Below are 71,452 nucleotides of genomic sequence, written 5' to 3' on the forward strand. Positions count from 1 at the left end.
TATGTTACTGAGATGTGAGAGAGAACATTAAGACGTGTAGTATATTAAATTAAACTTATTATTACAATAAATTTTCAGTCAAATTTCGGCAATTTCTTCTCAAAATGTCTTCTAAATTCATCACTTTTGAATCAAATGCAATCGAACCAAATACTCGTCGTATATTCCGTAGCCAAGTGCTGTGTTCAATCGTTTTATGAAACATACTTTTTGTGCCTCACGACGATAAAGGAGAACTATGGTGTAACAAAACCAGATATGCTCAATCCTATGAAAAGCCGCCATTGCTAGCCATAAATGGTAATGCAGGGTGGGATGACGTCAGCTGAGCTAACCTTGAAATGTTAGCTGTCATTATTGAGCATTCCTGGTTTTGTTATACCATGAACAGAATGAATCTGAATTATTGAAGTTTTTATTGTTTGCTATATCTGCAATCAGTATTTCTTTTTTGTTTTTATTAAGAGCAGATTTGTTATGAGCGAAGTTACAGAATTTTGAAGTAGACAATAAATCTTGGATAGCGCTAAACAGCTGATTACTGGAAATTCTTGTGGAGTTTAAATATTTTTCGTACAATTGGGTAGTTTCGTAGGTTAAAGATAAATTATGAAATTGTTATTACTAAATAAAGACAGATCCTAAAGGTAACAAAAAACGTTTTCTTTTTTCTATTTAACTTATTTATGATTTTTTTAATAAAGAAAAATGTAATAAGTGCGACGTTTTGTCACGTTTTTCGATGACGTCACAGTTGCTTTTTCATACAAATTCCATAGTAATTTCGTGTTGTGACGTTTAGTAAAATGTAACTGATTTGATTAGTTGGAAACTACCCTATTACAAGATGTTCAATGACAACTACAGCGGGTCTTACATAACCGCAGCCTGTGCGTTAGATAGCGGTGCATATTCGGCCGCACACAATTTTAACCTAATTTCTAAAAAAGTTTGACAGCTTTTAAAGTAGTGCCGCCCTTCACATACAATACGTGCACGAAAGAAATAGAGCTAATTTTAATCCTGTCAATATTAAAATCAAGTTGGTGAACGTTCGAATCGGCAGCATTATCTACGAACTTCTAATATATCTTATATCGTAAACTCCTAGTCTAAGTTATTAATCCAAGCGAATATCGCCTACTTCTAAAGGTGAGCACATATTGTCAGGCTACATAGCATTTGTAATGCATAGAAGCAATTCATTGCGATGCAGCCCAGCATAAAGTCGCCTCACAGTGAAAACCACTTATGCATCTTTTTGAAAAAATCACATTTGGGTGAATCTCAAAATTTCAAGTTTGGTGGCGAAATTTCATATTATTTTTTCGTGAAAAATTGGGTTTCGACATGAAAAAGATCCAAAAGGATCCTCGGTTCCGACATGAAAAAAGAATTTTTCAATTCCCAATTTTCCCAATTTTTCACGAAAAAAATATATGACAGTCGCCACCAAACTTGACACATTTTGATATTCACCCATTTCTTTCAATTTATTTCATTCAGGTATAGATTAACACTACAAACTTTTAATTAACTTGGAATTTGGTTTTCTTTTGCGGCTTTTTGGCGGGAACGCGACGGTTGCTTTCTTCATTGAGTAATCTAAATAATTAATACGTGTTTTGTGGTTAATGATCGCATTAAGTTAGTCGGGAAACTTTCGCGATATTGGAATATTCAATAAACAAAGTGTACCTATCTATTTTCGCTTTGTGCCAAGCCGCTTCATAACTCGAAAGTTTATGCGGACTTTTGAGTTAATTCGTTTGGGGTTTGAGTAGGAGTGTGCTCCAAGGCTTAGGTTTCATCATTCATCGTCATCACCTTTCATCATTTCATTAATCATCATCAAGATAAAAATACATAAGACATGGCTGTATGGGCATAGTCCCCTTTGCCTTGCCCTTCGGGGAAAAAAAACTAAAAAAAATGTCTATTGCAAGGTTTTGTTAACAAAAATGACACCCAAATGTGAGTTCAAAAAGGCGCTTACGTGGTTTTTTTCTATATGGCGACGAAAATGTACGCGTACCCTCAAAGTTCTTACATTGACAGCATTTAGTTCCAACTTGTGAGCACGAACATCACTTGGAACCTTGACACTTGTCGCGAAATGTTCACGGTGGAAAATACAATAATGAAACTGCTTCAAAACTCACAGTTTATCTGAAGGAGCTTTTCCGCCGTTCGCTCTTTTCAGCACTGGGGTCCCATTCGACATCGTCGGGGTCGTCTCCGTCGAAGGGGGTCGGGGAGAGGGGGGATAGAGTGCTGGAGTTGTCGTCGTCATCGTCGCGGGCGGAGTGCGGCGAGCGCGGCGAGGGCGGCGTGTGGTCCGGGGAGCGCCGGTACCCCTCCGGCATGGCCTGCACCATGCTCTGGTACGTCTCCTCGCGGAGCGGGAACTGACGCGGCGTGTACGGCCGCACTGCCTGTAATGCGTTTAATGTTTATGTTAGCTTATTTCATTACTATACACCAACCAGCAAGGCATATTTATCATTTCCACATATATATCTGTTACTTTTTCATTTAACACGTTCCGGCGCAGTATAGACAGTACGGTTTTTAACTAAAGTTTAATTTTACTATGCTTGTGTATGTCTCTGGATATGTGTGCCAATTTATATTCAAACTCGATCAGCGGGTACACGTGCAAAAGAGGGCATCCCAATTCTTTTTTTAAATATCGAGCCTGGTTCCTGGTAACGAACCAGGACCTCACATGAGATACACATGCACAAACATACATAAACATACGCCCATAATCTCCAATGGGGTGGGCAGAGTCACAAGTAATCAAAGATAACCTGCAACCACTGTTGATATGAAGTCCTCGACAGATATGATGGATCTTGTGGAGAATGTTCTACAATAAAATATGCAATATCAATTCCAACCTCGTTGATGGTGGGCGGGTCGGGCGCGGCGAGCGTAGGCGGCGGCGGGGGCGGCGTGTGGGGGGCGGCGGGGGCCGCGGGCGCGGCGTCGTGGTGCGCGCGGCGCGGGCGCGCGGCCCGCACGTAGCGCGCGCGCTCGCGGCACTCCGCGCGCTGGTGCCGCGCCGCCACCGCCGCCTCCGACACGTCCTCGTCCTGCGGGAGGGGGGCATGTATTGCGATGCTCTGCGGCCAAACGTACATTTTACAAGCAAATCTCGCTATTGTCAATAAACCTGTGTAACGATGTCGATCATGCGGCAATAAATTGCCAAAAGACATCAAAATAATAAAAATAATACGAATGAATTAAACTCGAAAGATCGAATGTCTTTTTACAATCCAAACCACATTGTTTAGTAACCATGGTAACCCATGACCTTGACGCATCTAGCCTGTCAAACAGGTAGGTGTAATAACCCCTTTATTAGAATACGTTTTAGACTTTTAGTTGATCAAATGAAAAGGTAAATAAAGCCTTTTTTTTTTTCAAAAATCACTCACAATGTTTACGCATTCGTTTCTTCACTTCGCTTTCAGTATTGAGTGAGCGTCGGTAGAGTATGTGTGAATAATGGTAAAATACTTAACTTTACGAGTATGTTAGAACTTATGAAATAAAAAATAAATACCAAAATACGTACACGTTTCTTACGTACCTCACTTTCAGTCGACACCCGGTTAGACTTGACGACGCCGTTGTTTAGAGACACTTCAGGTAGGTCTAGAACTCGCCACCTGTAAAAATGATAAAATTATAATTACTTATAGAAAACACAAATTTTAAGCAGAAATCCCAAACAATCCATTAAATATTTTAACCCTGGCATATAATCCGACAGAATTAAGATAACAGCACACGTCAAACGGGTCGCATTCCAGCGGGACGCCTGTCTGAATCGTCCAGGTTACTGTATCATTACACTTACTTAATTTTAAAATTAATAGTTGGAAGGTCAAACAGGCCATCGCTTCTACAAAAGACCGGTTGTCATTTTTTTTTTCACTGCACTGTTGTCTGCCATCGGTTTGTGGTTATAATTATATTTTTATTTATAAAAAGGTACAGCAACAGCTTATATAATAAAACATTAAAAGTATTTTATGCAACAGTTGTATAAGAAGGGTCAAAAAATGCGAGTGGCGTGAGTTGCGATGTGAGCCTTGGCGAACATCGCAATAAGAGACGCCACGAGCATTTTTTGACCTAGTTATACAACGTTGCATACAATACTTTTTCTACGACGACGTAATTTTAAACGAAACACAAAAATTTTCCAATTTATTTTCCAACGCGCGGGAAAATGGCGGCAAATGTATACTTTTTTTTATAGTATATCTATGGCACCAAACAAAGTAAAGGTGCCAGTTTCCAGGTCAAAAAAAAAAAAACAACAACAATGCTTTTTTGGCGACATTATAGTACAGTTACACTTTGTAAACAATGCTTTTATAGGCCATAGAGCGTACACTTTTTCAAAGAGTTTAATTATGTATGTACTTATATTAGACTTTTTGGTTATTTAAATGCCAGATTAAAGTAGAGGAGTAGAAAAATAAAATAAAAGTTACATCAGTAATTAGACTGTTACATAGGTGCACACAACATTTGCAGTGTAAGACAACATAATCGTTTAGGTAGATAACTAAACTATACAAATACAATTACACAGATAAATTATAAAATATATTATGCTGGAGAACATAAATTTTCATAAATTTTATCCTTATACAGCCTAAGAAAATTGAAAAATAAGTGTAGATCAGACATTGAGGCATTTAGTTCATTATGAGTCACGCAGATGCGACTCAACGCTGAAAAATCGGACCTGTCAAATCTTCAGGTTAAGTTCACAGGGTCCTGTGAACTGAATAACGCTATGATGATGTTTGTAACGTACTTGGGCGTAAGTATTTCCTTGTAGGTGAGGATCATGGGCCGTGTGTTGGCAGCGACGCTCTGCGGTATGACGATGTTGTCGATGTCATACGACTGCCGCCGCGCGCGGGACTCCGTGCTCGCGCGGCCCACGCCGCGTCTGCAAACATTACATACGGGAATTAAGATATGGATATGCCGTTGGTCCCGGTTACTACTTACTGATGTGAGTAAGTAGTCGTTACATGAGCCATGTCAGGCGCCTTTGGCGGCTCAATAGTAACCCTGACACCAGGGTTGATGAGGTTGGTACTCCACCTCATAACCCACACGATGGAAGAAGATTAAGATATGGAATATGCTATGTTTCAGGTTTACGCGGTTATTATCATAATTAAAACACATCATCATTCCGATATCACTACATAAACAAGCGGCAAAAAAAGAGGGTAGACCTACCTACTCCAGATTTACCTACTCCACTCCAATCTCATCAGTCATCAGAATCAGAAAAGAGGAAATGTTTTTCGTCAGTTTTAGATCTGTCTTTATATTATGTAATACAATATATCTATATTTAGAGCATCCTATAACTTTGTTTCTGTATAGCATCGTAAGCATGATAATTATCGAGTAAGTATTTCTTATGTGACTGTAAGTCTTTAATAAGAAATAAAGATTCTATAAACCTATTATATGATGAACATTATGGCAGCTTCTTAGCAGATACAAGCAAATATAAATTACCTCTCGTATGAAGTAGACTCCTCGTCCCGTTCTCTCTCTCGTATCTTCCGTGATAGTGGCGGTCTGCCTCTTTTCAGTCCTGAAATTATTAAAAATAAACAATTATAATCAATTAGGTAGCTTGTTGATTGGCATTTAAGTATTATAAGTCAAAACATTTTGTAAATTAGGCTGTAAGCTCCCCGAATAAAAAAAGTAGTACAAGTACAACCTTATTTTTAAGGTACAATCTCTTCCAGGAGCTCTTCACATAAAAAAATCGCTGAAATCATTAACTCAAGACGAAGTAGAAGACTAAGGGTGGTATTAATAAACAAATCTCAGCTGAGACTGTCCTCAAGATCATGCTCAAGTTCCTGATTTATAAGAGAACTGTCACACTGACATGATCTTGAGGGCAGTCTCGAAGCTGAGACTAGTTTATTAATACCACCCTTACTTAAATACCTTATATAGGAAACAAACCAGAATACAACAATAAAATAAGTTTATAACATTACAATGTCAAGTACAGTTTAGCGCCAAGCACATTGGTCTAGATGCGTAAGTACTGCTCACCGAGCTTTCTCTTAGACCAATGTGATACGCGAGGCGTATTAGGCGTATCTATAATGATCGAGCCAACTGTGTTGGATTCTTGTTAGATTTTACTTAAAATATTTTTTATAATTTATTTTTGAAAAAAATTTTTTTTAATAAGCTACAAGCCCAATGGCTTTCTCATAATATCCTTCTCATGCTTTTACTTGTACTATAGCACACTCCGGACACTTCATACAAAAAGTTATAATGGTGCTAATTACGACGGGTAATCGACAAGCATAAAAATTTATGGAACACACGTCAATTTTAAGCACAAATCCAAAACAAACCGACAGAATTATGTTGACAGCACACGTCAAACGGTATACATACCAGCGAGATACCTTTTTGATTCGCCCGGGTTATCCATTCATTTACTCATTCTTTCTAAAATTACGAGCTGTCAATCATCCGTCCCTTTCCTTTTCGGTGGATAAGAAAATGACAGGTATAACTTAAAACTTAAAATAAAATTAGATGGCGTCTGCAGGAATTAGTACCAATGTATTCTATAATTATCAGTATCTTCAGGTTTTGTGCCCAGTTAATGGTAATAAACCCCTACATAAGACTTAATAGCTGGCGAGGAATAGGTGTATATACTATACGCCTCTGTCTACCCCTTCTAGGCTACAGGCGTGATGCTTTGTTACGTGTTATTCTATAATTTATTTTGTTACGACACTGTCAACACCATGAGGATAAATTAACTAGAGCTAGTCTGCAACCGGTATATTTTATCAGTGAAGCCATAATGTTTGCATAATGATTACGCATCCGACCTAATAGGGAACTATTAAGCATTGAATGTAATGCTGATAAAAAAATCATACTATAGTCATAGAATAAGGAATAATACTACGTATAGAACGGCAACTCTCCCCTCCCCGCCAACGTCTGATCTAGGTTTACCTCACCCCCCTCGAATGTAGTTTAGACTTGAATCGTATGGCGTCAGACGTCACACACACAGATGCGCGTGTACGACAATATCAATGTGTGGTGTCTGTGTAAGATGAGGTTGTTTGTATGAAGTGTCCGGGGTGTGGTATTGGTTAGGAAGATTCCCATTGACATTCAGAATTTGCCTTACAACTGTTTTAAGACAGTAGTTAAACAAAAACTTTACAATAAAGGTTATTATAAAGTTAGTGATTATTTAAAAGATATGAATGCATGGGATTAACTGTCTGAGAACTGATATTAGGCAGCTAAATTACTCAATTGTATACCAATATTTTATGTTTATTTTTTTAAAGAATGTCTAGGGCCCTGTGCCGAGGTTTTTCTTGCAGCTTCTTTTCCCCGGCTATACAGGTTGTGAGAAGCTGCAGTAGTTTTAGGCGGATGAGACGTTCGTTATGTAAAAATTGACGATTCAAAGTGTAACTGTTACCTACTGAATAATAGTATTTTATGCAACAGTTGTATAAGAAGGGTCAAAAAATGCGAGTGGCGTGAGTTGCGATGTGAGCCTTGGCGAACATCGCAATAAGAGACGCCACGAGCATTTTTTGACCTAGTTATACAACGTTGCATACAATACTTTTTCTACGACGACGTCATTTTAAATGAAACAAAAATTTTCCAATTTATTTTCCAACGCGCGGGAAAATGGCGGCAAATGTATACTTTTTTTTTATAGTATATCTATGGCACCAAACAAAGTAAAGGTGCCAGTTTCCAGGTCAAAAAAAAAACAACAACAATGCTTTTTTGGCGACATTATAGTACAGTTACACTTTGTAAAAAATGCTTTTATAGGCCATAGAGCGTACACTTTTTCAAAGAGTTTAATTATGTATGTACTTATATTAGACTTTTTGGTTATTCAAATGCCAGATTAAAGTAGAGGAGTAGAAAAAGATATTTTTGAATTTGAATTTGATGTGCCTCTATCTATACAGTGTGGTACTCACGTGTGGGGTGTCGGCGCGTGTGCTTGTGCGTGGCGGCGAGGCGGGGCGGCGCGGGGCGGCGCGGCTCGGCCGCCTGCCAGCGCGGCCGGAACCACGAGCGCGGCAGCAGGGACCACATGTGCACGCTGGGGAGGATGTCTGCGGGGCGCACGGATACACTCACCACTGACAATAACACTAGGAAGGACTGAACATGCATAAACTGTTTGATGACAATGGAAACCGAAAGTGGTGTGTCAGAGTACTATCCTAACATATAACCATAACCATACCATATCCTAACCATATCTCACATAGTGAACGAGTGCCCTCTGCACCGGTTCCCAGGTGGTATAGCCGAGCAGCTTTGTGTGACGGATGCGGCAGACTTGGTTAGGGTAGCTTCAGCTGGATATATGGTCCACACAGAATATTTTATTTTTATTATTATTGTATGTCTTTTTCATATCTCGGGCCTATGGAGGCCCGGAATTATTATTATTATTGAAAGCACAGGCAGCACTTTGTGCTGATGCGTGCTTATCACTTCACTTGTGTTCATGATTGTTCATATATTTGTCAAGTCTATTTTTAAAAGAGTTATTTTTTTGTCTGCCATACGCAATAATAATAACAATAATGCTAACATATCACAAAAATAGGGACATAATAATCACTTTGTGAGCACTGCGGGCTTAGCACCGTAAGCGTGCGACTCTTTCTCGCCTCGACATTACTGCACAGAAAGAGACAGATCATCTCTGTCGCGGCGAGAGTCGCGTGCTTACGGTGCTAAGCCCGCTTGGATTGGATTGCAGGCTGATCACCCGATTTTCCGAAAGTACGACGATCCGTGTGTCGGACGGAAGGCACGTTAAGCTGTAAGTACGTATTCGTTACACGAGTCTTGTTAGGGGTCTTTGATGGCTCAATAATAACTCTTAGACTCCAGGGTTGATGAGGTTGGTCGTCCTCACAACCCACACGATAGAAGAAGTAGAAAAGTGGTCATTTTTTACATTTATCATGCATAATATAAGTTTATACATATTTCTATTTGTCTAAGTTACCACCTTGGGCCTGTATGGTAACTTATAGATGTAATTATTAGAAAAATAAATAAAATGTCTCATCACAGTGCCAAATGTCCTGTTGACATCAGTAGGATCTGCATGACAAACGCGCGAATTTTATCGAGGCCTTCGACCACTAGCCGTTTGACGTCCATCTACGTAGATAGCATTCGTATCGTTTATTGATCGAAGCGCTCAATATAATTCGCGTCGCGCGCGGCGCGGTTGTCATGCAGACCCGGCAGGTGTATGGTCACGAATATTAATATGTATGCACCATGTCACATTAACTTTTTTGACAAATTGATCTGTAAGTCTCATTGAATATCAAATAATGTATGTTAATGAAGGGTTCTATAGAGGGTGCATGGTATTGCTCATGACTGTACGCAACAATGACCTTTGGGCTCGGAGAGCACCGCGTGGAAGCCCGGGTCGACGCGCGCCACGCGCTCGGCCGGCGCCAGGGTGGACAGCGGCGGCGCTGGCTCTGTGGGCTCCGCGCGGCCCGTGCACACTGAGCACGACTCCACCTCGTACGTGCAGCTGCATCTGTGGCCCGATCATCACAATTAACATAACAAATACTAACACAAACATTGTACACACTTCAATAGGCTAAAGTCCAACTAGTCAAATCAGTTACTTTTCTTTACACGTCAAACATACATACATACATAAACTCACGCCTATTTCCCACCGGGGTAAGCAGAGACTATGGAATTCCATTTGCTTCGATCGTGACACACTTCTCTTGCTTCCTCCACATTCATCAATCGCTTCATACACGCACGCCGGTTCAGAGTAGATCGTATTGAACCTTTTCTAAGGACATCTCCAATTTGGTCATCAGAGTCCTTCTCGGTCTTCCTCAGCCAGCCCTACCATCAACTTTCGCTTTATATACCGCTTTTGCAATTCTATTATCCTTCATCCGCTCTACGTGTCCAAACCAACCTAACATTCCCTTCTCAATCCTAGTCACTATATCGTCTTTTACACCACATCTCTGTCTTATCACACTGTTGCTTACTCTATCACTCAACCTAACACCGCAGATGCTACGCAAAGACCTCATTTCTACGGCATTGATCCTACTTTCATGCTTCTTCTGCCATACCCAACATTCACTACCGTACTTCAGCGTAGGGACAAGCACTGCATTGTGAACAGACATCCTCGCATCTTGCGAGATACATTACACATCAAAATACGAAATTATTATGGAATTTGTATGAAAAAGCACACTGTGACGTCATAGTGCTTATTTAGGGCATGTGCTAAGACACGAAAGGTACGAGCTGCTGTAACTCATAATGATGGGCATTCTCCACTAGTTGGAGAGGCACATGAAAAAGAAGACGTCATAGAAAATCGTGAAAAAATATCAGACCTGCTATTACTTTTTTCTTGATAAAAATTCATAAATAAGTGAAATAGAAAAAAGGAAATGTTTTTCGTTAGTTTTAGACCTGCCTATATTTAGTAATCAGAATTTAATAATGTATCTTAAAACTAGCACACAACCCAATTACAAACAATTAAGAGAAATAAAAGAGTACAGTAGGCCGCCTTATTGCTAAATCACTTCCAATTCGCAATCTCTTCCAGGCAACCTTTGTTTATAGACATACATTCATAAACTCACGCCTATTTCCCACCAGGGTAAGCAGACTATGGAATTCCATTTTCTTCATTAATCGTTTTGTTTATAGAGTAATTGTTAAATAACAGCCTCGGTGGTCTGTGTTTTATTGTGTACAAATAAATAAACGAGTGATGATTTTACGTGCCCTCTGAAGCACAGAAGAGTCCTTTAAATATAAAGGGAGCAGTCACCTGATGTCGCTGGGCTTAGCCGCCTTGTTGGTGGCGATGTGCAGGTTGTGCATTTGCAGCAGCTTGCGCTTCCTGAAGGTGTCGCGGCGCAGCGGCCGCACTCTCGCGCAGGTCTCAAGCGCAGGCGCGTCGTCTGGGAGCGTCTCAAGTTCACACGGCTCGCTCACAGGCTCGCCTTCGAATTCCACAGCGCCTTTTTGTTCGCGAACCTGGGAATTAGAGTTGTATTAAAACTTAGTATTATCAACTATGAGGAGCTCGGTGGCGCAGCGGTAAACGCGCTCGTTCTGCGATTGTTGAAGTTAAGCAACTTTCGCAAAGGCCGGTCATAGGATGAAACCTCCTTTCCTTTTTTAGTATAGTTGATAATCATTTTCATCAGCCCATTAACGTCCCCACTGCTGGGGCACGGGCCTTCCCTATGGATGGATAGGGAGATCGAGCCTTAAAACACCACGCGGGCCCAATGCGGATTGGTGGTTATTAACGACTGCTAATGCAGCCGGGACCAACGGCTTAACGTGCCTTCCGAAGCACGGAGGAGCTCGAGATGAAAACTTTTTTTTTGTGGTCACCCATCCTATGACCGGCCTTTGCGAAAGTTGCTTAACTTCAGCAATCGCAGAGCGCGTTAACCGCTGCACCACCGAGCTCCTCAATTTGGAGAGTAATCTCTTAAATCCGATACTAGATTGTAAAGGGGGCAGTTCACCGAATACCGTCGCGACTCTTGACCTTGAATGCGCGCCCTCGTCTACGCAACTACGTAACATGTTGCAACTGTACCTGTAGGTATAGGTACATTATACATCACCACGAACAGACGTTAATCTCGCATGTGGTAATTTTTAAGCAGAAAACGATAATGGGTTGTTCTTCTTTTTTATCGACAATGATCTGTCCTTCGTTCTGCTTCTGATAAGTTATGTTTTAGAATTTTATTTCATGTTTTGATTGTCCAAAAATATAGTTATCTTATTATACTCAAAATACAAGCAAAATACTAATCGGTTCCTCAATTAGTTATTAACGTAGCTTGATCGTTTTTCACAAAATTATGTGACAGAGTGGTAAATTGAAATGCTGTCTGCGATGAAAAGGGCCACTCTGTCACAATATTTTTTGGAATGCGCCTGCAGAGAAAAGTATGTTACCAAGATAAAGAGAACCACTAAATAGTCCTCTACAGACACATCTTTATATGATGTTTTAAAATATTTATTGCCGTTATAATTTTAAAGATGTTAAATCCGATAAATCGAGAAAATGTCTTTTTATTGTCGATAAAAAAGAAGAACGACCCTAATAATGTTCATGCTTTCGTCTTTGAATATGTTTGACAAAATCAATATGTTCTTTGCATTGCAAAATGCATTGCTCGGGAATGTGGGTTTCCTCACGATGGTTTCCTTCACCGCTGAGCACGTGATAAACATTTATGATCCAGACATGACTTTGAATACAAATTCGACAATCATTGGTTTAGGCCTGTGCTGGATTCGAACCTGCGACCACAAAGCTCTACCAACTGGGCTACCACGGTGTTTTTCGGACAATCAAGACCACATAACAGAAAAATCAAGACGCATCTAGTGACACCTCATTTGTGAAATTCTGACATATGGTTTAGAAGTTAGGTTGGAACAGACATGCATACACAGTATACACACATACATGCATACATAGCGGTCAAACACATAACCCTCCTTTTCGCTTCGCCGCAGTCGGGTAATAAAATGGCGAACAGGCGTCCGGATTCAATGTTCGATGCTGTACTTCAGGGCGGATCGATAGCGCACCGTGGGCGGTTCCAAGAAATTGTATTTCTATCTAGGACATCTAACAAGGAGAGAACACTAGCTTTTTCACAGCGTGTGCGTTAAGTTACTAAAAGAAAACTGAAAGGGTTACTAATGAAGAAGTGCAGCTTGTAATTAGCCTTTATTTATTATTAAGATTTTGATTGTGTAAATAATACCGTAAGCTCCCCGAATAAAAAAAAAGAATTATCAAAATCGGTTCATACACGACGAAGTTATCCCCGAACAAACATAAAAAAAAGAAAAATATACGGTTGAATTGAGAACCTCCTCCTTTTTTGAAGTCGGTAATAAATAAATAATAAATAAATAGGAAGTGCTAGTAAGAGTAAGGGAAAAGAGACAAATATTTAGAGTTATGGAGAACAGAAGAGGCAAGATGATTAGAGTGTTTTGTAAGGAAATGAAAATTGAAAAGAATTGAGAAAGAGATGTTTATCGATGGTCGAGCCGTGGGACCGGTGGTAGCTCAGTTGGGAGGACGCGCGACTTTTAATTCAAATTCAAAAATATCTTTATTCAGTAGGTAACATAGTTACACTTTGAATCGTCAATTTTTACATAACGAACGTCTCATCCGCCTAAAACTACTGCAGCTTCTCACAACCTGTATAGCCGGGGAAAAGAAGCTGCAAGAAAAACCTCGGCACAGGGCCCTAGACGTTCTTTAAAAAAATAAACATAAAATATTGGTATACAATTGAGTAATTTAGCTGCCTAATATCAGTTCTCAGACAGTTAATCCCATGCATTCATATCTTCTAAATAATCACTAACTTTAAAATAACCTTTTTTGTAAAGTTTTTGTTTAACTACTGTCTTAAAACAGTTGAAAGGCAAATTCTGAATGTCAATGGGAATCTTATTGTAGAAACGTATACATTGCCCCTTAAAAGATTTAGTAATCTTATGTAATCGACTGACTTGTAAGGTCAGTCGATTACTGTGAGGTCACAGGTTCGAATCCCAACACGCGTCTAAACCAATGATTTTCCAATTCATGTTTGGATCATAGTTGATTATCACGTGCTCAGTGGTAAAGGAAAACATCGTGACGAAAGCCATATTCTCGAGAAATACGTTTCAGATGTGATGAGACCTTGAAATTAAAGCGAAAGTGGTGTATTGGATCGCAGTAAATGAAATTCCGTAGGCTCTGTCTACCCCGATGGCAAACCAGGTGAGATCTATGTATCTATATGTCTGTATATCTTTTATATTGATCGTTTAGTCAGACAAATGGGGAACGCTCTCGCCGGAAATCAACAGGTTTTTTGACGTGACTCACGACAGATTTGCCGCGGATGGCTTTCGTTACTTGGCCGGACAAATGGGGAGCGTTCTCACCCGCCAAGCCATCAGTGATTCAGTAATATAATATACATATCAAATAGGCGACAAGGCTACTCTGACGTACGGGCGGTACACGCCGGATCGATAGTGCTGGTAGGTAGTGGGGGCGTTGAGAAATTAGCGCTCCATATAATTCGTAGTTTGAGCGTTGGGATCACGATCCGGAGGTCCCTGATTGTCCGAAAGTAAGATGATCCGTGCTTCGGAAGGCACGTTAAGCCGTTGGTCCCGGCTACAATTTACCGATGTAAGTAAGTGGTCGTTACATGAGCCATGTTAGGGACCTTTGGCGGCTCATTAATAACCCTGACACCAGGGTTGATGGTACTCCATCAACCCAACCACTAACCAACCAACCAACCACCAACTGGTAATCCACCTCACAACCCTCACGATAGAAGAAGATAGCTCTATGGCTTAACGTGCCTTCCGAAGCACGGGACGGTCACTAGAGCTATAACCTCACGCAAACAAATCTAGAATTTTCTTACAAGAGTCTCATTCGTTATCCTATGCTAAACGAAACAAAGTATGACGAAAGCGTCGTAAGGTTTCGTCTTAATTTAATTTAGAAATTGGCGAATTGGACAGTTTCCTAAGTCAAAGACGCCGTCTAAGACGCGTAAGTGCGAGCGAGACACAGTCTACACGCTCTCTATCTTACGATATAGAATAAGGAATAATACTGCATATAGAACGGTAACTCTCCGCTCCCCACTAGCGTCTGAGCTAGGTTTATTTAAAAAAGTGTTTTTGAATCGTATGGCGTCAGACGTCACACACACAGATGCGCGTGTAAGATAACGTCAATGTGTGGTGTCTGTGTAAAACGAGGTTGTTTGTATGAAGTGTCCGAGGTGTCCTCTTACTCTTTAGCGGCTCGCGACCATTTAATACTAAAGTAACACCCAGACGGCAATAGGCTAGTTTCCAACCAGTCAAATCAGTTACTTTTTACTAAACGTCAAAACACAAAATTACTAAGTACCTATATGGAATTTGTAAAAGCACTCTATACGTCATAGAAAAACGTGATAAAATGTCAGACTTATTATTACGTTTTTCTTGATTAAAATGCACAAATAAGTTAAATAGAAAACAAAATGTTTTACGTTAGTTCTAGATCTGTGTCTATAATTTAGCAATTTACTATATACTTAAATGTCTAAGGTTAATTGTACCCAATATTGAACATTCGGCTAGGCGTCTTCCTACAATGTTCGCAGTAGGTATTGGTCGTACCAACCTCGGGAAGCACTCACCTATTGCCCGGGCTACTCGCGCGATTAACGAAATAGCTCAAGAAAACCCGGGCACAGATTTATATACATGTTCGTTGGCGGAATTCACTAATATCAGTCTAAAGTTTTTTAGTAAATAGTTTGCATACATTGTCGATTTGGTTTATCTGTAATGACTATGTATATGTGAAATAAATAAATAAATAAATTTATCTTGAACCTGGTACACGGCCCAATTCATGGCTCCGTTTTCCCGTGAAAGACGGATAAACAAACAGACAGACACATACACTTTCCCATTTACAATAATTATAGATATCCCACACCCGCCGTACTTACTGCCTTTAGCATAAATATATTCGTTAATTTTACCTGTTTCTGAAGGTCGTTGTGTTGACGAATCTTGTACTCCAGCTCCTGAATTTGTGCCTGAAGCCAGCTCCAGCGAGACGCAATGGATGCCCGGTTTCTCTGCCAAGTCCACAACGCGCGTTTCTCACTGAAATTACATGCAACGTTAATAGGGTAGTCAGTCAAAGTAGGACAGCGATGAGCAACTTTTATTTTACACTATCTCGCTACATAAACAGCCTATACATATACGTCCCACTGCTGGGCACAGGCCTCCCGTCAATCAACCGGAGGGGGTATGGAGCATACTCCACCACGCTGCTCCACTGCGGGTTGGGTTTATCTCGCTACGCTTTTATTAAATTAATTTCCCATACCTAAAGGTTGCCTGGAAGTGCTACCTTAGCAATAAGGCCGCCTGTTGTATTACCCAACTGATTAATGATTATAATTGTTTATTTTAATGTTTGATGACTACTAGCTTTCCGCCCGCGATTTCGTCCGCGTGACCTTCGGTTATCGCGCGCGGCACTTTTTTCTCATTCCCTTTTCATCCCCTTAGGGGGTGATCTCCAGGATAAAAACTATATGTATACAACGCTATGTTGTTCCCTGGGTTTCAAACTATCTCTACAGCAGCTTTCATTTAAATCGATTCAGCAGTTTAAGCATGATAAGGTGACAGATAGACAGAGTTACTTTCGCATTCATCAAGTAGGCATTTATCTTATACTACTTAGTAGCACTTTCTAAGCAACTTTTTTACATTGAATAATCAGTCCCTAAACAACACTAAATAGGCAAATCTTTCCATTAATAATAAAAATCAATTTACCCATCCGCGGGAAAAGCAACCCCATTTTATCTGTCGCACAGTCGTACCTTTATTACTTTGAAATAAAAACATTTTGACTGATTGCAATCTATTTGTGTGATTGTAGTTAAGGTGTGACCTTGTGAGTCATAACATAAGCTTGAATTGATTAAGCCGAGTTTTCAATGTACGAATATGCTGGGACGCTACTCGTAGCGTGTTTAAGTAAACACAAGATCCGAGGCACGGCTTGAATAACTTTTTAGCGTGAATGGTTAGAGATATGTACCGCTCTGACAAATAGAGATAGAGGGATCTGGTAAAGTATTTTAAGGTATTTTAAGCCGTGTTTCCAATTGGCAACATTTTACACGGTCAATAAAGAGGCTGTAGAGTGCGTGAGAGGCATTTTAAGATTTTTATTCAGGAATGTGTTTAGTCTTCAGGTCAAATCTTCAGGTTAGGTAAGGGGACCACGTTAATACGGGATAAATGGTAATTATAAAACTGCTGAACCGATTTTGAAGACATTTGGATGAAGATAGGGGATAGTTTTTATTTCGGAAACCACCCCCTAAGTGAGTGAAAAGGGGATGATAAAAACGTGGCGCGCACGATAACCACCGTCCATACGAAGCTTTCCGCCTGCGACATCTACATAATAATGTCAAATCTAATTAAAATGCCTATTAGATAACTATATGAATCCATAGCATGCCTGGTAGCTATAGTTTATATTAGTGTTATACAAAATACAATGTAAGTAATCAGTTCGCATCGCGCAAATATATATTATGATGGATATGCAGGCAATGGCTAATAACCTTTCACAATATTGCGCAGAATATTAAAATGAAAACGATGCATCAAAACTTTCATATGGAGTATAGCCCTCTATGGATGTGAAACTTGGACACTGACACAAAAATACAGAGACACGCGAGGCCTTTGAAATGTAGTTTTGGTGGAGGATGGAAAGAATAAGTTGGACAGAAAGGGTTACTAATGAGGAAGTGCTAGTAAAAGGGAAAAGAGACAAGATGATTGGACACTTAATAAAGACACGACGAATTTATTAAAAACATCATAGAAGGGAAGCTACAAGTAAAGAGAGGAAGCGGGAAGACCAAGAAGAGTTTACGTGGAACAGAATAAATTGCATGTCGTGTCTTATAAGGAAGTGAAAGAAATGGCCTTGGATAGACAAAAATGGAGAATGCTACATCGACAAGAATCAACAACCAAAACTGGCTTCAAGTTGTTTTGTAGCTGCCTATTACAATAGGTAGTCAGTAGAGCAAACTTTATCACATTTTTCCTATGGTAAGTTTAATTTCCGCATGACTCTTTACTAAGGCTCTACTACTTTAGGATAATATATTACTACCGCTTTATAATTTATGATAGAGAATAGCCAACTCTAAATACAAAAAGGTATCTATTAATTAATTGATTATCATGTAAAGGAATATTGAAAGTACTTCTAATATGGATTACCAGCTTAAGTTACAAGATCATTATCTGTTATTTCTTGTAAATAAGTATTAATTATACATGCATTAAATAAAATATACTTACTGGAATTGTTTCTATTCTAGTATTACTACTATCACATTATTAATTATTAATTAAGCTCATAATCATCACTAATTTAAGAGCCACGCTCTGGCGATGTAGCATTCTCCATGCAATTTTTTAGGGAAAATAGGGTAGTGGTTTCCCTCAACCTCATAATATGCACAACAAATTTATGACAAATTATAAGTTAAATGATATAATAAAGATAAATATATATAGTTACAAAATAATGTTTCTAAACTGTTTCAAAAATAGAAAATATACCCACAGTGTTTCTATTGTAATCTTACAAACAATACCATAAGTTATTGCCATAACATAACACCATCATAGGTAACAGTTACACCCTGATTACACCCCAATAAACATGAGATACTTGTTCAAACATTGATGTAACAGAAAGCTCAGGTGAAATGTGGGTGCTCGTATCATTTTGCCATAGATGTACCTCTGACTATGCCAAGTAGGCTTATGTCATGTAGATAGATATGTATTAGAGCTTATCATAGATACTTGTATTAAGATTTATCGTATCAAATTTGTTTACCCTTCTATTTCTAGTATACAACATTTCATTGTAATGCAACTTTTGCATAATTATGTTAAGTATACAAACTTGAACTTGATAGAAATAATGTTATTCTTTTAGTCACAAAACTACAGGTTATAGATCACACGTCTGAATCTCATAGCTAAGGGATCTTTCGAACAAGATGTTTATACTATATACCTATATTTGTAATTTGTAATACCTACTTTTTATTTTTTATAGAAGAAGATTTCAACATAACTTGCATCTTTATGAAAAATAAACATAATTACATACATTCTATTCAATTATTCTATTCTAGAGCGAAAACAATACATTTCTAATTTTTAAATAATGAAAAACATCTTTTTTTATATATAACCTGTACAAATTCCTGTACATTTCCTTAAAATGTTTGGATATAAAATATAGATATATTTCAAGAGATCTAAACCTATCTAAAACATATTAGTTTCTTAAGTTGTTCACTGATCTGACAATGACGCAATCTGTTGTAATAGTTCAAAATTATATACCTACTAGATTTTCCTGTAACTGTTATAAGCAGTTGTAATCATTATGCAGATAATAATGTTTACTTATGGAGTTATGACTCAGTTTCTCCCATATGGTAAATTTTGGCCCGTTTGCTCAGCAGGTTATTGAACTTTCATAAGTGAATGATAAGAATAGCCTGTGCTTTGTAATTTTTTCTAGTTTTATAATTTATTACAGAAATCAGTATTTATAATTATGAAACTAATAAATAAGTAATGAAAGCAAAGCAGTGAATAATAATAATAATAAAACACTTTATTGCACACAAAGTGAAGTGACTATTGCAAAAATAATCAATAGTTTGGTTAATTTCTGAATCTGAATCTAATTAGATACTTATAATATACCTATATAGTTTCCCATTATATTATACCAAATTTACAGCCACAGAAGATTATTAAGAATGTTAATATTCTATTATGACTAGCATTTTGTAATGTTTGAATGGCAAATAAAGATTATAATTAACAATATGTGGAAATATTATACTCACATAGGCATGTGTTGTTGGTGTACATTGTTGTATGTGACTGCTTCATCATTGCTCTCAGCTCCCGAGGAAGAGGCTGTTGCATCTGAGTCCAGCTCGTGCTTCACCACAGACAGATGTGACCGCAGAGCCCCAGCTGTGTCCTGCAGGCCCGTCAGTGTCCCCGATGAAATGCCAATTGATGCAGATCTTGAAGCATCACCTTTTGATGACCCGGCATGATAGTACTTAGGACCAACCACTGTACGGGCTGCAGCACTCGCCTGGAGAGCTGAAGTAGTCTCTATCCTCTTCAACAGAGCTTTTAGACCCATTGGCCTCCCACCACCATCTTTCCTTGCACCACGTGTACATTTCTCGAATGTTTGAGCAGCCTCTTCCGATACTCTCTTCCCAATTGATCTGGCTTGAAGGATTCTTAATCGTCTTTGCAAAAAAGCACATCGTCTGTCAAGACGTGCCTGCATAAGCCTTATTTTGTCTTCAGCAGCATCTCCTTCAGAATCAACACCTTCAGCTAAATCAAAGCCAGCTAATGGAAAAATGCCATCAGGGTCGCCTGTTGACAGTACATCACCCCCGGTCTCGAGGGTTTTGATGGCCTGTAGCAAATCGGCTTGAACCAAATCATTGCTACCTAGGTCTACCAGGATTTGCTCCATTTCCTGGGAGTCTTTTGCAAGACTGGGTTGGTTTTGAAGACCCATGTCGTCTTCCTCCATGGGGGTAGAGAGGTTATCGACGGGCGCGAGCGCCCGTCTCCGTTGGGACAGCTGCTTGTCGGTCTCGAGGGCCGCGTCGTGGTCGTAGGGCTCTCGGGGCGGTAGCGAGAGCGCCGGGGCCATGTCACGAGCCTCGCCCGCCTCGGACGCCGGCGCCCGACGCGTCACGGCGGGCTCCCGACCATCCCGACCCTTATATAACACTCCCACGGCACTAAATGTTCACAAGTCACTGACACAACACTGCACTGCACTGAATCACAATGTGACGCGCTCATTCTTCGAGTAATCAATCGCCCGCCGGTTCCATGGCGCTTCAATACAGTGAGAATGAGAGCAGATCCGCGCGTTTCTGAAAAACACAACGTTTATGTCGGATTACAAGCCGGTCTTTGTGTTTTTTGGACGACACGTTATTATCTTCCATTTAGGGTAAATAACAAACATTGGGAATTCACTACACAGAGACACATAATTCGAAATTTGACCCACGTGATAATGAAAAGAGTACGCTAGCCGCCGCAGTTGATTGTTTCTGTGTGATACGAAACAGGAAATGATACACTTCGCAAACACTCTCCAGGAACACAACTGCCGCGATATACGAATTGTTTTACGTGACGCGAATGTTTGGTATCGCACAATATATCAAAATAATGAGAACGAAGATTTTTTGAGTAATAATGGCGGAATCAGGCCAGAAAACACTATTCAACTCATGTTCAGTGACGAAACGAACCACACGCCACAACTCGCGTCGAACGACTTGTGTGAGAAAAAGAGATGGCTACAAAGTCCTTGAAAATAGTACTTGCGTGGTAAAGTCAAATCAGTATCAATCAAATAGAAATTCCATTTATCATAGAAATAATAATAGTAATTTGAAATAAATAATTGCTATTGATTATTCTAAAACTACAGAGATAAATTATATATGAAAACTATAAACAGAATATATTAAAAGTACATAAACGAAGCTTTAACTTTACCGCCACGCTTTATATTTTGATTATAGATTCCTTTGTTGAAATTATGACGAAATACTAGAACTATATCGAAATATCTAAATATTTCTTTTATAAAAATCAAAATTTTACTAGACTAACTTTATAAAGTAAAATTTCGGGCAAATGTAAAAGTAAACAATACTTTTGTTGGTTATTGGAAGTAAAACAGACGCAAACATCCGGTGCATTTACAAAGAATGTTACACAAAATATAATTTATAATTATAATGCAAACGAAGACGTTAATTATTGTTGAATTATTATAAAACAAAAAATCTTATTTAAAACGATTTTGTTAGTAAAAAGAAACAGATAAAATAATCTAATGATCGAATAAAGTTAAAATATGAATCTTCGTAAACGCACCTATAAATGTCACTTCATGTCGTTCCGTTTCACGTACACCCATTAAATATATGGAGAGTGGTTTTTAGCGGGAAACGGGAACGGGACAGTTGCTTTCTTCATTGAATAATCTAAATAATTAATACGAAGTGGTGTTTTGTGGTTAATGATCGCATTAAGTTAGTCGGAAGACATTCGCGAGTGTTATTACATTGGAGTATTCAATAAACAAAGTGTATCTGCCTATTTTCGCTTCGTGCTAGGAAGCCGCTTCATAGCTCAAAAGTTTATGCGGACTTTTGAGTTAATTCGTTTGGGGTTCGGAGTAGGAGTCTACTCCGAGGGTGGGGGCTTAGGTTTCATCATCATCATTCATCACCTTTCACCATTTCATTAATCATCAGGAAAAAAAAATACGTCAGACATGGCTGTATGGGCATAGTTCCCTTTGCCTTACCCTTCGGGGAAAACCAAACCAAAAAAAAAAAATATATGGAGAGTGTGAGATAATTATAAAAAGTTAAGAATCTATCTGCAATACTATTTTCTCTACGTTAGCTAGTTTCTGCACCACAAATTCCTCCATCAATTCTCCCACTCCCATCTGACTCGGATCGGACGTAGTGCAAAAACGCTCATATTGTACTGACAAGATTTTTAACTAAAATGATTTGGTTTTAAAACAAAAACCACTCTAGATTTACGTCGTCACTTGAATTAGTAACATGTTTTTACATTCCCAAAGATTATTTTACAGTTACACCCCTGCTGGGAGTAGATACCCATCTTGTTTATGATATTTATAACTAGCTACCTATTTTTTTTAAGGGAAAGCACACCAAGCCTATCGAATTGCGCCGCACTCCGGGCCGCACTTTGGTTATTTATGACGCCGCGCGCGGCCTTCCAGTATCACTGGTTGGAAGGCTTTCCAACCAGCCCTGGTGTACAGACCCCTTTATAATAAAAATATTATGATTATTGATATTGAACACTGTGTGATTTATGGGGGTTATTTTTTTATTTAATCAAAGATAAATAAATAATTTGGTTTTTCCAGGCTACATTCATCAAAAACAATATAGATGGCGCTGTACATATTTTCCTTCATTCAGCCTACTAATTTCATGGATAACAGATATATGCATCTTTTATCTTTGTTTTTGAGTATAAATGATGACCCTTATTATTACACCAAGGCATAATTACATCTTTCACTTATTACTATTCTGATCAAAATAAAGAAGAGTAATATACATAGCAACATAATAATTCTATATAAAATGTGACTGAAATATCAAGCAACAATTATTTTTATTATGCTTCTGCCATTATTACTACCAGTATTTTAGAATAATTATGTACCCGAGTAATGAGAGCTGTACAACGCCATCTATATTGTTTTTGTTGAATGTTGCCTGGAGTCCCTCATTGTATAACAGGTACATGGCCACCCATCTATTAGTTGTTAAATAACAGTGCGACATTACTTTTTTGTTTGTTATGTAATAAATAAAAGTAAAATTTGCCAAAACTAAATTGTTTGTATAACACAAACAAATTTTACAAAGGGCTTTGTATTATCAAGTTATAATAATGAACTTTACCATTAAGAATAACTTTTTTTGGGAGAGACGAATGTGTAATTTCTTACCAATGTCCCAAAATACTTATTTTTTTATTTATTACTAGTAGAGTTTTTTTTTTATAACAACTAACCTACTTACTTTTGTTTATAAACAGAAATCTAAATGATCAACCATACTTTTCATAATTGTATGCAATTAAATTAACTAAATACATATTTTTTCAGTAATTTAAAAGTTATAACCATTAACCATTGTTGGTAAAAAAGAAGCTTTTGTTTTGAAAATCCTAACTATAGGTACTTATTAACTCAAAAAATAATGTAAGGGATATAAAGTAAAATTAGAAATAAAAGCAATTCTTACCTCCAAACCAATCCATGTTACTGACTTCCTTTCTAGCTAACTCCATGAATGTATCTACTTTACACCTTCAAACCACTTTTGTGTGCCTAAAATTGAGAAAATATACATTAAAATGTTATTTCTTACACTTTATTCTTATAATTCAGAAATGTTTTCTCTCAATATCGCAATGACAGTTGACATGAAGTTATAAAAATAATGTCAGTACTGTCAACAAGTTAAAAACAAAAAAACTATTTTTGTAAAAATTAATATCAAAGATGAAAATTTAATTTTTATGAATAAAATGTATTGTTGTAATATTTAATCTGAGCATTAGAAACAAACAATAGAACAGTTATTATAGCTAAATCACTGTTTGATAGGTAACTTTAGTCTTCAAAGTTTTAAAGCAACAATAATCATTTAATATTTAATATTAAATAAAAAAAATAATGTTAGGGCTTATTTGTATACATTTTTTATATTGTATTATTTATATAAATATATAGGTAATACTTACAGTCTGTATAAAGTAGCAAGTTTTGGATAAAATGTATATATTTGCAAAACCTTATTTCCATTTGGTAGGTAGCTATGTCTTAACCAGTTACTAATTATAATTTGCAATAACAAATGTATTTATATTTAGACTTGAAAGATTATTAAACGTAGGTACCTATCTACTTATAATTTAAGGTTATTGATGATAATAAGTAATAGAATATTTACTTACCTACACATTCTCAATTTTTCAGTAAGTAATAAAATATATAAATTGCAATATAGGTAGGTAGTAGGTATCTAAAAAATCACCATAAAACTATGAATATTTCTATCTAGAAAAATAATACAACACCATAGGTACAAAAATGGTTTGTTTTCCAAAAAAAAGTAGCTACCTGTGTAAATAAATAAATAAAAATGCATAATTTTATTATACCACACTTATTGATTTATGTACATACTACCTATTACTGCATCTACCTATATGTGTCTACTATTATGAATTATGATATGAATGATATTGTATGATATTGAAATCAAAATATTTGGTATGTATTATTTCTTCTAAAGATAAGGACCTACTAACTTAACTATTTGTGTTTTTATTCAGCTTTATATTTTGCTTAGGAAGAAGTTAATACCCATTGAGTTAAATATTGAAAAAATAATTGTTCTTGTAAGTTGTACTTAGCAGTGAAATAAAATTAAAAGTAGATGAGTATTTTTTCATTGTTGAATTATTTTTTGTCTTGTCATCAATGGGTTACATTAGCAGTTGTGATCTGCTAAATACCTACATTTTAATGTCTAGGTACTTATTTATTTTACATGTTTTGCAATAATAGGTATATTGAATATATTCTCTAGTGTTATTTTATGATAAATATTAATAATCAGAATCACCAGGAGAATTAACTCTTAATATTACATACCTATTAATTGTATTTATTTATATTAGGCTGAGTAGTTATTTAGATTAGGTATTTAAACAAAGATTTTGACATGGTAATTTTAGGTACTTAAATAAAGTACTTACTTATGACTTATGAAGTAGGTAACATTTGACGAATAAATAAAGTCACAAGTTGAAAGAAATACCTAACAATATAGTCTTGGGTTATATGTCTATATAACTACATATAAATAATTAATTACATGCTTTGTAAGTAGGCTCAATAAATTGAAATGTATGTAAAAACTACCAATAAATGAATAATGTAGCAATTGGTACTTCATAAAGTTGTAAACTTACACAAATTTTACTGAATTAACAAATGCTATAATGAATTAAAAAATATATATAACAATGTATTATAAATTAATAGAATGCCATTTAATATACGCACATTTACTATTTTTATTCAGCTCACCTTTACGTTCGTCGACCAGCAGCTGTGACCAGCAATGAAGAGGAAAAGGTCGGATGAGAAAAGGATGGATGTGGTCCTGTAAACTGTGAATCTCACTGTGAATATGTAATGTCCATGCCAAGTTTTAAGAATCCGAAAAAAACTTCTAAATAATATATAATTTAAGCTATTTAAAACAAAGCTGAAGTGTCTGTTTCGAAAGTTATTACAAACATATTTTAATACCTTTCTAGATATTTTATTATAATAATAATAATGTACAAAATGTACTTTCAAACTCGGTCACCTGCTACAAAAAGAAGGCAAAGTAGAAAAGAGCGTTCATAACTTAGCACCACATATTTTCTTATATCATCATAACAAAAAATAAAGATTGTATTTATACAAATTAGTGATGCAAATGTTTGCTAATATATGATTGTACATTTCTGTTTATGTATTTATTCTTTTTATCGAATACATTTACGCATTCAATGATTCAATGTAAAAACAATTTTCATTTTGTTAATGACGTTTAGTAGTTGTAAGTTTTCGAACGCACAAAGGCACCGCGCGCGATGTTCTTGTCTGTTTGCAAACGGCAATTTTTAAGTAATTTCCAAGGGTTTACTGCATAACTACACAATGAATTTCGATAGAACGGTGCAATTTCATTCAACGCAACATACTCCAGTAAGAAATAGACGGACTCGACAGTTACTTGAAAGAGAAAATACGCTAAATCTCTCGCCGATCCTTAACGAAACTTCCATCTTCAAAACACTCAATGATACGAGCTTGCGACAAGTTTTAGATGAATCTTCGATAGTAGTGAATACGGGAAGCGCCGGCGATGGTTTGAATGAAGCCTTCTTCGAGATAATACAGACTAGCAGAGCGACCGATGTGCTAGATACATTAGCGAGGTTAGCTCAAGTTTGCTGCGATTCTCTGGAGTTAGTAGAACCCTGGAACAGGTATAATGCTCAAAATTATTGGTTAGCGGAGGAGGCTAATACATGGAAGCTTCTTCATTGTTTATATGCAGATTCTATAACTGAACATCCCGAGTCCTTAGATTCTTTGTTGACTGGAACCATACTGTCACAGCAGACTCTGGTCAGTGCTTTGTTTCAAAGTGACTCTGAGCTTAGACTATTACAGCTGCTAGTAGATTGGCTGGAAGCTACAGCAGCATATCAAGAGGAGGCAACCAAAACATCAGCACCCGTTATAGGCAACAATATACATTGGGGAAACACACTTCATCAGTTGTTAATTGGATCCAGTTTGTTCAATAAAGATAAGAATAAGGCCATGATAACTTGCATGGATCCTGATGCACCAAAGCGTCAGATGAAAACTATACACTCTGATGATCAAAAGGATGACAATGATTTGTGTAAAAGAATTTTCACAGAAGTGCGTTGTGGAAAATTTAAGGAGGCAGTATCCCTTTGTATTAATGCTGGGCAGGCATGGAGAGCAGCAGTGTTGCAAGGATGGATATTGCTGCACTACTTGCCCAGGGATGAGCCCAATGCTCCTCTAGAAATAACTGGAAATCCATCTAGGGATCTGTGGAAGTGGTGTGCATTGAGCATTGCAAATAATGTTTCTGAGAACATTTATTACAGAGCAACTGTAGGCATACTGTGCGGTCATTTAGAGAGCACACTTCCAGCTTGCCAGGGGAATTGGGAAGATTTGCTATGGGCACACATGAGATCACAGATTGAAGCCAGAGTAGACAAATTCCTGCATGAACATCACGCCACTGTTGATGCAAATACCACAACACCAGAGGTTTTGGAGTTGGTGCAAACAAAGCTTAAAGTTGAAGAGATATCTTTGCAGCAAATTTTTAGTGCTGTGAAGGCACTGATGGATGGCAAGAGAGAATCAAATTATCAGACTTGCCAACGTCATCTGATGCTTGGTCACATCAGAATTATAATGCAGGAATCTCTGCAGTGGCTTGATGAGGGTGAAGAGAGATTTATCAGGTTTCTGGCTCATTTGATTTTAATATTGAGACAAATGGGGAAGGATCCACAACATGATGTGGGTGACAAAGTTTTGGAGAAATATGTTACACAGCTGATTGAAAAACTTGATGGATCAATTGAATGTCCTGAATTGATTGCCTATTATACCTCAACAGTGCCAATATCAAGACAAATTCTACTTTATGCAGAGCTTATGGACAAGGTTCATAAGAGTGACTACAGACAAGGAGTTGTTAAAGCTGGAATGAGTGCAGGAGTGGATGTGGCAGCCTCAGCTAGAGTCGCTATTAAGAAGGCCATCACTGATATTCAGCAAGGTTATGGAAATTTAGACTTAACATTTACTCAAACTACTGCAGTTGAAAAAGACAAAACATTGATCACCAAGGTGATATCATCTCTTGAGTGGTTGTCACTGATATCTAACCAGCTTGAGGAAGCTTTATGGCTGAGCAATGCCATGATTCGTACATTCATATTCATTGGAAACACAGATGCAGCACTATCCTGTGTAGTCAATGTCAGCCGAATGTTCCCTGATTTTCTCAATAAAGTTTCTTCTAACTCCTCCGAACTAAGGGAACATTTGTGCCTGAAAGCATATTTGGAAGCCCTTGAAGGGTTTGCAACCTGGTACAGACATTTCATAAGTGGCCAACCTAAAGATGTAGAACCTTTGCCTGCAGATGCTACATTCTCAGACAAAGTGCATCATGAGCAGAGATGTGCTCAAGTTGAACAGCAAAAGCAGAGGTGGATGAATGCTGTGCTACACCAATCTCGTCACACGAAGAACTTACTGTACAATGTTTTACTTTTCCCTGGTGGATGGCTTCAAGACGAAAACGACAGTACATGTTCTCCTAACTTCACTGATGAAGAAAAACAAGAGAGAATCAAACAGTTGGAAACATTGAGACGTCTTTGCATTCCTGAAGTTGTAATTCTGATACTGAAAATCTTGCAGAGCAATGATGATATTGAAAACCACAAGGAAGCCTTGAAATTGAGCAATTTGATTGCAGCAGAAAATAGATGTCTCTACAAAGTTTTCACAAAAAATAAACTCATGGAGGTATTGGATAGGATCAAGGAATCTTCACTGTTGCTGTTGGAGAAAGGAAGAGATATGTTTGGTTATGAAATAAGTGATTAATTTTGTTGCATTTATGCTTTTTAATAAATATTTGTCTTAACAATGAACTTTTTTAACATCCATCTGTATTGCAACAAAAAGCAGTAACAAAAATAAAGATTTTCTTCTTCCGATTGTTAGTCAAGAGAGCATTTATGGCACTGTCACAGGGTTGAGGTTGATGAGGTCATTACTGCATTCAGCTAACTCCGTGATGGACACCCTACCTCTTTGCTTTATAAACTTGGCGACAGCCTCCAGTTCACCCTGCGAGATATAAATGAACTTTCCTCTGTCATCTATAACTCCTGTTAGCTCTCCCGAGGCTTGCAAGTCTTGTATCCTGTCGATAGCGGCTTGTGTCTTGAGTTTGAAATGGGCAGCCAAGTCTTCTAAAAGGACAACTTTTTGAGCCTGAAAAATATAAATATACTTTTAAAATTCGGGTATTCAGACCAGATCCCCTCTTAGTGGTATGGTGTTGCAGGCATGATCCTGTCTTTGACAACTTTATCATCTTAAGATTACTTTAGGATTTATTTCATCCATAAAAGTCCCTAAAATTCTAAAATCAATTAAGAAATAATAAAGTTGTTACACAAAACTTTATAGCACTGTACCTTGATATAGTCAATGAAATCGCGTAGCAGGCTCTCCCCATCCTGTTCTTCCTCTTCGAAGCCCTCTCCTTCGACGCTGAAGGCCGCTTTCATTGCCTCATACTCCTCTTGCTCACGTCTCACGCGTTCTTCTTCGGCCTTACGTTCCGCTTCCTCTTTTTGACGCTCTGCTTCCTTTAAAGAGAAAGTAATGTTACCATGAAGAGTAAAAAAAAGGTAAACCGTGACCAGAAAGATGAAACTGCAATTTGTAGTGCCATCTCTGAGTCATAAATAAAAGTACTTTTTGGAGCTCTTTAAATGTTACCAGTAAAAGCTCCTGAAGATATGTCATAAGACTTCGACACCCTCCATAATAATACTTATACTTTGAATCAGTTGTTTGCAGTTGTGAACTTCAATGCTAGTTGCATTTATTTTATACAAATATCTATGTGAGCCTAATTTTTGTTTCAATAGAAATACACAAACCTCTTGTTTTTCTTCAATCTTCCTCCGTTCCTCTTCCCGCTCTTCATCTTTCTTCTTCCTCAACTCTCGCATTTGCTCTTCTGCTTCTCGAGCCTTCTTCTTTTCCATTTTTGCCTCTAACTTGGCTCGTTTCTGTTGGTTATAATAAAGACATTATTATTTAGTAGTGTTTATTTACTTAGTAAAATGTGTCATATTTTTCATATAAGTTGGGTGTAAAGATTGTGCAGCAAAGCCTTATAAGGTTCATATTACAGGGAACCCATTTTTTTTTCCACGGAACAAATAAAAGAGAAGGCAGATGATGTGCATCACAAAGAACAGATGGAAAATGGCTTTTTGTTGAAGAAGAATTATAATAGTGAAAACAAACCTTGGCTCCCATCTTGTCTTCAAATTCAACTTTCTGGGCATCGGGAGGGCTCTCCTCATCAGGCTCCTCAGCTGCTGCTGGGTCCTCCTCCAGAAGTGCTGCTTGATGTCTGGCAGCTAGAATCAAGATGACAAATTAGTTCATACACACATAATTATTACAATGTACCTATATACAAAAAATCATATTATGTTACTATAGGTACACAGCTTAAGTGCAGCGTTTTCTAAAACAATTTATTTTTAAGTTTTCAATTACTAATACTGCAGTTGATACAAGTGAAAGAATCATCATAAACAAGTAGGATATGTACTATGAAGACATAAAGTATTTTTTCATGTAATGTAATTTTACCATTGGCTCTCATGCGGGCCCTCTGGTTCCTCACGGCTTGAACTCTCCCTGGCCCGCCATCTCTCTGGACCACTGCCCGAGGCTTCGCCCCAGCTGTGAACAGTAAGGTTAGGTGAATGGGTTCCAATTATCTACGCCAAAACAAAATTCAATATCGATTCCTACCTTGCGGTTTGACTTGAGATACTCTAAGAAATGCTACAGATAAAATAACAATAACGATTGCGCTAATTATAGCTGCAATAATGAAAGGATCCATGGTTTCTGTTACGTATGTGTTCCTATAAACTATACGTTAACTAGAATTTATTTGTTGTATTCTAGTATTTTGTAAGCACTACTTAAATATATGTCGGGTGCTATAAATAATGAGTTAATTTGTGTGAGCTTTTCTTGGAAAATCACTTGTTTCACGATCACATCACAATGGAACTTCGATAACTGAAAAATATGAAAATAACGTGTTCTATTAGTCGTTTTTGCTTTAACTTAAGTGTTCGTCTTTGTTTTGCACGAGGGATATTCCTCTTGCTATCCTTTTCACTTTTAGTCTATCATTAATTTACTACTGGAACGGTATTGTTTTGTTGTCACTTTTAACCACAGATAAGAAATATTGAAACGTCACCAGCTGTCACGACTTACGTTCGGATACACGCTAATGAACAAGATTAAATAGGTTTTTAGCATTATTGTTAAAATAGACAAAGACAACAAATAATTAGAAGTAGTTATTTTATTACATATTTGTTTTGTTTTATTGGAAATATTCTCAAAATACCGGGTATCTACCCGGTACCCTATTTACCTTTATAGACGGTTAGGGAGGGTAAATAAATCGGAATTTATTAAAAAGTTCGATTGCTCATTTATAGTATAATTCTTTCTCCTCTAACATATTACAAAGCGCAAATGACAGAATAATAAAAAATAGTTTGACATTTGCAGCGGTGACGTGTGACAATACCATTTTTCTTCGATAATATTCGGCGATTTTACAGTTAAGAAAACATGGAATTATTCAAGTTTTCATCGTTTTTAGCTTTATTCCTCTTATTAGACGTTACATCTGCTTTATATTTCCACATAGCAGAGGGCGAGAGGAAATGTTTTATAGAGGAAATACCTGATGACACTACCGTACTCGGTATGTATTTTTTTTTTACTTTCTACGAGTGTTTATCATCTCAATCTAAGGAATCCTATACGAAACTACTTTACTAATGTCTGTTGTGAATTTGCAGTGAATTATAAGGTGGAACTGTACGACCCGCGGTCGGGCGGTTTCATGCCTTCTTCGCCTGGTATTGGTATGCACGTGGAAGTAAGAGATCCTAACGACCGTGTCGTGCTGTCGAGGATGTACTCTTCGGAGGGCATGATCTCCTTCACGTCGACCACGCCGGGCGAGCACGTCATCTGCATGTACTCCAACAGCACATCTTGGTTCAGTGGCTCACAATTAAGAGTAAGTAAAGATATAGCCACTGGTCATGAGAATGCGAAACATTTGTGTAAATGAACTGAGTGTATGTTTATTCAAGTGAAATAATAAGTACTTGGTGTAATATAAGCTGATGACTATTTGTATTATTTTATATGCAATTTATATTTTATTTAAATTGAATATAAAATAATTATAATTTATTTATATGGATTGATTAGATACTGAAAAGTTTTATATTAGGTATGCATATATTTTTTAATGATTGTTTTTTTTTGTTCACCTTATGAAAGATCTACCTATATAGATAATTAAACTTGAACTCCTAGTACCATACTCATACTCACCATACACAATTAATTTTTATTTATTTATTTTTTAATATTTCACTTTTTATTTTTTTATATTTTATTTAATTTTTAGGTGCACTTGGACATTCAAGTGGGTGAACATGCAGTGGACTATGCAAATGTGGCTCAGAAGGACAAGCTGTCGGAACTCCAGCTCAGGATCAGACAACTCCTCGACCAAGTGCACCAGATCACTAAGGAACAGAGCTATCAAAGAGTAAGTGGATTTCTGTAAGGATATTCTATATGGCCGCCTTATATTGGTAATTTCCAATAATCACATTCTGAAGTGAATTTCTTCAACAAAACATTGATTTGTTTAATTTTTGTAACTAGCTTGCTGTTGAGAGGTTTTATTAGACAAATCTTATTGGATTTGTGACAAAGAATATAGTTATATGCATATTTCCTATTCATTCATCCATTTAGCATTGAGACAGGTGTATTGACCTTTCCTCAGCATTGAATGAAACATATTAGGCAGGAAAAAATTAAAATCCAACTTCAAAATCCAGCATTAGACAGATGTTTATGTTAGAAATTGATGAGCAACAGGTTAGCATGGTATAGGCATGTAATCAGGGGGATGGAAGGCATATAACAAGGAAGTTATGAGTATGAATGTTACCGGGTGAGAGCCTTCAGCGCTCCCCATTTGTCCGGCCAAGTAGTTAATGCCATCTGTGGCAAATCTACAATAAGTCACGTCAAAAAAAAAAAAAAAAGAGTAATGATGTTATGTTGGTTAATTTATATTAAGTGTGGTTTTTAACTAACACAGTTGGCTCAACCATTGTAGTTCATCTATCATGTTGGTCTAACAGAAAGCTTAGTAAGGTGTGGGTACTTAGTTCATCATGTGATGGATTTATTTCTGCGTACCCCAATTGTGATAGTTGTGAGCTTATATGTTATGTTTGTTTTAGCACCGTGAGGAGCGTTTCAGGCAGACGTCAGAGAGCACAAACCAGCGAGTTTTGTGGTGGAGTTTGCTGCAGACTGGTGTCCTTGTCGGCATTGGCTACTGGCAGATGAGACATCTTAAGAGCTTCTTCGAAGCCAAGAAATTAGTCTAAATTAAATTATTATACTTTATTTAATTATTAAAGTTGTGCTATCACATTGTCCTAAGTATTTTTCCAACCTGCAATAGTCTTTATGTTCAATGAACTTTTGTAAATGATCTGTTTTTTCCATTAAAGAAAACAAATTTGTAATATACTTTTTTATTTGATCATTATGTGCAGGAATGTTTTTAACAAAGTCATTTAATACCTACTGCTGCCATAGTGTATCATTGTTTTTTTTTTATATTTTTTTAATTTACGGACGTATTAAAAATTTATCTTATGTGTCAGTTTGTTAAGACTTCAGTGAACTAAAAATATTATTAAGAAAAACAATGATACACACTATTTAAGGAAACTATATTTATGTAAAAACGTCAGATATATATTATACATATATACTGCCATAGTGGTACAGCAACCGCTAATTAAATAATTATAGCATTTACTATGTCTATTGGTTGAGACCCTCAATCAAATCGCACAGTATGGTTGCTGTACAGAGCCTGCTGATCCTTAGACACCTACAGTCAATATCATTCCACATGTTGTTTAACCCTAAAAATATCATCCAAATATTTCACAAATAATGTTGCATCAGGTTTGGGGAAGGGAGCAAGTAGACTAAAGTCCACCTCTTCCAGGGTGTTCTCTAATGTGTCACATGTACAATAATAAAGGTGTCCATCGACCTGTAGTTGTTCTGCTAGTTCTAGTTGGTGGTTGTCCATTAAATCTTCGTTGACTACAACTAACAGAGGTTTATTGGCTTCTAAAGTTTCCAAACAGCTTCCAGCGCCCGCATGACTTATCACCAGACTGGCTCCTTTTATATTCTCTTGTATACTGTCTTTAAACCTGTAAGCATTCACCTTCACGCCCTCTTTTTCATATTCACCAACCTCAAACGCACTGTTGCCAATTTGTAAAGTGATTTCTTTACAACCGATTTTTTTCAACGCCTTCAATACCGGTGAAGTCATAATCGTATCACATAATAAATCAAAACGTGTAGTTCCTACAGTTACGAAAACTTTTTTGTATTCTTCAGGCATGTTTATAAATTTAAAGTTATTTTCGAAAGTACGAAGCAACACGAATGTTTGTTTTGACGTTTTGAATGTCGTTCCGTTACAGGCACACAAAACATAGTGTATTTTGTATATAAAAAGAAAATGTCTTGTATATTTCTATTTGCTTCAATTTATTTTATTATGTTAATGATTTTAGTCATTGGCCCCGATTCCTGCAAACACCGCCTAATTTTATTTTAAGTTATATCCGTCATTTTCATATCCGTCGAAAAGGAAAGGGACGGATGATTCACAGCTCTTAATTTTAGGAAGAATGAGTAAATGAATGTGTCGGGTTATTGACTGATGTAAAATTTTTAGACGGTTGGTTTAGATTTGTGCTTAAAATTGACGTGTGTTCCATAAATTTTATGCTTGTCAATTACCCGTCCCTTTCCTTTTCGGCGGATAAGAAAATGACAGATATAACTTAAAATAAAATTAGATGGTATTTACAGGAATTAGCACCATTGCTGTAATATAATGAATGATACTAAAAAATAAAAGAAAAGCACTAATTTATTTAAGTGTTCTGCGTGGAACGTACCGTGTTACTACTTTTTTTATGGCGGAATCGGACAATGCAGCGGACTCCTTTTTCATACAGCCATGAATATTAATAATAAAAACTCTCTGTAGTGTATTCCTTGTTTGTGCCTACGATCTTTGTATCGTAGGAACAACCTTTTCGACACAATCATGTCTGCTTCAACAATTTTCTATAGAATTAAGTACTTAAGTACCAAAAAAATCGAAAGGCGTTGCATGGCTGTCCTCAAGACAACCTCGACACGATAGTTGGACAGGAGCAATTACCATTTAACAGTTTATTCCTTGGCATTTTTCGAGTATCACTCGACCGTTTGCCCCGTCCTTGTGCTAATTTATTGTACTTTGTAAGTTGCTCCGTGCTTCTTCAATAAGTTTATAATAGGTACTAACTACTAACTAAATGTAAGCAACATTGCAATTTCAGATTTGCACATAATATAAATAAGTACTCAATGGTGATACGTCTCGCCAACTATCATGTTGGTCTAACAGAAACACAGGTCTATTCATCATTATCCATAATAATGATAATGATGAATGTTACTCAGACTACCCCAGTTGGGATATTTCGTGAGCTTAGGTTATGTTATGTTGTTTTTTAGAAACTTATGTACCTACCTACCTAGTTGTTACTTATCTATAGGTAATGCGTTTTCCCCAACTAGGTTCATCGTATAAGAAAATTGATGTCCTTTCACGAACGTAATAATTCTCGATAACATTTGTCTAAGATAACTCGTATAAGAACACGTAACCCAGTAATTATCGTGCAATATTAATGAACTTTTGGAGTGACCTTTTGTGCGATGCCCAACACAGGGTGCTACGAAGTCTTCGGAATGACGGTGCTCTTTAAACATTTGACATCTAAAAACCTTTCTTTTGAAGTTAATGAGAGACTTTCCAGGCTATCTTCCCCTAAAAAACTATAGATGGCGCTGTACAGATTTTTTTTTCGTGTAACCTTCTAATTCCATGGAGAACAGATACCTATATATATGCATCTTTTATCTTTGTTTTTGGAGTATAAATGATGACCCTTATTATTGCAACCAGGCGTAAACACATCTTTCACTCATTATTATTCTGATCAAAATAAAGTGAAGCAATATCGGTAGCAACGTAATTCTTAATATCTGATCCATATACATAAACATACTATATACGTCCCACTGCTGGGCACAGGCCTCCCCTCAATCAACCGGAGGGGGTATGGAGCATACTCCACCACGCTGCTCCAATGCGGGTTGGTGGAAGTGTTTTTACGGCTAATAGCCGGGACCAATGACTTAACGTGCCCTCCGAGGCACGGAATCATCTTACTTTTTCGGACAATCAGGTGATTCAAGCCTGAAAAGTCCAGCAGTCGCTTCTGTAAAAATCCGCACCTGACAAATCTTCAGGTTAGGTAGCGGACACTGAAGAACGGGATAAAGCTAGGGGGATGATCTCGTTAAATCTGTACAACGCCATCTATATTGGTTTTGAGAAACGATTCGAAATGGGTGTTGTTAGCCCCATTAAAGCTGAGTTGTCATGGACTTATTTTACCTTATGAGACGTTCATACGAAGAACGGGACTGGGGGAAACCTTAATAGCACCTGCACTCCGGTAAGGTTTATTACATAGGCTAGTGACTACTTAGAAGACAGGAATGCTAGGGAATAACCGTCTGAGAAAAAAATAATAATAATAAAAAAACTTTGCGGTCCCTATTTTGGTTAGGACTGAGGACATTACTGGCTGATCACCGGATTGTCTGAAAGTAAGATGATCCGTGCTTCGGAAGGCACGTTAAGCCGGTGGTCCCGGTTACTACTTACTGATGTAAGTAAGTAGTTGTTACATAAGCCATGTCAGGGGCCTTTGGCGGCTCAATAGTAACCCTGATACCAGGGTTGATGAGGTTGGAACTCCACCTCACAACCCACACGATAGAAGAAGAAGACCGTCTGAGGACCAATATTAAGCAGCCGTGAAATTGTATCACCACATTTTTTAAGAACCTCTAGGGCCCTGTGCCGAAGTTTTTCTCGTAGCTACTTTTCTTCGGTCATACAGATTGAGAAGCTGCATTAGTAACTCTATCGTATCCTACTGAATAAAGATATTTTTGAGATTAAAAAAAAATCCCACCTAACATCAGACGACTTTCACTACACCCTATAACTTTCAGAGCATTTCTTCGAAGACAAGCCGCTGACATTAGCCGATTCTAACCAATCGCATATCAAACGTTAACTATGCCACACCTGTGTACCTACTAATTAAACCTTAAATAACATATAAGTTTTTGATTGAAAAAGTGATTAATTTCCTAACGAATTATGAGTTATAATATCGGAGAATCATTGCGGGGATATTGTGACAGAAGAGCGTACGTGTCGGAAGATGCAACGATGGTTTCTGGGTTGTGTCTGTCTGTTTGTCCTGGTGAGAGGAGAAGACTTTCCGTCCCTGATCACCGCCAACGCTTCCATAGGTTTGTGGTTGAATAACTAAGGGTTGGTATTAATAAACTCTTGAAACAGCTGAGGCTGCCTTCAAAATCATGCACAAGTTCTTTTTTTAAATAAGAACAGCCACATTGACATGATCTTGAGGACTTGAAGCTGAGATTAGTTTATTAATACCAACATAAAGTATATTAATGAGGATCTTCTTGAAAGATAGGTACCTAAAATCGGGTAAACTGAATCCAGCACAATTTGCTCCAAGCACTATACTTAAAGTAGGCCTGCCTACTTAGACTATGAAATTCAAGGATTGTAACTTGGTTTACAGTGATAGTCAATGACTAAAACATCCGAAGTAGATTAGTGAATCCATTCTCCACGACATGACAGAAAGAATGTTCTAAGAGAAAAAAGAAATAAGTTTCAGATTGCCTGTAGCTACTCCTAAAAGACCAACCAATCCATAATCAGGATTCCGTGAATTTTATTCAAAAAAGGTATGCTGCCTATATGTACAATGTACATAGATAACAGGAAGACACCACTCACACCCTCCCACGACCAGTAACTACCACCACGATCTACAGGAAGTGTTCGTCACTTTGTGCCCTTTCATATAGATTTGCATCGTACGGAAACGTACGAATACTTGTCTGCGACGTATGACCTCCAATCAAAGCGAGTTGGACGCTTTGATGGGAGGTCATACGTCGCGAGACGAATTCGCACGGAAAAAGTGTCCTTTTTTGACGTGACTTATTGTAGATTTGCCGCAGATGGCATTAATTACTTGGCCGGAAGAAAAAGTGTCCAAAATGCGCCCGGTATTATGTATTCCTCAATTGTCCAGCGGTGGTGCTAGATCGTCAGTACCTGGGCGATCAGTACCAGGTGGTGCTGGACGAGCTGAAAGACTACATCAAGGAGCTGGCTCGCGTCCACTTGCATCACGGTGGCGTCGTTGTGCACTACTACTCCTGGACTGCCATCAGTCTCAAGAAAGGCAAGTATTCTTGAGATTTGCGAAATCATTCATTACGTTGATGAAGTGAACGATTGGGGCGCTTGGATAATGATCCATCAATAAGCGACTTTCCAGGCGTTCTCCAAAAGTAACATAGATCTCGCTGTTCAGATTTATTGTGTGATTTATTTTCTCATTAAGTACTCGGATACATAATTATACAAAAATAGGTATAATGTAATAGCAGAAGCATATAATACTCACGGTGTTAGTGACGTCGTAACGAATACTTAGGGGGATAATTCAGACCATGATTCTGAGTTAATATCAAGTGGAATTTTCTATCGCCAAAGTATAGAATTGAAAATAATTAAAAAAAACACAACTATCATGAATTTTCGGACAGAATAATGAGCTGAATCACCTCCCTTAGTATTTGTTACGATGTCACTTACACCCCGTAAAAGTATGTATAGGTAGCCATACAAGTGCGTGTAGGTGTTAGTGATACCGTAACAAATACTGAGGGGGATGATTCAGACCATGATTCTGAATTGATATCAAATGGAATTGTTGTCAGAAAATTCATGATTTTTTTTGTATTTTTTGAATTATTTTCAGTTCCATACTTTTGCGACGGAAAATTCCACTCTACTCAGAATAAAGGTCTGAATAACCCTTCACGTCTTCTCCACGTGTCGGACGAAGCTCAGTGGGTAGGCCCGCTACAGGGTGGACCGACGATCTGGTGAAGGTCGCGGGAATCCGCTGGATGCGGGCAGCGCAGGACCGATCATCGTGGAGATCCTTGGGGGAGGCCAATGCCCAACAGTGGTCGTCGTACGGCTGATAATGATGATGGTGATGAATCCTTCACAGTTTTCGTTAGGATATCACTTCTTCTTCTTTGCGAGTCGATGGCGATCGAAGCTAAATTTTTGCTGACCAATAATTGGCCACGCTTACGGCATTGTCAGGATATCACTAATACCCAGTATATAAAAAAAATATGTTTTATGTAGATAATTTACTTTATTATAGCTGGCGAGGAATGGGTGTATACTATACACGTCTGCCTACATGAGGATATAGTCGTGATTCTATGTTATGTTATACTAAGTCCTTCTTCACAGGTTTTCTGGCAATATTCAGCATAGCCTCTTGTGAGGACACTTGGGAGCTGTTCTCCCGCACTGAAGAGGAGGAGCTACTGCTGTTCGCGCTGACTGAGGTGGACTGCCCTCGCCTGCCAGCCCACTCCGCCATCACGGTCACCTACACGGAGCCTGGCCAGGAGTTGCCGCAGCTTCTGCTGGATCTCAGGACTATGAACGCGTTCAAGTGGAAATCTGCTGTCATTCTTCATGATGATACGTTGAGTGAGTCAGTGGTTTCTTCAAATCAAATCAGGATTTTATTTCACACAGATACACGAATTATTTTAAAACATACACAAGAAAGATTACAGCACAATTGGCGGCCTTATTGCTCTACAGCAATATCCTCGTACGGAACGTAACATAACATATTGGTACAATAACTAAAAAAATTTAAACATTTAAATTTTTCCTTATCACTCTCGTTACCACATTCCAATTATAAGTCAGAAGCCAGATTTGATTTATCTAAAATCTCGTACCTAGTTTCCTCAAACGGAATTACATGGAAAGTTTCAGGAAAAGACTTCTGTTTTTTGTTAGCATCAAACTTAAAGGCCATTCTGCACTGAAACTTCCTTTTTTTTGTAATAATTCGTTTGTACAGAATTGATTAAGGTGTCATTTTGTGTAAGTATATTATTAGTTAAAACAAGTAACCTGAAAAAAAGCCGACATTTGAAAATTGAAATCCCTAAGTCTATGAAAGCTGATTTGGGCTGAAAATCAATCGTGCGGCGGGGCCGGTATCGGGGTCCTAAAGAAGGGAGCAATAGGACGGGACGTATAGGATGTTTATGTCTATGTAATGCCTGAACATATCAACAGATCGCGACATGATATCCCGCGTGGTGCAGTCCCTGACCTCCCGTATAGACGACGAGAGCGCGCGATCAGTCTCCGTCACTGTCTTCAAGATGAAACACGAGATCAACGAGTATCTTAGAAGGAAAGAGATGTACAGAGTTTTGTCCAAACTGCCCACTAAGTACATTGGTAAGAACTCAGAAGGTTTTTGTAATACAATAACTCCTGTAAGTAGTCGTTACACGAACCATTGGCCTTTGGCGGCTCAATAATAACCCTGACACCAGGGTTGATGAGGTTGGTAATCCACAATACAATACCGTACAAAAACGCGTTCTTGTAAATACAAACACTACATTAAAAACAATTACAAAAGTGACAGGAGAAGCACAATCGGCGGCCTTATTGCTAAATAGCAATTTCTTCTAAGCAACCTTAGGGTGAAAGAACTTGCTAAATTAAAACACATAATAACGGGTTCTTACCGCGTTTAAATCAGGGATATGAGACTCCCGATGTTTCGACACTGTTGCAAGTTCCATGATCACGGGATGACTGATGAGTGTCGAAATATCGATAGTCTCGTATCCCTGATTTAAACGCGGTAAGAACCCGTTATTATATGTTTTAATTATGAAATAACCGCAAAAACCTAAAACAATGTATGAACTTGCTAAATATTGGAGTAGGGGACGGTGCAATACAGGTACTATAAGTAAATAATGCAATATAAATTGACATATACCTAAAAAAAAAACATAATACAACGTATTCAACCTAACACATACACGATAAGAAGAATAAGAATACAATAAGAAGAGTCTTTATCAATTACAAAAGAAACACGTTACTTACATATAAACAATCACATATTAACAATTGGTACAAAACGCGGGCTTATTGCTTAAGTAGGAAAAAGTTGATAGGCAGGTGGATTTTCAGAATCTTCAAAATTTGTAATTACGTAGTTACAATTTGATTTGGGTATCTGCAAAAGGCATTGGATGCGGGAATTTGAACTACGCAGTGCCATGCGTTTAGATAAGGGGCGGATATGAAGTACATTAACAACCTACTTACGAGTATTTTTCATATATTGTAATTTATTTTTTTAAACCTTAACTTCACCACAGGTGAAAACTTCATAGCGATCGTGACGTCAGACGTGATGACGACAATGGCAGACACGGCTCGCGAGCTGTTCATGTCGCACACTCTGGCGCAGTGGCTCTACGTCGTCTCCGACACGGACATGCGCAATGGCAACCTCTCTAGTGTCATCAATGCGCTGTACGAGGGCGAGAATGTCGCGTATATCTACAATATCACGGATAATGATCCACAGTGCAAGGTACTAAGGCGATTCTCACACTGCTCTCATTTCATTCAAAGTCATTCCAAAATCACGCGCGGCACTGTCGGATTCGGTGCCATACCTTGCGTCTCGCCCCGCACCTACGCGCGGGGGTGCATGTTTCTCCGCTTGTATGCGCGTGATCCGCATGAACGCGCGTAGATGCATTTTATGTGTGTTAGACTGTGCGTGTTTTCTATACAAACGGAGATACTTACAAACTACGGAAGAACATGCATCCACGCGCTACGCTGCATCATGCGGGGCAGTGTGAGGAAGTAGGTATTGATTTTGGATTGAGAGGGAAGGAAGTTGTTTTTTTTTATGAATACTTAATATAAGATTTAAAGGAGTACGGAGTCAAGGTGAGTATTGTGATAAAATATCCCGTTTTATTTCTATGTCCCATAATAGACTATTAAAAAGAGGTCTAGTTAGAATTGGAGGTATGATCGTTCGCACTTTGGACGCGGTTTTCGTCTGAATTTGCATCGTATGAATACTTGTACACGATGACCAACTGACACCCAGTATGTAGGCTTCTTAATATTACCTGCACATTCACCTTGCTAAATAATTGGAAGGTCGAGATTCGTCTTGTGTTTTTGCACGAGACGAATTCGCATGAAAACGCGTCTTAAGTACCGAATACTGACGAGGATAATTCAGCTTATGATTCTGAGTTAATATCAAGTGGAATCACCCCTATCTTCGGTAAGCCGTCACTACCTAAGAGTAAACCATAGTTTTCAAACTACGAAGATGACAGAAACCGAAGTAGTAGTTTAGCTTATATGGTCACCTAAAAGCGAGTCTGTAATGCTACTTTTACTGTTTCCGCTCTTCCTCAAACTTTGCAGCTGCTAAATGGCTGCTAACGATAAATTGTTCGTTATTTCATTCTGTTCCCAGAACGGCCTAATGTGCTATTGCCAAGAGATGATGGAAGCCTTCATATTTGCATTAAACGCGGCGGTACAAGACGAGTTCGAAGCAGCCGCTCAGGTGTCTGATGAGGAGTGGGAAGCCATCAGGTCCACCAAGTTGCAGAGGAGAGATATGCTGCTGAAACATATGCAGGTTTGTAGGAAAGACGTAAAAAAAGACGGTTGAGTGACTCTTGAACACTGGCTTCGGAGTTATGACTTGATTGTCGTGATGTCGTCATGTAAGCAGGTGGCTCGTAACATAATATATTATACTTCCCGCTGCTGGGCACAAGTTTCCCCTCTACCAACCGGAGGGGGTATGAAGTGGCCTACACCACACTGCTCCAGAGCGGGTTGGTGAAGGTGTTTGGGCTATTAGCCATTCCGAAGAATGGAATCATCTTACATTTCGGACAATCAGTTTCACAATAAAATTTCGACTGTGTCCCCATCGGGAATCGAACTGGGACCTGCAGATCATGAGCTCAATGCTATAACCAGTAGACTACAGAGATGCAGCTTGATTGTTCAACAAAAGCTTCTTATTTACTTAGTCCAGCAGAAAAGTTGCTGTAATTTATTGGCTTTTTCCAACGCTAGCGTTTAAAATCCTCCAGCAACACATACTGACGCGGAGTTCCTGTGGCAACTGCAGCACGTGGCGTGCCCTCGCGGCCGACACGTGGGGTGCCACCTACCGCGGCTTCTCCGACAACCCTGACCAGACCATCGACAAGGACAGCAACTCCAGCACTGGTATCATTGAACATATCGAGCTTTTGGACGTGAGTCGTACTTACATTGTTCCTTCTCGGCAATTAGTGGTCAAGAGCACATCGTATCTAACGACGATAACACTTTATATTTTTTCTTCTTTTTATAGGATTTTTTTAATTTATAATTTATTTTAATTGGAATCTGGGTGCATAGCGATATGAGCGAGTGTAAGATTGACTTTTCTTGTGTCAACCATTCGCGGCTGAGTTTATTAGTGAAAACCTGTAATTGTCTTTCTGTTGCTATTTTTAAGTCCATTTCTTTTTGCAAGCTGTTGGTTTTCCATGTAATAAATTAAAGAATCAGTCAATAAATAAATATGAGATTTTGATATGTTGTGGCTCTACAAATTACACCCGCTTCGTTCTCAATTGATTTCGAACTCAGCTCGAAATAGGTATTCTCCTTCTTCTTATCGTATAGGTTGTGAGGTGGAATACCAGGCTCATCAACCCTGGTGTTAGGGTTATGATTGAGCCGTCAAAGACCCCTGACATGTATCATCTAACGATTACTTACTTACATCAGTAACCAGGACCAACGGCTTAACGTGCCTTCCGAAGCACGGATCGTCTTACTTAAGAAGAATAGGTATTCTTAGATGGCGCCTCGACCTTAACTCGAGTTTACTCCAGTAACGCATGACGTCATAAATTTCTTATTATTTTGCTACCTGTATGATATGCTTGACTCTAGTGAGTAAAATCCTTAACTCGAGGACGCAAATGGAAAATAAAAATACCAAAATGCTCAGCTGAGGCCGAGTCCAGTGGAGGAAGAGTCGAGTGAACATCTTAGAATACGGGTGTTAAATTTAAATCTTTCGTAACGTTCTTGAACGTTCTGCTTTATAACTGACATATTATTTGGACGTGACGCAACGACTATGAACGTTGCTTACTTGAACGTGTTAATTTCAGGTGGGTTATTGGCGGCCTATAGATGGTATTAGATTTGCAGATGTCCTTTTTCCACATGTTGAGCACGGATTCAGGGGGAAGGAGCTGCCAGTTATTACCTTTCATGTGAGTACTGGGGTCTTATGTGATTTTTTACAACAAACCTTTGCAACAGTACAGACACGCTTGTCTCACTCGCGGAAAAATGTAGTGTGAGATTTTACGTACTTATAAGTTATGAAAGTAGCGTGTCCGTTTAGAAGTTTTGTTGAAGAAAATCAAATCAAATAATTGTGGATAGAAATAGTTATATAATGTGCATAAATATATTTAATCATCTACGAGAACATTTAAAAAGTATAATATATTTTTTTTTACAATTAAGTTAAAAGACTGGCTTGTGGAGCAATGCTTTTACAGCGTCAAAGAATATTTAGACTGTTATTTTAGTTTTAAGTAATATTTTATGAATATGGGTAGCTTAAGGTATTTTATTAATTGTTATTTATTATATAGGCAGAAGTTAGCGTAATGTAACTTGTACCGTCCGTTCTTGTGTAAAATTTTCATTGTGTATGCTTGAAAAAGTAGAATTTGGTGATACCTACTATTTTTATGCACTGTAATCTGCAATGTACCTCACCTGAATTCATGCAATATTTATTTTTTTAATCGGAATCTGGTTTTTCAAACAGGCGCTTACGAGGTTTTTACTACAAGCGACGATGTTGTTCTCGCTTACTCGATGATGTCCTGAACACTGGATCTATATATATATATTGTGACAAGTCCCAAAGTAAATTGCAATAAGAGTTCTTGGTAGTTCTTCTGCTCCTGTAGCCAAAATTCTCGAATGTTCCAGAACCCGCCGTGGACGATACTACAAACTAACGAGACGGGGGCCATTGTCAACTACAGTGGCCTGATCTTCGATATAGTCAATCAACTAGCTAAGAATAAGAATTTCACGTGAGTCATTCACAGAGAACATTTGAAAAATCGGCGCCTTCCTTATTACAATAGCAAACATCTTTGTAACGATAAGGAATAGACGAAAATGCTATACCATTTTAGAAAGCCAATAAAATTTACAAATTTCTTATGAAATGGTACAGTTCACTGTAATACATATTTTTCGCAAAACAGCTTATTAAACTTCAACTTTTTTTTCATAAATGTGAGTTTTACATTTTGAACTGATGTTTTGAAAACAAACTAAAACTTTAAAACGTAGGTACATTATTCTAGAATAAAAAAAAACAGCAATCATAAAAACATAAACAGTCTATAGGTACACGTCTCACTGCTGGGCACAGGCCTCCCCTCAATCAACCGGAGAGGGTATGGAGCATAATCCACTACGTTGCTCCACTACGGGGTTGGTGGAGGTGTTTTTAGGGCTAATAGCTGGGACTAATGGCTTAGTGTGCCTTCCGAAGCACGGACAAAAAAACGAGCATGGACTAGAACAAATCTTAAAAATTAAGAAAAAAAAATACGAGACAGTCTATTATTTTTTAAATAAGTATCGATTAAAGATTGTGATAAATGAAACGTTAAAATTCTGTTTCAGGATCAAAATTCTGTTGCCAGGTAACGTGAAACATGATTTCGTCAACAACGATACAAGTAAAGATGTAAGTTTAGCATACTAGCAATGTATGCACGTAGCCGTATGTTGAGCATCACACTGATTATTTAAAAATAAAAAAAAAAACAGCGACGAACAAATGTGCTTGAGTACGCGCCACTTAAGAAGTCCCGCGGAATTCGATGGAACTAATTGACAAGTCATAATAGTTATAATTTAAATAGTAATTTATATTTTATAATTAATTCACTACAATTAATTTTATTGAATTTTAATGGTAAAATCCGTGGACATTTTTAGTGGTGCGGATTGTTTAGTGGAAATTTGATATGGTGTTATTGTCTTTTTCTTGTGTGTGATTATTTATTTTTATTTTGGTGCAATAAAGTATATTTGTATACACAGCCACCGTGGTCTAGTAGTTAGAGCGTTAGGCTCAAGATCGGGAGGTCCGGGTTCGATTCCCGATGGGGACATTGTCGAAATCACTTTCTGAGACTGTCCTTTGTTTGGTAAGGACTTTTCAGGCTTGAATCACCTGATTGTCCGAAAAAAAGTAAGATGATTCCGTGCTTTGGAGAGCACGCTAAGCCGTTGGTCTTGGCTATTAGCCGTAAAAACACCTCCACCAACCCGCATTGGAGTAGCGTGGTGGAGTATGCTCCATACCCGCTCCGGTTGATTGAAGGGAGGCCTGTGCCCAGCAGTGGGACGTATATAGGCTGTTTATGTATATGTGGCGCCCTTTTATAATAAACTATTTCTATTCCATATTTTGAACGGCAGATATTTGTTTCAGATGATGCACAGTCATAGTGCAATGTTGACTCTCCAGGCAGTCTCCAGAGGTCAGGCGGCCATAGGAGCGGCGCCTTTCACAGTCCTACCCGATCCCATGCCAGGTTAGTATGCTTTGATCGAACTTTGATGTTTGTTTCCAAACAGTTGACACTTTTTTCGTTTTAAACTCTCTCTCTCCTTGGCATTTATTATTCCCATCTGATGGTGGGGTCTGCCTTCTTCGTACTTCTCTTCCACTTCGCTCTATCAAACGTGTCGTTCTCGGAGACATTGCACATACACAGGTCCTTTTTGACCACATCCGCCCATCTTGTTTTTGGTCGTCCTCTTGGTCTAAGCCCTGGTATGTTTAGATTGGCTGTAACGTTACCCACATAATCTGGAGGTCTTCTTTTTACGTGCCCCAACCAACGGAGCCTGTTCTCTTGTAGCTTTTCGGAGATGTCGCGTACGCCGAGACTGCCGCGCACGTATTGTTACGGATTTTGTCGAGCATAGTTACTCCGCACTTATTCGTTGTAAACCGATTGGTTTGGTTTGGTTTTAAACCGGCCTTACATTTATTTATTCTTTATTTATTTATTTTATTTATAAAGGTACATACAACATTACAGTGTAATCCAATGCGCTGTATGACGAGAAAAAAAAGACAATATAAAAACTAATATAACACAAAATAAACAATGAATGAAAAAAAAGAAACAAAAAGAAAAATAAGACTATGAACATGAAAAACAATAAAAAAATAAAAAAATACATCTAACTTCTGACACCCAAAGGCCTACTTATATCATTTCACATTAAGGTGTCGGCTTAGTATATTTATGAATATTTACATTACTTACAGGTATAAATTACACACTGTCCGTGAGTACGCAACCGTACTCCTTCATGGTCGCTCGTCCAAGGGAGCTGAGCAGAGCCATGTTGTTCCTGTTACCGTTTACCACTGATGTAAGTAGTTTCTATCTATATTTTCAGTACTACCGTAGGTAACCTTACATTAGAAAGAAAAGTACTAGGAATGTATAAGTATCGATTGAAATTTGCTTTTGAAAATGACGTTTATGTAATGGTGCTCCCACACTGCCGTTAGAAAATGTTTAATAACGTTAGTAAAGATTTGTTAGCAAACATTTAATCACAAATGTTAAAATAAATTTTCATGTTAAAAAATGTTTTGGTGTTATAAAATGTTTACAAACATTTTCTAACGGCAAGTGTGGGAGCACCTTAAGCGCCTATTTCAAAGTCACATTCGACCAATAGCCGTTTGACGTTCATCTACGTAGATAACATTCGTATCGTTTATTGGTCGAAGCGCTCAATATAATTCGCGTGCGGCGCGGTTGTCATGCAGACCCGGCTAGTTTTCTTATACCATGGTTTTCACTATCAGGCGACGATGAGTATAATAATCACCCAATAAAATAAACATACATACATACATAAACTCACGCCCGTAATCCCTAATGGGGTGGGCAGAGCCACAAGTAATCAAAGACAACTTGCAGCCACTGTTGACCCAATAAAATAAAATGTCATTATAATAAGATATTTTTTTATTGAATCCCTTACGTCACGAAGGAGTTAGGCACTAGGGTGCCTGAAATTACCTCATTCATCAATTCCCGAAGTGACAGTAATCGATCTTTCAAGTGAGTGACGGAAAATATGAGAAAGATTTTGCGAAAATATTTAGGCTAAATGTAGTGTATGAAAGATGATTTTGTACAATCCACCTTATTTCCTTAGAAACCATGCGTATAACCCCCTGATAAATAATTTGTTCTCATCATCATCACTAAATTAAGAGCCACGCTCTTGTCGGTGTAGTATTCTCCATGTTTTTTTTAGGGAAAAATAGGGCAGAGGTTTCCCTCTTCCCTTCCGTCCCGCAGTACTCTGTCTGACGCGAGTGGCATGGTGCCTAGAAAAGTCTATTTCAAATTTCCATGCACCCGAGAAATGTGTTTTCGGAGGCACGTGACCTAATTTGGGCTTTTACCCGGCCAGTACTCCCCATTTTTCCGGCCAAGTAGTTAACGCCACGTGCGGCATGTCTATAATAAATCACCTAAACAAAAGAAAAGGGGTTTCCCTTCGGTAAGGAAGGTCAGACAGGTTGTCGCTTCTGTAAAAAATTCAAACCTGTATAATTTTCAAGTTAGGTAAGTGGACCCTGTGCGTGTAAATAAAGGATGATCATTGATCATTTCAAGACATGCTTGTTTATATTGGTCGTAAGTACTAATCCAAAAATAATTGTCCACTATTATGCTTGCTGTCTTCTGGTCAGCGGCTCAATACTTAGTAACCCTGACACTAGGGTTGATGAGGTTGGTTATTGATGTCACAATCCACACGAAAGAAGAAGATGCTTGCTGACACAGCTGGCCAGGAAAGCCAAATAAACGGGTTAGGATGCGGAATTCCGTATGCTAAAGGAGATTTACCAAAAGTGGTCCAAATGTCCACCACCAATGAGACCTATGTACCGACTAAACAACTTAAATACTGAGTAATAAATGCCAAACCGCAGTCAAAAATATGATGTCAGTAAAAAGTTACAGCTAAATGAAGAACCACGTTTTTTAACATTTTCATGGAAAAAATATTTTCGTTATATATCAATTATATATATATCAATTATACTGCCAACATAATAATACGAAAATAATGACGTCATGCCTTACTGGAGTACAGTCGAGTTAAGGTTGTGGCGCCGTCTAAGAGTACGGACTTTGAGCTGAGTTCGAGGAAGAACTTGAGGTCGCTTCAACTGAGGACAGAGTGGAAAGGTTGAAGTAGAATAAGGGCGTAAAACTTTATTGCTCTTGGTAAAATCGATAACGTTTTTGATGATAATATGAATACTTCCAGACATGGCTTTGCCTGGGTTTAGCAGTAATATTGATGGGTCCGATCCTGTACGTCGTGCACCGCCTGAGCCCATACTACGAGGCCATGGAGATCACCAGGCAAGGCGGGCTGGCCACCATACACAACTGTCTGTGGTACATCTACGGCGCGCTTTTACAACAAGGTACGTTTTGGTGACGAAATAAATTTACCAGGACCGAAATTTATAAATAAATTTCCGGGACTAAGTAGTAAGTATACAAAGAGAAAATATAAATCGAGAAAGTCGAGCTTGATTGGACTTGAATCCGCAGTTCTTGTTTAGCCGTGCCGAGCGTGTTAACCTTTACATCACTGTCCTTCCTAATTTCCCGATCTATAGGATCACCAGCGGGCTTAGCACGCGACTTTTTCAGAGATCATCTGTCTTTTTCTGTGCAGCACTGTGAGAGAGTGACGGGTGACGTATGTCGAGGCGAGAAAGAGTCGGTGCGCTTACGGTGCTAAGCTTGCAGGAACACAAGCCTCCTAGACACTGTATAAATCATCTGGAAAAGATGTGTGAGACCTGATGATGATGATCGTCATCAAGGGATAAAAAACGCCACACCGATACACCTGGAATATAAGACCTACAATTTCCAATTGAATAGGTATTAAAACCGACCTCACTTCCCAGGTGGTATGTACCTCCCCCGCGCGGACAGCGGCCGCTTGGTGGTCGGCACGTGGTGGCTGGTGGTACTGGTGGTGGTAACCACCTACTCCGGTAACCTGGTGGCGTTCCTCACCTTCCCGAAACAAGAGATCCCCGTCACCACAGTCGGAGAGCTGCTGGAAAACGCAGGTCTTTACACCTGGTCTATCTACAAGGGATCTTATTTGGCGATGGAGCTTAAGGTACGCTTTATGGTGCATTTGATTGTTTCCTCTCAGGTTAGTTAGGTAGTATACCAACCCCGCAGGCGTTTTGGACGATTTCCCTTCAGTGCTTATTGCTGCCAACTATTATAAATATTTGTTCGGCCAAGTGGTAATGCAATTTGAAGCAAATCTACAATAAGAAAAAACCTGTCGATAGCTTCAGGTTCATGGTCCTTGGACTAGTGGTGTTTGTTCTGTGTTATGGTGATGATGTCCTTTGCGACGGGTCCGCCGACGGCGACATTTGGTTCCTTTTTTTCAGCTACGGATGTGGCTCGCAAACCCAAACAAAGATGTCTAAGGATTTCGCCATTTCTACTTGATAAATTAAATAACTCATGTTCTTCCAATTTGTGTTTCTCATCAAGGTAAAGAATGTTCAAGCAGATAAAACAACTCACGTCATCAACTCAATGCAATGATCTAACAATCATGCAGCCTAGTCTGATGTTCATATTATTATATAGTTAATGAATACTTATCATATTTATATCAAATAAAACTGTAAAGGTTTATTGTATTTTCAGAATACCGAGGAGCCAAAATACATCAGTCTCTATAAAGGGGCTGAAATTGTTAACCCAACAGGCGGAACTGAAGGAACTATGAATGCTGGTATTTTTTTTTAAATCTTCTAGAAGAACATTTTAGAAATGTCACAATTATGTCAACAAATTGTACCAGAAAGTGCAATGCAAAACCCAATAGTCCAATTCGATGCATTATCCTCGCTGATTGACTGACGCGAATTGATTGTTCGCAAGGAACTGATTGGCACCTTTTACAATCTTCTTCTATCTATACTATAATAAATCTGTAGAGAGGTCAATTCTGTACATTAAATATATTTTCAAAATAACTATCAGGGGGTGATTAGTGATCGATACTGATGCCAAAAATGCAATCAGTAAAATTTTTGTCTGTCTGTCTGTCTGTCTGTCGGTCTGTCTGTCTGTATGTTCCTTATAGAAACAAAAACTACTGGACGGATTTTAATGAAACTTGGTACAATTATTCTTCATACTCCTGGGCAGGTAATAGTATACTTTTCATCACGCTACAATCAATAGGAGCAGAGTAGTGAAGGGAAATTTTGGGAAAACGGGAGAAGTTACTCTATTTTTTAAGCTTCCGTCGCGTGAGCAGCCTTAATGGTTAAAGTTACATAGAAATCATGTATGACGGAAATATCTTCTAAATATGTAATGTAAATATATAAAAGGAGAAACTGACTGACTGACATATCAAAGCACAGCCTAAACGGCTAAACGTAGGCACTTGAAATTTGGAAGAGACGTAGCTTAGGTACCGTAGAGGTGCAATAAGAAAGGAATTCCCGGAAATTCCACGGGAACGGGAATTAGCGGGAAAATCCTTTTGTATGAAAAATCTAGAACACTCAAATTAGACGTTTGAAATTTGGCATGCAGGTACCTTAGGTACCGTAGAGGTGCACTAAGAAAGGAATTCCCGGAAATCCCACGGGAACGGGAATTAGCGGGAAAATCCTTTTGTATGAAAAATCTAAAACACTCAAATTAGACGTTTGAAATTTGGCATGCAGGTACCTTAGGTACCGTAGAGGTGCCAAAGAAAGGAATTCCTGAAATTCCCACGGAAACGGGAATTAGCGGGAAAATCCTTTTGTATGAAAAATCTAAAACACTCAAATTAGACGTTTGATATTTGGCATGCAGGTACCTTAGGTACCGTAGAGGTGCACTAAGAAAGAAATTTTCGAAATTCCCACGGGAACGGGAATTAGCGGGAAAATTCTTTTGTATGGAAAATCTAAACCACTCAAGTTAGACGTTTGAAATTTGGCATGCAGGTACCTTAGGTACCGTAGAGGTGCACTAAGAAAGGAATTCCCGAAATTCCCACGAAAACGGGAATTAGCGGGAAAATCCTTTTGTATGAAAAATCTAAAACACTCAAATTAGACGTTTGAAATTTGGCATGCAGGTACCTTAGGTACCTTAGGGGTGCACTAAGAAAAGAATTCTCGAAATTCCCACGGGAACGGGAATTAGCGGGAAAATCCTTTTGTATGAAAAATCTAAACCACTCAAGTTAGACGTTTGAAATTTGACATGCAGGTACCTTAGTAAACTTAAAGCTTAGTTGCAACAAGATATTGCAAAATTCCTACGGGAACGGGTGTTAGCGGGAAAAAACATTTGTATAAAAAAATCTAATCTAATCTAAACTTCTAAATATATAAAAGGAGAAACTGACTGACTGACATATCAACGCACAGACTAAACGGCTAAACGTAGGCACTTGAAATTTGGAAGAGACCGCGTAGCTTAGGTACCGTAAAGGTGCACTAAGAAAGGAATTCCCGGAAATCCCATGGGAACGGGAATTAGCGGGGAAATCCTTTTGTATGAAAAATCTAAACCACTCAAGTTAGACGTTTGAAATTTGGCATGCAGGTACCTTAGTAAACTTAAAGCTTAGTTGCAACAAGGTATTGCAAAATTCCCACGGGAACGGGAGTTAGCGGGAAAAAACATTTGTATGAAAAAATCTAAACCGCGTAAGATACGAGTAGATGTTTTTAATCTAGCATGCATGCATACCTAAGTTAAGTTATGGCTGTATTTTGAAAAATGGGAGTTAGCGGGGAAAAAATGTCGTATGAAAAAATCTAAACTGCATAAGTTAGATGCTTGAAATTTGACATACACTCCCACACACACAAAGATCTCTCCTTTAAAACACGCTACGCGGACGAAGTCGCGGGCAAAAGCTAGTTGTCAATAAGACACAAATCACTTTAGAAAAAAGTACAGGTATGGCAGTTACTAAAATCAGCCACGTTAAAATAGGTATATCCTATAGTCTACGACCTATAGTTATTATTATGCTATACTTATCCACGATTTTTTTCCAGTATCCAAAGGTTGCTTGGAAGGAATTGGTGCCTAGCAATAAGGCCTGTTGTACCTCTTGCTTTTTACTTCTTTTGTTTTTGTATTAAATGTGTAATTTTAAATTTCAAAATACATGTCGACCTTAACAGGTACGGTCACGAGCATTAATATGTATACACTTTGGTACCATGTCACATTAACTTTTTTGACAAATTGAACTGTAAGTCTCACTAAATGTCAAATATGTTAGCACGACAGAGTCCTAAAGTGGGTACATTATATTGCTCATGACTGTAGGTCTAGTCAAAGAGACCGCTCCGAATGGCACCCGGTGGGAAAGTGCTCATTATGCTGCCTGCGTTTTTGTGTAATTTGTGTTCAATAAAGTACTATTTGCCACAAAGTCAAGCTATGGGAATACACACCCATTCTCTTCCAGGCGCACAGCTCTTGGAGCGCGTGCGCAACCAGCGTCACGTGATCATTGACTGGAAGCTGCGGCTCGGATATCTGATGAGAGCTGCTCATCTCGCCACTGACACCTGTGACTTTGCGCTTAGTAAGTATTTAAATTTTTAGGCTCCTCAGCCATACATACCACGTTACTTACTAAGTAGACTATATTGCAGAATTGTTTAAAAAACTGAAGTAGAGTCTTGACTTTGAACAAAGAAAAAAGTAAAAATAAAATTATTTGAGTTGACAAAGCTGCCACATAACTGCCCGCGGCTTCGGTGATTCGGGCCGGCCTCATGTAGTTTATTTTTATGTTGTACATCTTTCGAATCTGTTACTAATACTAGGTTAAGCTTTTTGTTACTAACTAAATATGGACTAGTTTCCGAAATAAATATTTTGAATTTGAATTTGAAAGGTGTCAGCGCTTAGCATTAGCCACACTGCTCTCCATTCGCCGCGCGTAACCATAATTAAATTTTTAAATAACATTTGAACTGAACAATAAAGATATTTGTCAAGTGACAATAAACATTTCATTCTTTTTCTTCTCTCGTGTGGGTTGTGAGGTGGAATACCAACCTCATCAACCCTGGTATCAGGGTTATTACTGTGCCGCCTTAGGCCCCTGACATGGCTCATGTAACGACTACATACTTACATTAGTAAGTAGTAACCGGGACCAACTGCTTAACGTGCCTTCCAAAGCACGGATCATCTTACTTTCGGACAATCAGGTGATCAGCCTGTAATGTCCCAACCAAACTAGGGATGACAAAGTTTCATTGAGTTTTGAGCATTCAACCTTGAATTTAAATTAACCTCCAGGTGCTGAAGAGTTTCTTCCGGAGCAGGTGGCGATGATAGTGCCATCAGGGAGTCCGTACCTTACTGTTCTTAATAAAGAGTGAGTAAAAAGGGTATATCCAGGTTATAATTAAGATACAATATATAAAGAAGCTCACGCCCACAACTCTATAGAACTTAGGTAGTTTTTGTTATATTTCTTCGAAGACATTCACTAATTTAGAGAACAAATGGAGAGCGCCGACGCTTATCAAACTGCATGGAACATGACATTTTGTCGCATATGGCATTCACTATTTGGCCGGACAATTGGCTGAGGGCTCTCACCCGGTACCCGGTAAGGTAAATTGAAGGCAATAGGCCTGAGGGTGCCCAGTTTTATCTCCGGCTTTACTTGAAAAATGTATGCAGAAATACCGAAAATGCTCATCTCCTAAGCTCGTACGTCCCACTGCTGGGCACAGGCCTCCGCTCAATCAACCGGAGAGGGAATGGATCAAACTCCACCACGTTGATCCGCTGCGGGTTGGTGGAGGTGTTTTTACGGCTAATAGCCGGGATCAACGGCTTGACGTACCCTCCGGATCACGGAATCATCTTACTTTTTCAGACAATCAGGTGATTCAAGCCTGATATGTCCTTACAAACAAAAGAGAGCCTCACAAAGTCATTTCGACAATGTCCCCATCGGCAATTGAACCCGGACCTCCAGATCGTGAGCCTAACGCTCTAACCGCTAGACCACGGAGGCTGTTAGTCAAAGGTTAGTGCTCCGTACCGTGAGCATATTCCACCACGCTGCTCCACTGCGGGTTCATTTGTCTCTAAACTCTTAAATGTCCAGGATAAACCGCATGCAGAAGGCAGGTCTGATCACCAAGTGGCTGTCAGCGTACCTGCCTCGCCGCGACCAGTGCTGGAAGACCTCGTCGGTCGCTCAGGAGGTCAACAACCATACCGTCAACCTCAGCGACATGCAGGGGTCTTTCTTTGTTCTGTTTCTTGGTAAGTCACCTTTGGTTAACGAAGTGAAGTCCTACGGCCGCGGTGTTGATGTCGCTGATTCTGTATGCGGAATTTCTAAGATTATTATGATGAAAACGACTTAACTTATCTATTATTATATTATTATAATATAATAATATGTTATTGCTTGCATCGACATGGGTTCCGCGTCGCTCGCGGAGCGAATTGGGATGTGTAGGTACTAGGTTCAAGATTAATTATGAAAATTTGATTACTAAATAAGGACAGTGTTACGACCCCCGTTCCGGGTCTTACTTGGCTCAGAGGTTGTCCGTGGCCATCCAGCGCGGTAACGCCGCTAGTGTCATGGGCATTTTTGGGCTAAGTTTGATACAGAGTGGGTTCTAGGTTAAGTAATTTTAAGTTAGCGTTATTCGACGACTTTTTTGTAATAAATTTTCTACATGTGACTTAAAAATATAATAAATAAGGACAGATCTAAAACTAACGAAAAACATTTTCTTTTTTCTATTTAACTTATTTGTGAATTTTAATCAAGAATAAGTCGGACATTTTATTTTAACACGTTTTCTGTAACGTCACAGAGGACTTTTTCATACAAATTCCATAGTAATTTCGTATTTTGACGTTTAGTAAAAACTAACTGATTTGACTAGTTTTGGACTAGTTAGAAACTAGCCTATTATGTCGAGGGCTTCGACTTATAATTACTTAGTATTATATTTATTATAACAAATTTATTTTTTCTTCTTTCAGGATTTTTCTCAGCTTCATCGGTTCTGCTTATTGAATGGCTCTACCACCGCAGAAAGAGACAGAGTGACGATATTGTTATTAAACCTTACGTCGAATAATTTACAACGTTCAGAAATTATTAAATAAGTATTTAAGTTTTTCATAAGCTGTTCTTATTTACAATCCATGATAGACCTGTTCTGAGACTGCGGCACTCTATTATTATTATTTGAGAATTGTGAGGGCCGACCTACGGCAGCGAGACGTGGCTGCTTACTATGGGTCTCGTGAGGACGCTCAGCGTCGCTCAGCGGGCAATGGAGATAGCTATGCTCGGTATTTCCCTGCTCGATCGAATCAGAAATGAGGAGATCCGCAGGAGAACTAAAGTCACCGACATAGCTCGGAGAATCGCAAAGCTGAAGTGGCAGTGGGCAGGACACATAGCGAGGAGAACCGATGGCCGCTGGGGCGGAAGGGTTCTGGAATGGCGACCACGTGTCGGACGACGCTCAGTGAGTAGGCCCGCTACAAGGTGGACCGACGATCTGGTGAAGGTCGCGGGAAGCCGCTGGATGCGGGCAGCGCAGCACTGATCGTCGTGGAGATCCTTGGGGGAGGCCTATGCCCAGCATTGGGCGTCGTACGGCTGATGATGATGATTGCCGAACTGAATACAGCCCACGAGATCTTGTCAGATCTATTGTGACCTAAATCCCTACATTTAAAAATCCTCCTCTAGACCGATACGTTCGAAGGAGAGGAGACTTCCTGGGGGTCCATTATGTGGCCCCCAAATGTACGGCTTCTACTGTGTATGAGAGCCTCACAGTTGCACAGCAGATGTAGTGGCGTCTCATCTTCCCCTAAGCAGAATCTGCATAAAGGAGACTTCGGCACTTCCAACAGGGTTCGAATCCGTGGTAGGCACCTAAACAACTGAATTTGGCTTATGAATTCATGTTTGGATGATAGATAATTGATATCACATGGTTTACAGGATATGTGCCCTGTTAATTATAAACGGCCTCCGTGGTCCAGTGGTTTGAGCGTTCGGCTTACGATCCGTAGGTACCGGGTTCAAAACCCGGTGAGGACATATCACGGAAACCACTTTGTGATTCCAAGTTTGGTTAGGAAATTACAAGCTGATCACCAGATTGTCCGAAAGTAAGATGATCCGTGGTTCGAAAGGCTTAACGTGTTTTGAACGGAATCACGGGTACGTAACAGTTAGTAACAATATAATATAGCCTTCAAATAACCTGAGAGACAGGTTAGGCTTAGGTATTAACATGTGCACGCGCCTTCAAACGGGTTAGCGGCATCGTTCCGACTGGTTGCCATGCCGACTGATATCACGAATGCATTGCGTGCTATTTCTTATTTTGTAGCTTTGATATATTTTGTAGTAGGCTGGGCTGTCCATCCACGGGCCATCTACGGGGTCCACAGGTGGCGGATAGTGGAACGGCCATCAGATAAGATGGTTAGCTGCGAATATAAAAATAAGCAGTCGCCGACCAAATAGCGACAGGATTAGCAGAACGTAGTGGGTAGCTCACTGCGACGGGCTAACCTATAAAATGCTACTTAGGTTCTATGACTATCTTGTGACGTAGCGAGTAGGCGCCGCTACTTGAAAAGCGCAACCCTGATGCCGGGCAGCAGCGGTATCAGTACTGGTTGGAGGCCGAGGAAATGGATTCTGGTAGGGCTCTAGCTAGAACATCACCGATTGAGAAATTGGTCGGTGTACTGCGGAACGGAAGGCGATTGGGGCAACCACCGTTCTACACGCTATCTATGGAGTAATGAAGGCGATTGTTTCACCGACAAGAGCGCAGCTCTTAAAGAGAGAGAGAGCTTTGATTCGTATTAAATTTTTATTACTTGTTAATTAGGTAAGTACTTAACATAAATCAACAAATTCTAATTTCGACAACCAACCAGGCATTTTACGCCTGGCTATGTGATCGCATAATACTTACGTTCATCATTATCATCTACCTAAGTTTTTATTAATTTATTTTTCTCAGGAACTGGTGACCGTAACATACCCATATTCATAACATTACTTACATACCATCACGGCAGTTATGTTTTACTCCCATGTAATAGGGGCGAGCCTATTGTGAACTTCTATCGTGTGGGTTGTGAAGTGGATTACCAACCCCATCAACCCTGGTTACTATTGAGCCGCCAAAGGCTCCTGATATGGCTCATGTAACGACTACTTACTTACATCAGTAAGTAGTAACCGAGACCAACGCCTTATCGTGCCTTTCGAAGCACGGATCATCTTACTTTTTGGATAATCAGGTGATCAGCCTGTAATGTCCTAACCAAACTAGGGATCACAAAGTGATTTTTGTGATATGTGTCCACCAGGATTCGAACCCGGGACCTCCGGATCGTGAGCCCAACGCTCAACCACTGGACCATGGAGGCCGTTAGCGTTAACACTATAAGGCAGCGATGTACGAAATCACCTAATTCGTGGAATCCTCTGTGATAATAATATGACTTAAATTCTATCAATAATAATGGGAATATACCTGTTATACGTAATAGTGATTCATGCGTAACGTTCGAAGATACCTGATATATCTCCATATACTTATACATATACGTATACTAGATACAAGATATGCAAGTTTTGTTGGTAGTACTGCGATCTAAGCAAGTTTTTTTTTTAATTAAAATGGGTTTGCTCTTGACTTCGTTCTTCCACGAGGAGAAGAAAAGATCGACGTTGGAACGAGCTTACCCAGAAAATGCCTATTCACCCGTGATTTAAAGGACCCCAGGTTATAAGATACAGGAAACACCGACGCCGGCAGCCCATTCCATTCCTTGGCTGTGCGCATTATGAAGGATGAAGCGAAGCGCTTGGTGCGGATTAGTGGTATGTCAACCAAGTAAAGGTCATGTGCACACTTCCCGAAGTACAATCTGTAAAAAACCGACAGGCAGGCGACTTTACGTCGGTGGTCTAGGCTATGCAGCTTGGCTTCCACCAGCTTCCATAGCTAATAATAAGCTTGTCTTTTTCTAGACGTCCCTTATTTCAGATTTGTCTAAGAAAGCATGGTCCCTATTTGGCTGGACAAATGTATATTTTGACGTGACTTGTTATATATTTGTCGCAAAAGGCATTAACTACTTGGCCGGACAAATGGGGAGCACTAACCGCACCCAGTACAAACATTTAAAACAACAGGACTAGTTGGGCGCGAACCTTGGCTCAGCGCTTCGTCTGAGAGGTTTATATTTGAAAGGATCGACCCTAGTGAGCCGGTAGCGATATGTGCTGAATAAGGGAAATCGTCTACCACGCCGGCGGGGTCGGCATCGGGGTCTTGAAGTGTTTGTTGTCGCGAGCTGATTGGGAAACTGGACAAATGGGAAAGGCTAATGAGCCAAAGCTGGTCAGGTTGAAATCCGAGACTATAAGGTGTGTGTTTATGTATGAAATTCTCACTAATAATGCATGTATGACCTTGTCTGAAGGGTGTCCTATACCGACCTGGAGTAATGTATGGGAGATATCAAACCTGATTTAAACCAGCCAGTGTATCTATCTCAATATATTAAAGTTGTTTACTGCAGAAATGGCAAACGTGACCAAAACCACGTGGCTCTTCTCATATATACAACTTTGTAACGGAGTAAACAGGAAATAGTAGGAAAAAAACAGTAGGTACACTCTACACAATAGGCGGGTATTGAAACTACAGGTTCACGAAAGAGGCTTTTTGACGTGACCTTGGCTTGACAAATTGGGACCGCTGAGGGCTCTCACACAGTACGAAATGTAAGAGAAACTGGGAATGCTGGATGACGACAGTCGAACCTGGGGTCAGTGCGCCGAAAAATGCCTTATCTGGCGGTTGCATTTGAAATTGCAAGTACCCCTTCAATGTAATCTATCTTACATAGCAAAGATATCCTTAAACCCGTAACAGAGCTCAAATAGCCACACGCCTATATTCCCGGGGTAGACAGAAGTCTATTCTGAGTTTTTTTCGGAGTTTTTTTATGTTTGAGATTGATTCTGAGTTGATATGAAGTGGAATTTTCCGTCGCATAAGTATGGAACTGAAAAAAGCATGAATTTTACGACGGAAAATTCCACTTGATATTAACTCAGAATCATGGTCTGACTCATTCCCCTCAGTATTCGTTACGATGTCACTAACACCCTGTATACCCACTCTTCGCCAGTTATGTTTAAATTCTTTGTAATAAGGGGCGAGCCTCATGTGATATTAATATCTATGATCCAAACATAAATTGACTTAAAAGAAACTGGAATTCAAACATTTTTCAGATTCGAACCCGTTACGATGTAAGTTCCGTACAGAACCAACGGATTTTTAACCTCATACGAGTATACCTACTGTTATTTTTTTACTATAAAACAATGCCCTAAAAGTAGGTTATTCTACCGGCAATCATTGAAATATGTACCTAACAAAGTTGTTTTTGAGAAAAATCCAAGAAAATCTTGACTTCATTGTAAAAATTGTTTTGTCTCTGTCTCTTGGCCACAAAGATTCAAAAACGAAAAAACATATGAAGTAAAAAAAAAGAAAAATTTGATGTGACTTATTGTAGGTTTGCCGCAGATGGCATTAACTACTTGGCCGGACAAATGGGAAGTGCTGAATGCTCTCACTCGGTACAACGTTTAAGACAACAGGCCTGAGGGTGCCCAGTTGGGCGCGAACCTCGGCTCAGGGCGTCGTCTGAGAGGAAAAATATTTGAAAGAATTAATCGACCCTAGTGGGTCGATAGCGATAAGCGCTGATTGAGGGAAATCGTCGACCACGCCGGCGAGGTCTAAATATGTAGTAAGCATTTGTGTCTAGCTTATACTTATTATCTCAGCGCCCGCAGCACGGGATCCACGGGAATTACTATTATTATCCACGTAGACCGCATTTACGGCGTCTGTCGAAGCTCGATATAAATCGCGCAGAAGCCATGCCGCCCGTGCTAAAGTAGTTTATACCTATAAATGAATAGTAATCAGACTATCGCTGATAACTCGTTTGTCAAGTAAGTACAGGATAAATTACGAGAGGTAAATAAGGCGAAGGTTGTAGGGCTGGCAGAGGACGACCTAGAAGGACGCATTTTAACTAAATTGGGGATGTCCTTAAGAAAGGTTTAGTAAATACGTAGGTACTTACTCTGAACCGGCTTTTGTGTATGAAACGATTGATGGCTGTGGAGGAAGCAAGAGATGTGTGTCAGGATCGAACCAATCTATTTCTCCTCTGTAATTATGTAATTTAGTATTTTTTTTTTGTAAATACTTACAGCACACCTACAAATGTGTAAATACCTACAGTATACTATGTGTGTGTGCTGTATGTATTTACAAAATTACAATATTTACAGAAGAGTAATAGAAGAGTAAAATAGGCGGCCTTACTGTTAAGCAATCTCTTCAAGCAACATTTGGCTATAGGAGTTTGTGTATGTGTGTTTTTATCGGGTTTTTGTTATAATCCGCCACTCTACCACTAAAACTTTAGTACGCGATTATCACAGCTAGCTTAATATAATCGTATAGGCATAATTTTATAATGAATATATTGTGTCAAACTTAATATTTATAAGTTAATATAACAGTATACTTGATTTTGTTGATTAGAGGATTCGGACAACAACAGCAAATTAAAAGAGGCCTGGAAAAATCCATTAGAGCAAAAATAGGTAGATTTTAGTTTTAATAAGAAGATCCAGTATTGTAATGCGCTAGCGTCACAGAACCAGTGCGTGTGCGCAGTAGTGGTGGGATCAAGAGAGAATCAGTTGCATATCCGAACTTGGTATCCGACTAAAGAATGGATAAAGATGTTTTAAAGGTATTTGATACGCTCATAAATATTTTATGGTCATAGATAAATACTTATAAGGAACATAAAAATCCACCTTATACTGTTCTGTGATGAACCATATACGTACCTGCACTTATTAACTTTTTCATTTATTTATTTATTTTATAATTCGTAATGATTATTTTTTATATTTTATGTTCTTAAACTTATATAATTAACTTCAGAGAACAAAACGTTTTGAAGATCTGAAAGTGATCGAAATATTTTGATAACATTTAAAAGATTTTTGGGCGGAAGGCAAGAGGGAAACCACTGCTCTATTTTTCCCTAAAAAAGTAGCATGGAGAATGCTACACCGACAACAGCGTGCCATCATAAATTAAGATAAGATATTAGTGAATGAATTTGAATTAACACACAAGTGAATTCACATTAGTGAATGGTTGTGTGTGTTTGTGTGAGTGTGAATTAGTGATGATGATAGAAAAATATCATTTTATCAAAAGCAAATCTCAACTTGGTGTCTCAAGAAGTTTTCGGTAAAATTAATGTTTTTAAATTTGACCTTAGCTGGTTCCAAAGCAAAGATCGCATAATAAATTACTAGGTAATTAATAAATGATTACCAAATTACACATTATTTTAACGCTAGGTTCCTTAGTATATTTATGAAATTTGGATCATGAAAGCTTTTTAGTACACCCCAGACACTTCATACAAACATGTCGTTTCACACAGACACTACACATTGACGTTATCGTACACGCGCATCTGTGTGTGGGACGTCTGACGGCTATACAACTAAAGTAAGACCTAGTGGGGGGTGAGGTAAACCTAGCTCAGCCGCTGGTGGGGGGCGGAGAGTGGCCGTTGTATACGTAGTATTATTCTTTAGTATATCCGAACTAATAGACCGCCTCTGTCCCATCACTATTCCAAGTTCTCAAACCAGTGTCTACATTTAAATACAAGCGTTAAGTTTCTCTGGCCAGTAGGACCGTGTCCCCGTCACCAACCAGTCGCTGAATTTGTTTTTTCGGAGTGTCTTTTCAAATTTTTCCCAAAACCAGAGTGTGTCAATGACAAAATCGAAGAGAAAGTTTGCGATCACCGACAAATTTCTTCCAAGGTTTGTATTTATAGAAATAATTGAACTTATTTACTTAAGTACAAATTAAGGGTTTTTAGCAAAATGGTCTGACGTCATAGAGCCAAGTTTAAACCGGAAAAGTACATAAGTTTCAGTTATAAAAAAAGAAGAAAAATACAGCTTTATTTTGCTCCTCATTTTTTTTGCTTGTGAAAATTGATTGAGTGGAAAACAGGATAATCAAATTAGTACTTTTACTAAGATAACATAACGCATCGTTTTGACACATAAGCATCACGCCTGTATCCCCAAAGTGGTACGCAGAGGTGTTTCATATGTTTAAGTTCCATATTTAAGGCGAACCTTGTTAGACTCAATTTAAAGAAAAAACGAATAAGGTAAATGTTGCAAATCAGATTTCCTATAGAGTGCAATTTTTTTAAGCGGAATTATGGCTTTTGTTCCTAAGTCCAGATTTTTTCAAATTCGGACCACTGTGCGTCGTCGTAATTCGTTTCACTAGTTGACTAGATAGCCTAAATTAGAAGATAGAGAAAAAAAAGATATAAAAGTTTAAAAACTAAACCCCGACTACTAAAAAACGAAAATAAGACGAAAAGTAAAATGAGATTGATTTTTGATTAACTTACACTGGATTCTATTTCTATATTACCGTTTTATGATTTACTAGCGACCCGCCCCGGCTTCGCTCGGGTGCAATGCTGAGGAAAAAGGAAATTATTTACGACATCACATTAAAAACCTCAAATATAACAGTATTTCTCCACTATTTAATGGATGTTAGTATACATATGAACCTTCCTCTTGAATCACTCTATCTATTAAAAAAACCGCATCAAAATCCGTTGCGTAGTTTCAAAGATTTGAGCGTACATAGGGATATAGCAACAGAAAAAGCAACTTTGTTTTATACTATGTAGTGATCCCACTCAGTAAAATACTTACCCTATTCTCTTTACTTATCTCCTTTTTGGGTTTTGAATATGTACATAAGATATAAAGTTTGAAAAATAGACCACGAGTTTACCCTTTACAAATGGTTTCATAATATAATACTGTTATCAGGTATCATTCATAAAATATTATGCCATTCATGTAAAATACAATGTAACCCTGCCTCGGACATTTTATTATCACTCATAAAATATACCTTTTTTAAAAGAACGTCCATTTTGGTAGATATCCACTATTAACTATTATGTTGTATAAAATAAACGATAGAAAAGAGTAACTAAAAGAATTTTCTTTGTTGTTATTCTTAATTATAACATTATTTACTTAGTCGTACTTAGCTTACCTACGATTTTTGAGTTGATGGTCTATTTAATTACGAGCCGTAGTAGCACAGTTAGTACAAGTAAGGGTAAGGTCGCGGGTTTGAATCTAGCACGGACCTAAATCAATGATTATCAAGTGCTCACCGAGGAACACTTCCGAGAAATTAGTTTCGAAGGTACGTGACCTGTCTGGTTTTCCTTTCGCGGGTCGGAAGGACGGGCAGGCCGGGGAGTAGTTGTCAAATCTTCAGGTTAGGTAAGCTGATCTTGAGAAAACGGTATGACGCTAGGGAGATGATGAACTATCTAAGGAAATGGGCAGGAGTTGTCATCATAAGACCTATAGTATCTAATCCATTATATTTTCACTATCAAGCGCTGCAAATCTTGCGACTTTATGAGTTGTGCACTTGTGCATCTGTTTATCTTACTTTTGACTTAACTGTTCGTCGATTTGACGTTTTATAGCTTTGGCAGGGAAATAGACCTTACAGGTTCTTTACTTTTGGCAGAGAAAATTGCATAGGTAAAGTTACCCGTGTGTTTCCTCACGTTCACTCATCTCCGGGCCTAGAATCTCGTAATCAACGACAAACTCCAGTATAGCGATAGAATATTCATGACATCTGGTGTATATTATTATCGTTTTGAATCACAAAAACCGGTATGGTGTTTACTACGAGCGATCACGCGACCGGTGAATGCCGGTCTGGTGTGGACAGATAGGCTTACGTCACTGGTTCCCAAACTTTCTGTACCAAACCCCTATTTTCGGACTTGTTCACAAGACTTTGGGGACCATCAATATCTCCCTAACTAGCGTTAACCCGTTCCCCACGGGCGCCGCTTGCCTCACCTGAAGATTTGACACGTCCGGTTTTTCGAAGCGACTGTTTTAGGGACACTAAAGTTTCATCATCATTAATTTATAATTTCAAAATACACATCATCATTAATTTAAGAGCCACGCTCTTATTGGTGTAGCATTTTCCATTCCAGTCTATCACAGGCCAATTCCTTGAATACCCTATAAGACACGACGTTAACCTTTAATCTGTTCCATATAAGCTCTTCTTGGTCTTCCTTCTATGATGTTTTTAATAAATTCGTCGTGTCTTATTAGGTGTCCAATCATCTTGCCTCTTCTGTCCTCAATAATTCTCAGTGTTCTCAATAAAAATTAAAATAAAACAAATAAAAATAATACCTACGTCTCGGTACTGGGCTAAGCTGATCAGGGGTTGCATATACTATACCAAAGTAAAATAAAACTTCCAAGCTGTTCAAAGTAGTTTGTGAAATATTGAAGTGACCTACCAACAGGATACCTATAGTCGTTTTCGAAGGATGTAATAAAACAATTGAAAACTTGGTTAGGTTGTTGATTAAGCCCTTAGTTATCTGCTAAGTAACACTTTCGAGAGGTCCTTAAACTTTTGCCAAAAAGATCGCTAAAATGACCTCTTTAGTGAATCATAATGGCGCGATTCCTGCAGTCACCTCTTAATTTTATTTTAAGTTATTAGAACATATTAGTTATTAGAAAAGGAAAGTGACGAATGATTGACAAATTATAATTTTAAAATGTTAGAATAACCCGGGCGAATAAAATAGGCATCACGCTCATACGCAATCCGTGTGCTGTTAACTTAATTCTGTCGGGTTATTGGCCAATATAATATTTTGTAAGGGTTCTTTATTTCTGCCTAAAATGACGCGTGTTCCATGAATGTTATGCCTGTCGATTACCCGTCCCTTTCCTTTACGGCGACGCGCCGGATAAGAAAATGACAGGTATGTATAACTTAAAATAAAATCAGCAGCAATATGTTCCTATTATGAACTAAATTGCAAATCTTTTTAGCCCTCCCTGGTTTATGCACAATTGATTTGAAACCACTGGCTTAGATAGTTCCTCCAGTTAGCAGTCAATGAACTTGTTTGCCTTATATTCTATTGGCAAACAAAGTCATTATGAATTAATATTATTTTTCAATTTTATTATCCATCATCCATCATATCCATCATATCCATTGGATTGGTTTGGTCATATCCATCTTAGGACTTCGTATCAACAGTGGCTGCAAGTTGTCTTTGATTACTTGTGGCTCTGCCCACCCCATTTGGGATTACGGGCGTGAGTTTATGTATGTGTGTGTATGTGTTCAATTTTATTCGGGCAACAGTTTGCCATTTCGACGGAATCAAGGTTCAAGGAAAAATATTTTTTAATGTACAATTGTCTATGAAATAATGGTCTTATCTCCATAATCACTCTTTTGGGGATCCTCCTCATCATCTCCCTAGCATTATCTCGTATCTCACAGGGTCCGCTTTTGGGGATCCTCCTGCAATGGAACTTTTTCTTCTCTTCTTTTATCATCGTGTGCGTTATAAAGTGGACCCCATCAAACCTGGTATCAGGATTATTATGAGCAACCAAAGGCTCCTAACATGGCTTATTTATGGGATTTTTTATGACTGTGCGTATCTTCCAAAGCCACTGATTGTATAATAGTTGACAACAATCTGTTTCCTTTTAATTAATTTACTTTGTTGCTAAGGCGAAAATTAAAACATTGCCAAAAATAGCACACCGTTGGATTTTGAGGCCTCTCTGAGGTCAACAAGACTATAAATATTAGGCATTATTACCATTATTATTAAATTAAAGGAAAAATTTTTGAAGGTTTCATGTTGCTTATCAGTAAACATGTAGAGGGGCCATGTTCTGCTTAAATTGGTGCAGTAAGTAAATCCATAAACTTTTTTTTGTTTTGGTTTTCCCCGAAGGGCAAGGCAAAGGGATCTATGCCCATACAGCCATGTCTTACGTATTTTTTTCTTGATGATGATGAAATGATGAAAAGTGTTGACGATAAATGATGAACTCACTCCCATGTTCATATTCGAGTTTGGACGACATCTAATACCGTAGTTACTTTTACATTTGTATGCTTGTATGACATTCTGAAGGGCACGAGTGCTCCCCTGGCGGAAACATGACATAACAACGATATGCAAATGGGATGATCCAATTGGTCCCGCTATTGCATCAGCCGGTCCATCCAGTTTAGAAGTAGAATGCCACTTTATTATGCATTTTATATGCGTGTTCCACTCGATTTACATCAAACCTGGTTGTTTGATTAAAACAACTGACGGTAGAGTCAGGCAGGTTAGAAATGCCACATCGAAGCAATTCATTTGAAAACAGAAAGTGCGCAATGCAAACAAATGTCAAATAAAAATATTGCTTTTTTAAATGAAATGCTTCGATGCGGCCTTTTTAACCCCTTTGGAGGACTAAAAAGGCCCATATTGTTGCAATTCATCTCATCATCAGCCCATTAACGTCCCCACTGCTGGGGCACGGGCCTTCCCTATGGATGGGTAGGGAGATCGGGCCTTAAACCATCACGCGGGCCCAGTGCGGATTGATGGTTATTAACGACTGCTATGCAGCCGGGACCAACGGCTTAACGTGCCTTCCGAAGCACGGAGGAGCTCGAGATGAAAACTATTTTTCTTTTTTTTTGTGGTCAACCATCCAATGACCGGCCTTTGCGAAAGTTGCTTTACTTCAACAATCGCAGACCGAGCGCGTTAACCGCTGCGCCACCGAGCTCCTTGCAATTCATCTAAAAAGCAATATTGTATTTTTATATTTGTTTGCATTGCTCACTTTCTTTTTTTAGATGAATTGCTTTTATAAGTAACTGCGCAATGGCAGCAATCGTCAAATAGTAAAATTGCTTTTTTAGCTGAATAGATCAATGTTGCCTTTATAGCCTCCCTTTTAAAGAGTTTCGGATGATTTGGGAATTGATAGACGTCAGTAAGTTTAAGATAATGACTTGGCTCAATACTATTATAATTTCGTAAACATTATTTTATAACCATAACTATGAACAGCGTATATCCGTCTCTGCTGGGCACAGTCAATCGGAGGGGGGATTTTATAATTATTTTTAAAAAATACTACTGATTACTCAAACTTATCCAAAACATAATATTAATATGCTATGTGCTCGTTTCTTGATTGAACTTGGATTGCACGAATTTAAGGTTACGAGGAGCTCAGTGGCGCAGCGGCAAACGCGCTCGGTCTGCGATTGTTGAACTTAAGCAACTTTCGCAAAGGCCGGGTCATAGGATGGGTGACTACAAAAAAAAAGTTTCATCTCGAGCTCCTCCGTGCTTCGGAAGGCACGTTAAGCCGTTGGTCCCGGCGGCCCGCGTGGTGGTTTAAGGCCCGATCTCCCTATAATATAGGCAGCAGTGGGGACGTTAATGGGCTGGTGATGATGATGTACGAATTTAAATAGAGTAAAACGGCAGCAACAATACAAACGCACTAACGAAATCTCCCCATCTCTTTCAGGCTCGCGAAGAACCTGTGCACCAGAAAGGGCAGCCGCCGCGCTAACACCGGTAACCGCTTGGAACACGCGGTTCTAACCCACATCCAGCACGTGCCGTAGACAACCAGCACTCGCTCCCCCACCATCATCCATCTTCTTTCCACCGGCGTCAGCAAGGCAGAGAGACAGAGACAGCAATGGCCCGTGGTGACGAGTGTAAAACCGCCAACAAGGCTAACTACGCCTGCAAGTCGTTTGATGTTACGGCTCCTGTCAAGTGAGTTCACATTCACAGATCTTTAGCAAGTACAAAAAAAAATATCTCCTTATATCTTATCTTAAAGGTTGCCTGGAAGAGATTGCTACTTAGCAATAAGGCCGCATGTTGTACTCATTCTATTTATCTTTTGTTTGGTATTTTGTTTTTTCCTGTTTGTGTAATAAATAAAGTATTTGTTACGTTATGTTACAACCAGATTACAAACATGTTATTTACATTAAAATATATTTCTAATGATACATGAACAGCGTAAATACGTCCCAATGCTGGGCAGGCCTCCCCTCAATCAATAGGAGGGGGTATGGAGCATACTCCACCACGCTATTCCGCTGGCGGTCGGCGGGTATGGGTTTGCGGGTCATGGGATGATTTCTGATGATATTATTATTAACATTATGCTTTGGAAGCAAGACCAAGATTGGGGTGGAGTAGATCAGAATCTTTTGTTAGTTTCTATCAATATGAGCCAGCCACTTGTATTCTCCGTCTGGCTCTGATTGTAAATCAATCAAATCGACTAGTCCTCATGAATGTAAATCTGGCAATATGATAGGATTAATCACAATACCTCTTTCGGCAACGATCGCTTCATTTCACAAACTCAGCACATTTTAACGAACGAAGTCTAACATATCAAACGAAACTGAATCACCAAAATTAATCAAATATTATTGAAGTAATCGCGTAACAAACATACAAACCAAAAATATACAGTCGAATTGGAAACCTCTTCCTTTTATTAAAGTCGTTAGAAAAAAGACGATACTTATTGACTTTTCTCCGTATCTGTACAAATTATAAAATTTGTCAGAGGGCTGAGGTGACCGATTCAAAATGTACATTAGGTAGACTGGGCTCCCGGGCCGAGTGAGATGGGGCCGAGCTGACTAAAGAGCCCAGTAAAGTTATAAAGCAATGAGTCTGTTTAATGGTATGCTGATTTACAGACAGGCATGGGCAATCGGCGATTATCATAAAAATGTTCATTGCTATGCTTACGTTCCAATGCAATTGTATATGCGATTGAATTTAAATCTACGATTCAACATTCCGCCTTACATTTGTCAGAAATTTAGAATCATTGTGGTCCTTGTGGTACGGTCACGAGCATTAATATGTATACACTTTGGTACCATGTCACATTAACTTTTTGACAAATTGAACTGTAAGTCTCACTAAATGTCAAATATGTTAGTGCGACAGAGTCCTAAAGTGGGTACATTATATTGCTCATGACTGTACACTGGCTTGCTTCTTAAGGAGCGCCAGTTCGAGCCCTGGTACTGGATTTACTAATGAGCTATTTATCTTTAGTGCAGTTATCTCTAACACAGTTGGCTCGGCCGTTATAGACGGCTATACGGCGCACCACTTATCACGTTGGTCTAATAGCTGGGTTTGGTATTAGGTGTGGGTACTTAGTTCATCTTATAATGGATATACCTCGAACTACTACAATTGCGATTTAGCCGTGAGCTTATGTTATGCAAGAGACGAAATCAAAATCAAAAGAGATTAGATTTATTGCAATTGTACAGTACAAAAAAAAGATGTCATACAAGGAAAGGTACCTTATGCCCATCCTATATCTTAAACTTAAAATAGCTATCACACATTTTACCAATGTCGACAGCTAAGTATCACTACCTAATGCGTTGGTTTAACAGAAAGAGTGAGGTGTGGGTACTTAGTTCATATTGCCATGGATGTAGTCATAGTCATAGTCATAGTCATTTATTGATAATAATAATTACACGTCACAGATATTACAAAATTCAATTAAATTAAATATTACTACGGAATTCAATTACATTAAAATATATTATCAATTACAGGTCGTCAAAACTATAGAATGCCTGCTCAATAAGCCATTTTTTAAGTTTATGTTTAAATATAGTACAATTCTTTGCTTGTATGATATGGTCAGGCAGTTTGTTGTACACTGTAACTCTGACTACTTATATGTATACCTCTAGTCGTCAGCATATGTTATGTTTATTTTAAGAAATTCAAAATTGAATCATGGGCCGTCCTTATTTCCAGGAAACCAGTAACTACCCTCCAAACTTCTAGCTACAAGCCGGCAAAACAAGAGCAGAAGAACTACGGATCGTGGGGCCCCATCTTTAAGGACAAGAAGTCCTTCACCGATATGCACCTCTGCTGAGCCGCCGCCGG

General features: G+C 38.6%; 6 protein-coding genes and 2 long non-coding RNA genes across 8 annotated transcripts in view; 4 read left to right on the forward strand and 4 right to left on the reverse strand.

Annotated features, from left to right (window-relative positions):
* Positions 1–471: 471 nt before the first annotated feature.
* Positions 472–21,167, reverse strand: LOC126371634 (KAT8 regulatory NSL complex subunit 1). The gene is made up of 10 exons (XM_050016948.1): positions 19,698–21,167; positions 15,747–15,873; positions 10,961–11,169; positions 9,522–9,673; positions 8,070–8,207; positions 5,569–5,647; positions 4,844–4,981; positions 3,602–3,680; positions 2,904–3,098; positions 472–2,435 (listed from the first exon to the last, which is right to left on the reverse strand). Exons 1-10 carry the CDS (start codon positions 20,537–20,539, stop codon positions 2,166–2,168), a joined length of 2,229 nt encoding a protein of 742 aa, XP_049872905.1. The 5' UTR covers positions 20,540–21,167; the 3' UTR covers positions 472–2,165.
* Positions 21,168–23,665: 2,498 nt separating this feature from the next.
* LOC126371400 (uncharacterized) lies at positions 23,666–25,902 on the reverse strand. The gene is made up of 3 exons (XR_007567030.1): positions 25,802–25,902; positions 25,577–25,659; positions 23,666–23,806 (listed from the first exon to the last, which is right to left on the reverse strand). It is a non-coding gene; the product is annotated as an uncharacterized LOC126371400 (long non-coding RNA).
* Positions 25,903–26,115: 213 nt separating this feature from the next.
* Positions 26,116–28,763, forward strand: LOC126371210 (nuclear pore complex protein Nup107). Its single transcript, XM_050016468.1, has one exon. The coding sequence runs from the start codon at positions 26,201–26,203 to the stop codon at positions 28,718–28,720; it is 2,520 nt and encodes an 839-aa protein (XP_049872425.1). The 5' UTR covers positions 26,116–26,200; the 3' UTR covers positions 28,721–28,763.
* LOC126371310 (DDRGK domain-containing protein 1) lies at positions 28,717–30,969 on the reverse strand. The gene is made up of 6 exons (XM_050016615.1): positions 30,683–30,969; positions 30,518–30,610; positions 30,164–30,279; positions 29,791–29,922; positions 29,320–29,493; positions 28,717–29,113 (listed from the first exon to the last, which is right to left on the reverse strand). The coding sequence occupies exons 1-6, from the start codon at positions 30,774–30,776 to the stop codon at positions 28,853–28,855; spliced, it is 870 nt and encodes a 289-aa protein (XP_049872572.1). The 5' UTR covers positions 30,777–30,969; the 3' UTR covers positions 28,717–28,852.
* Positions 30,970–31,451: 482 nt separating this feature from the next.
* Positions 31,452–33,528, forward strand: LOC126371339 (transmembrane emp24 domain-containing protein eca). Its single transcript, XM_050016647.1, has 4 exons — positions 31,452–31,664; positions 31,762–31,985; positions 32,385–32,528; positions 33,238–33,528. The coding sequence occupies exons 1-4, from the start codon at positions 31,529–31,531 to the stop codon at positions 33,385–33,387; spliced, it is 654 nt and encodes a 217-aa protein (XP_049872604.1). The 5' UTR covers positions 31,452–31,528; the 3' UTR covers positions 33,388–33,528.
* Positions 33,529–33,566: 38 nt separating this feature from the next.
* On the reverse strand, positions 33,567–34,485 carry LOC126371355 (UDP-N-acetylglucosamine transferase subunit ALG13 homolog). The gene has a single exon (XM_050016662.1). It carries the CDS (start codon positions 34,431–34,433, stop codon positions 33,915–33,917), a length of 519 nt encoding a protein of 172 aa, XP_049872619.1. The 5' UTR covers positions 34,434–34,485; the 3' UTR covers positions 33,567–33,914.
* Positions 34,486–37,367: 2,882 nt separating this feature from the next.
* Positions 37,368–56,508, forward strand: LOC126371636 (ionotropic receptor 93a). Its single transcript, XM_050016949.1, has 19 exons — positions 37,368–37,486; positions 38,311–38,463; positions 39,558–39,803; positions 40,410–40,577; positions 41,522–41,739; positions 42,655–42,822; positions 43,289–43,456; positions 44,369–44,473; positions 45,210–45,316; positions 45,921–45,984; positions 46,738–46,840; positions 47,587–47,693; positions 49,623–49,785; positions 50,281–50,501; positions 51,053–51,140; positions 53,844–53,963; positions 54,689–54,767; positions 55,512–55,672; positions 56,411–56,508. Exons 1-19 carry the CDS (start codon positions 37,396–37,398, stop codon positions 56,506–56,508), a joined length of 2,628 nt encoding a protein of 875 aa, XP_049872906.1. The 5' UTR covers positions 37,368–37,395.
* A 6,704-nt stretch (positions 56,509–63,212) lies between these two features.
* Positions 63,213–71,452, forward strand: part of LOC126371379 (uncharacterized) — an 8,928-nt gene continuing 688 nt past the window's right edge. The window contains exons 1-3 of the long non-coding RNA XR_007567003.1: positions 63,213–63,371; positions 69,015–69,271; positions 71,318–71,452. The exon at positions 71,318–71,452 is cut by the window's right edge and continues 688 nt beyond it. This is a non-coding gene — a long non-coding RNA (uncharacterized LOC126371379). The remainder of the gene's footprint in view (positions 63,372–69,014; positions 69,272–71,317) is intronic.

The sequence above is a fragment of the Pectinophora gossypiella genome, chromosome 12 (assembly GCF_024362695.1).
Source record: "Pectinophora gossypiella chromosome 12, ilPecGoss1.1, whole genome shotgun sequence".
NCBI classification, from domain to species: Eukaryota; Metazoa; Arthropoda; class Insecta; order Lepidoptera; family Gelechiidae; genus Pectinophora; species Pectinophora gossypiella.

Bases quoted from the DNA above. Each gene is read 5' to 3' on its own strand.
- LOC126371310 (XM_050016615.1), bottom strand. From the start codon at position 30,776: ATGGATCCTTTCATTATTGCAGCTATAATTAGCGCAATCGTTATTGTT. The intron at 30,280-30,517 runs GTAAAATTACAT...TCTTGATTCTAG, and splicing joins GGCCCGCATGAGAGCCAATG to CTGCCAGACATCAAGCAGCA. The intron at 29,114-29,319 runs GTACAGTGCTAT...TATATTTTTCAG, and splicing joins ATTTCATTGACTATATCAAG to GCTCAAAAAGTTGTCCTTTT.
- LOC126371355 (XM_050016662.1), bottom strand. From the start codon at position 34,433: ATGCCTGAAGAATACAAAAAAGTTTTCGTAACTGTAGGAACTACACGT.
- LOC126371636 (XM_050016949.1), top strand. From the start codon at position 37,396: ATGCAACGATGGTTTCTGGGTTGTGTCTGTCTGTTTGTCCTGGTGAGA. The intron at 40,578-41,521 runs GTAAGAACTCAG...ACTTCACCACAG, and splicing joins ACTGCCCACTAAGTACATTG to GTGAAAACTTCATAGCGATC. The intron at 47,694-49,622 runs GTAAGTAGTTTC...GAATACTTCCAG, and splicing joins TGTTACCGTTTACCACTGAT to ACATGGCTTTGCCTGGGTTT.
- LOC126371634 (XM_050016948.1), bottom strand. From the start codon at position 20,539: ATGGCCCCGGCGCTCTCGCTACCGCCCCGAGAGCCCTACGACCACGAC. The intron at 9,674-10,960 runs GTGACTGCTCCC...ATCGGGCCACAG, and splicing joins GCTAAGCCCAGCGACATCAG to ATGCAGCTGCACGTACGAGG. The intron at 5,648-8,069 runs GTGAGTACCACA...TAATAATTTCAG, and splicing joins CACGCGCCGACACCCCACAC to GACTGAAAAGAGGCAGACCG.
- LOC126371210 (XM_050016468.1), top strand. From the start codon at position 26,201: ATGAATTTCGATAGAACGGTGCAATTTCATTCAACGCAACATACTCCA.
- LOC126371339 (XM_050016647.1), top strand. From the start codon at position 31,529: ATGGAATTATTCAAGTTTTCATCGTTTTTAGCTTTATTCCTCTTATTA. The intron at 31,986-32,384 runs GTAAGTAAAGAT...TTTAATTTTTAG, and splicing joins TCAGTGGCTCACAATTAAGA to GTGCACTTGGACATTCAAGT. The intron at 32,529-33,237 runs GTAAGTGGATTT...TGTTTGTTTTAG, and splicing joins AGGAACAGAGCTATCAAAGA to CACCGTGAGGAGCGTTTCAG.